This window comes from Rattus rattus, chromosome 11, assembly GCF_011064425.1.
Source record: "Rattus rattus isolate New Zealand chromosome 11, Rrattus_CSIRO_v1, whole genome shotgun sequence".
In the NCBI taxonomy this organism is placed as follows: Eukaryota; Metazoa; Chordata; class Mammalia; order Rodentia; family Muridae; genus Rattus; species Rattus rattus.
In genome coordinates, this window is record NC_046164.1 from 32686915 (window position 1) to 32759003 (window position 72089).

Genomic DNA, 72089 nt, shown 5'->3' on the forward strand with positions numbered 1-72089 from the left:
TTGGGTCTTGAGAAATGACAGGTAGGCTTGGCACATTCCTTCCCATTGATGTTTTCATTGAGTTCTTATGTATGAAGCACCGTAGTAAACACTTTAAATGCATCCCTCCTTTGATCCTTACAGCATCCTTAGGAGGTGTGTTCTATTACCTCCACTTTATGAATGAGGAAACCAAAGCTAAGAGAATTTGCACGTGATTACGCAGCTAGTAAACCGTAGAGCCAGGATGCAAACACAGTCTGTCTCCCTCAAGGCAGATTCTTGGTCTCTGAGATGCTGTGCTCAAAGGCAGCTTGGAGGAATCCTAATCCAACTCTTATTCTTAATGCCTCTCCAACGGCTTTACTGAACACTCACCTCTTCTCCAAGGAGTGGAGCATCCAAAAGGCACAAAGGAAGGGGCATGGGATGGTGAAGCAGATGGCCCAGGTACTGCCTATGTCATGGTTTCTGTTGAACTGGCTTTGCCCTTTGAGAAGACAAAAGGAAGCTGGAAGAGTTAACCTCTGCGTATATTGAAAGGGGGCCCTGGCACATCCCTCCAGTCTTCCCTAGTCTATGTCAAGTTTCCTAGTCGTTCATTATATTGCAAGGCCCTGCTATCCTGCTGCCTCTGGGCCTACTGCACTTCCTAATAATCCTTCAATGTGGTCACAGTTATTAATTGTCACAGTCCAAGTGGGTGGGGCTAATCGGCTTGGAGACAGTAGGACAACTCCTGCCTCGCTCCACATGGCCATCTGTTTGCAGTGTTGTGGTTTGAGAATGACTCCCCAGGCTCCTGTGTTTGAACATGCGGTCCCAGCTGGTGGCTGGAAGACTGTGGATCCTTTAGAAGGTGGAGCTTAGTTGGGGGAAATGAGACCGTGGCATTTGGCCTATCAACATATAGCCTGACTTTGCTTCTGTCCTTCCCTCTCCTTCCTGGTCTGTCAAGATGGGAACAAACAACTCCATACCCCTTCTGCAATCGACATAGATTGGTGCCATCATCACTCCTTGCCTGCCATCATGGGCCGTACCCTTCAACCATGCAGGGGAGTAAGTCCTTCGTCCCCAAAGTATTTCCTCAAGTATTTTGTTACCATCATGGAAAAGTGATGGGAAACACAACTAATATATAAAGCTTAGAATTTCCCTCACTCCCTTGGAAAAGCCCTAACTACAGCCATACCTTAAAGACAACGAGTAAAAGTCTTTCTAAAGATTTCTTGTAGGGTTGGGGATTTAGCTCAGCGGTAGAGCCTAGCGAGCGCAAGGCCCTGGGTTCGGTCCCCAGCTCCGAAAAAAAAAGAAAAGGAGAAAAAAAAAGATTTCTTGTACTTGCTAGTGCCAAGGAGAGCAGATCAAAATGACAAAAATTAACTCAATGAGGGCCAGGTGGCTCCAATTCTATTCACCAAAGTCTGACTCTATCACTGATTCCTGTAGATGTTGGTTGAGTGGCTATGCGTATGCAAGATGGCAATAAAGAAACCCCCAAACGAATTAGGCAAAAGCATCCTGATCCTGCTGTGGAGGAAATGCTGCAGCCAGTTCTGAGTATTTTGCAGTCCTTCTAGCTACTAGTTTAAATGCTTCAATATTTAGACACAGGAGCATTCTTTCAAGATGGGTCTGGTGCCACTTAGTCAGAATTTGGCATTTCTAGCAACTAGGGAAGGAAATCAACCTTTTATATTGATGTGATTGATTTATAGAATTTTTAAATGAGTGAAAAATGCATGTAATATTATGCAAAGGTTATATTTGAGTGGTTCATTAAAATGATTAAAGATATTTGTGGGAGATTTAAGTCCCTTCCTTTATCTTTTGAGAAACTGTCATAAAATTATTCTATGAAAAAGGACGGAAATTCAGTCCTCCTTTATACTCCACAAAACCTCCCTGAAGACTAGCTTTTCTTACACCAGAAGGTGCCATGTAATTTTTTAAGGGAGGAAAGCTACCAATGGTCATACCCAATTATGATGCCCAAGAAGTAAAAACAATGACCAGCATGGCATGAGATCCCAAAGGGTGCAACAGTGACATACATGCCTCAGCAACAGCTCTCTCATTGGACTTAAGGCCCACACAAGAGAAAAATAATGCCTAGTACTGGAAACCTAGCCAACCAGCTGGAGTCATGGGGTCTTGAAGGAGAACATACAAGCACTCTACTGGCCTATCAGTATTCCTAACTGCATTCCAAACATTTATCCTCATAGCCACAGGTAAATATAGGTCTCAAACAAACAAACAAATAAACAAAAAATAAAACAAAAAATTCTTATCAAAAAACCTTGTTTTAACAAATGAAGACCAACTGATACATTATAGTGCAACCCCTGCACCTAAGGCTTGGGGACCACAACAGAAGAGAGAGCAGCAAAACTGAAAGAACCCAAAGTTTGCTGAGATTGCATCTCCAAGAAATGTCAGAGAAGTCCACCATGAAGTCTCATCACCATGCTGACTGAACAAGGGAGACACCAGTAGGCACATTATGGAAGGGGGAAATCTCATGGTGCATCAACCCTAGGCAAAGAACTACAGGAATCTAAGGGCATGCTGAGATGTGGAGAAATAGACTTCCCCAGGGAAGAACTCACTGATTACCCAATATCATGGTCAGCCCTGAGATCATTACAGACTGAGTGCGTGTTTGCGTGTGCATCTGTGTGTTTGTGTGTGTGTGTCTGTGTGTGTGTGTGTGTGTGTGTGTGTGTGTGTGTGTGTGTGTGTGTGTGTGTGTAGAGAGAGAGAGAAAAGGTAACAATTGCAGAATTAGTAGAAGCCATGAATTTAAGAGAAAGATACAGGGATAAAGGGAAGAGAAGGTTGAAGGGAGAAGAAAGAAGGAAATGATGCAACTATATTTTAATTTCAAAAATAAACAATGAAAATGCAAAAAAGTCACAGAAATCTTCAATAGAATTTATCATAACACTTATAAATAACTCTTAAAAATTTGGGCGTATTGATACATTTAATTTGGTGAGTTACTCATGGGGTACACTTGCTGTTTGACAAAGTGATTTTTTTTAAATTGATATCTGACTAATCTCTAGAAAATTGAAATTTGTTAACGAGTTTAAAACTGTTCCTAAACCATTTTCATCCAAATTTTATGAAGAAAAATTAGGTTACCTTTTTTCCCCAGCCTTCAAATCCTGAAGAATGAGCTTCAGAATTCTGATCTATCACAGAGAGCCTTCCAGGGACGTCACCTTTGTTCTTTGTGCTACAGAGACTCTGTACAAGTCTTCAAAACAAATTCTCCAGAGAGGAGGGAAGGAAAGAGAGGGAGAGAGGGAGAAAGAAAAAGGAGGAGGAGGAACAGAAGAAGAAGAAGAGGAAAGGGAGAGGAAGAGGAAAAGAAGAGGAAGAGAAGGAGGAGGGGGAGGGGGAGGGAGAAGGAGGGAGGAGGAGGGGAAGGGAAGGGAGGGGGGGGAGGAGGGGGGAGGAGGGGGAGAAGGAGGAGGAGGAGGAGGAGGAGGAGGAAGAGGAGGAGGAGGAGGAGGAGAAGGGGGAGGAGGAGGAGCAGCAGGAAAAGCAAGAGGAGAGAGAGGAGGAGGAGGAAGAGGGGGAGAAGGAAGAGGACGAGGCGGAGGAGGAGGAAGAGGAGGAAGAGCTGGAGGCAGAGGAGGAAGAGGAGGAGGAGGAGGAGGACAAGGAGGAGGAGGAAGAGGAGGAGGAAGAGGAGGAGGAGGAGGAGGAGAAGTAGGAAGGAGGAGGAGGAAGAGGAGGAGGAGGAAGAGGAGGAGGAAGAGGAGGAGGAGGAGGAGGGGGAGGAAAGAAAAGAAGAAGATTCTACTGAGGTACTCCATCCAGGTAGCCAATGGAAAGTGAACTAGCGATCTTTGAGAACTATCATTCGATAAGATACAAATGCACCCAACTGCATTATCAGCAACATCACCAAAAGAATAAAAGGATAGGAGCTGGTGAGATGGCTCAGTGGTTGAGAGCACTTGCTGCTCTTGCGGAGGACCTGGGTTCAGTTCTCAGCACACGCATGGTAGCCCATGGCCCCTCTACAACTCCAGTTACAGCAGATCTGATGCCCTCTTCTAGCCCCCGAGAGCACCAGGGACACATTACTGCAGCACATGGTAAACAGACAGACATACAAAACACTCCTGCATGTAAAGTCAAAACATGAAATAAAACATAGAAAAGGGAATGTGAGAATATCTAACCTCTACCTAACTGGCAAACAAAATAATGGGTTTGTTATCACATGTGTGCCCATGATGCTGTGTTCTTTGCTCAAATCCCATCTTATGACTTTCCCTCTCAAATGGCGCGTGCCTCCTACTCTCACGCCTTAGGTTGTGTTTTTAAACCTAGATCCTGCAGATGAGAATACAGCATGCGACTTACCTCTCTGAGTCTAGATTATGCTTCTTACCATGATGATCTCCAGTTCCGCCCATTTTTCCTACAAATGACCTCATCATTCTTGTCATATACCTTCCACCCATCGGTGGTGCACTGGAGGCTTTACAGGAATCTCACCTAACCCCACCCAGAAGAAGTTTAGGCTCGAAGAAGTAACTTCTTCAAGAGCACACATCTACTGAGCAGCACACAGTCTTCCTCAGATGTTAGACGTTTGTTACAACACGGAGCTGAGCATCCACACTTAGTCACACCCCAGGGGACTCGGTTTACAGGTAAAACTGACTTAAAGACGGCCATGCTGAAGCCAACACATACTAACAAGATGCCCGGTCATCTTAACATCCTTCACATACCTTTCACGTGGTTAGTTGATTCATCACCGTAGGATAAGTCTGCTCACTGTTTTACATCGAGAGCAAAGAACCATCCTGGTTCTTTGTGCATCCCTAAGGTCATCTAGGATTGGATTCCTGGCATGGCTCTGCTCACTGAGGTTTGAACCTTAACAGCCAATCTTCACTTGTAGCCTGATGATACGCATACCCAATGGAAGAGTTCATTGTCAAAATTTAATGAGCTCAGTCCTGAGGCTCAATTCCTGGCTTATGGTCAGTGGTCAACATGGCTCTGCCTTTGGATCTGCTCACATCTGAGCGACGGCCTACTAATTACGTGTCTGTGAAATAAGCACAAAGGAGTGTAAATCCATAATCTACAGTTACTCCAAAATTCTGTTACAACATGACATTTTCCCTACTTTAAGTACTTTGAGTAGAATACCAGTCATTGATTTTGGGTGCCTACGTGTGGGCATATGTATACCACAGCATATGGGTGGAGGTCAGTTTGTGGGAGTCAGTTCTCTCCTTCCAACATGTGGCCCCAGGGACGGAATTCAAGGTCATCAGGACTGACAGCAGGTGTCTTCACCTGTTGGGCAATCTTATTGGATTCTTTGTTGTAACTTTTCATGTGAGCATTATTAACAAATTATCTAAAATCTCACTTAGAAATGGATCGGAGTACCTTTGTTTTTATCCTCCAAGCTCTTTGCTGGTACAAAAGGCTACAGGCACAGAGTGTTAATGAATTGCTAATGAATTTGCTAATGAATTGGGTGGTAAAAGAAAAAAAATCCTTTATTTTTTTTCCTCTCTCTTCAGAACAGATCCTCAAGGCATTTTGCCCAGCCACATGAGACAAGACAGATGTGGTCTGATCTATAACACTTGAACTGAAGGAAAATTCAAGTTCACTATTGACTTCACGTGCCTACTGCTTAAAGGACTTCCAAAGTGATTTATACGAGAGTGTATTTCATTTTGAGAACAGATGAATATAGGGAATGTTGCGTGCTCCCTGACAATACTTTGAAACAACAAGGAGAAATTCTTATATTAAATCATTTCTGTTGAGTTTTCTAGCAAAGCTGATGACAGACACAGAACCTATTTTCTCCGTATTCTGAATTATGGATATAAAACTGTATATTAAACACAGTGTTGTCTTATTGTAACATCAATTCCTACTGTGTTGCTCCTCTGCCAACATAAGATTCTTCTCTGCTGCATACAGTACAGTGTCTCCTTGCCTTACAGGTATAATGCAAATTTGCAACAGAAGGTGAACCAGGCAAAGGGAAAGCATGTTTTCTCCGCCTCTGATGAGAAGGGTCTTACCTCGTGTTTCCTGACTCTAAAATCAGTTGCAGTGCCAACAGTGACTGAATTATTGCAATGTCATAGAAAACCCTGAACTCGGTCTGAAATAAGTGAATGGAGAGTGACTGATCCAGTGAGCAGACTATGTTTAGTCCATTAGGAGAAGACAGAAAGACACACGTGGAGCTCTAGAATAAAGCTGCGGTCCTCTCTCAGCATCCGTTCCTAACCTTAAGGATTGTAAGGAAACAATCTTGAGCCTTACCTGTAGAACATCTGTTTGCAAAGTTGGTCCTTGGCAAACACTGTGGAAATTTTTCACGTGGGTCCTTCTGTGTATCCTGCCCAGGCCTTTCCTCCTGATCAATACTGTGATGTTTATGACTTGCTTTAGGATACTGTGATGATTAATCTTAGCCTGATGGGCTTTAGAATTACCTAGGAGACCAACCTCTTGGCAAAGTCTAACTAAAGAGAGACCCACCTTGAATGTGAGTAGCACCGTCCATGAGGTCCTAGACTGAATAAAAAACAGAAAGCATGCTGAATACCTCTCTCTCTCTCTCTTTCTCTCTTTCTCTCTCTCTCTGTCTCTCTGTCTCTCTCTCTCTCTCTCTCTCTCTCTCTCTCTCTCTCTCTTTCTCTCTCTCTCTCCCTCTCTCCCTTCCCCCTGCTCTATGCCTTCTCCTTCATGCTGGATATATCACTGAACCTTGAACCAAAACACACTTTTTGCCTCAATTTACTTCTTCCCAGTTATTTTGCCACAGCAGTATGTAAAAATAATTGGTCTGAGGAGCTGTTATTTTAAAGAGTTAGTAAGATTTTTGCAATGACTAACGACTGGTACACTGTAAGGTAGAGTGGAACGTAAGCAAACCAACCAAAATTTACTCATTTAAAGTTTAATGTTAAGGGCTGAGCTTGGAGCCCTTCTTGGATATTTCACCAGAAGCCTTGTCTCCATCAATATATAACAGGGCTGTTGCTATTGCTGCCACGTCAATATTTACTACAATATGTTACCGTCGACCAGTGTCCCGTTACCTGGGAAATGACAATGAGTACTACTTCTCTTCCATCCAGCCTTGCGTTTGGGGGTTCCTTCTCAGTTGTATTTTATCTGTGGAATGTGGAATGTCTCCCTCCAATCCCCTTTATCAGGATAAGATATTTTAGCTTAGAGACTTCCCACCCCCTAACTCACAGCACCAGGATCCGGTTACACTTATGCTGGCTCCTGAGCTGTGAGTCTGTGTTTCATGTTCTATGAGCTGCACACAACTCCAGACTCAACGTTGTATATGAATCTTCAAACGACGAACCCAGCCCATCTTCCTGGATTCGATCCCCTACTGAGGTGAGTATGTGCTCTTAAAGTGCATGTGTTACAAGCAGTGAGTAACACTCTACTCCCCAAAGTCACAGGGTGATGATAATTAGAGGTGAGACTTTTGGGGGCAATTGGATTAGATGAAATCATGAGATGTGGGCTCCCAGATGGCATCGATGTGTTAAGAGGAGATAGAAAAGGAGATGTCGACTAGCAGACTTGCTCTGCCTTGCCGGTGACGCCCCTCCATGTCCGCATCATGCATCGAAAAGGCCTTCAGCAGAAGCCAGCATTTTGATAGTAGACTTCCAAGCCCCAGCATCATAAATTAAGCTAACGTCTCTTTGTAAACTATGATGTCTGTGGTATTCAGTTGTATTAACAAAAACTGGATAAGAAGTCCCCTAAAATATCATCTACTACAAAAAGGGGGAAGGACAGAATAAAACTGGAGAAAAAAGAAAAGGGGAGAGGCCAGCTTTCTTATTCTCTTCCCCTTTCCTTGGCAAGGTGTCTAAAATTTGAAAACCACACAAATGCTGTGTAAGAAGACACTGTCGTCATCAAGTTCATCCATCCTATGTTGTGAAGTTCTTCTCATAAAAATAAGTTGGCATAAAACATTAAGATACATATTGTCTCTTCATTTCATTATATATTAAAAACAAACAAACAGTGAAACCACTGAGGTTGATGTTTTCGAGGTACCAAGAAGCTAAAAGTTCCACATTGCAGCGGAGAATCTTAGGCATAACTCAGTGTCTTCTAAGGACGTTTACTTGATGCTGCTGACAGTTTATTGCAACCTTGGTGTTATCAGTAGTTCTAGCTCAAACACTTTCTCCTCATTCCCTGCCCTTATCTCTGAGTCAGACTTCTGGGCTGGAAATGGTGTCTATCACATCAGCTGCAGGACTGCGGGCCAAGCTGGCAGGGACCGAGCTCTTGCCTCCCCTCCCAGATTCCAGCACATTCTCCATCCCAGTCAAAAACACAGTAAACAATTTTATTTTGCCTTGTTAATTTCTTTAACATGTAGGAAGATTCTGCAGTGTTCCCCAGGACTGGGGTTCAAGTTACTCTCATGTGGAAAAGCTTCATTTAAAAGTGCAATTTTAATTTTAGCATCAGTATTACTGGGGTGTGTGTTTGGTGTCTGTGTCCGGTGTCTGTGAATATGTGTTTGTCTGTGTAGGTCTAGGTGTGTGCCATGCATGTTCCGGTTTCCTCAGGGGCCAGAAGCCATCAGGTTTCTTGGAGCTGATGTCATCAGACATGGGTGCTGGGTTATCAGACATGGGTCCTGGGTCATCAGACATGGGTCCTGGGTCATCAGACATGGGTGCTGGGTCATCAGACATGGGTGCTGGGTCATCAGACATGGGTCCTGGGTCATCAGACATGGGTCCTGGGTCATCAGACATGGGTGCTGGGTCATCAGACATGGGTGCTGGGTCATCAGACATGGGTCCTGGGTCATCAGACATGGGTGCTGGTTCATCAGACATGGGTGCTGGGTCATCAGACATGGGTCCTGGGTCATCAGACATGGGTGCTGGGACATCAGACATGGGTGCTGGGTTATCAGACATAGGTCCTGGGTCATCAGACATGGGTCCTGGGTCATCAGACATGGGTGCTGGGTCATCAGACATGGGTGCTGGGTTATCAGACATAGGTGCTGGGACATCAGACATGGGTCCTTTGAAAGAGCAACAAGCACTCTTGGCTACCGAGCTAGCTTATCCCTCTAGCATGATTTTATAAACATGGAGTCTAAGCCCTTTTGAGCCCGGTGAAGAATACAGACATGCCCACTACTTCTAAATATGGACAGTTGTGTCAGAAAAGTGTCTCGTTTTCTACGTTGGTCAACATTTTATCACCCAAGGATGCATCTCCGACTCAGAGGTAGAGAGGAAGGTGCTAAGGGAGACGGGAGAGCTGGGTTAAGTTACCTACTTCGAAACAGTATGCTATGGCTGTTATTTTCTTCTCTCTTTTCATTGCAGAGGACCGAAGGGTGTTCGCTGGTGAGGAGGCCTGACGAGGGACCAGAAGCTCAGAGCTCCCAGCAGCTCTCTGCTCTCCTGTGATGTTGTGGTGTAGAAATGAGCTGCCAGGGGGGTACAGGTAATAAGGAGGCAGAGGAACGAAAGGTGGCAGACAGAGGGCACAGGGAGGAGGATGGAGTGAGGGGCATGGAGGAGGGAGAGCAGAAGCCTCTGGGGTACAGGCAACGCCTCGCGTCAGCCTACCAAAGCCTCCAATTAAAACAGCTGAACTAAGGCCAAGCAAGAAGCAGTGTAAAAGGGCACTGCTGTGTCTTCAACGCAGGGGCAGGACAGCCAAGAAACGTGTGCAAGACAGAGAGGGCTCAGAGGCCGAACCCTACCTGTAATCATTCTGCATAAGGTGAGAAAAGCCTTCCTGAGAGTGTGGAGTTTTACTGGAATCCAAATCCCTAACATCAGAAATGATGCCAGGAGCCACTTGCCAGAAACCGAACCTTTTTTTTTTCCCTGCTACAGTGAAGAAAACTCTGTTTTCCTCTGTGGTCTTCCCACCCTGATTAAAGGAGGCTCTCTTTCCACTCATTTACTGGAAGGAGCTGGATAAAAGGAAGGGAGAGGAGCTCCCTGCAGGCTCTAGTTCATTGATCCCAGCAATGTCCCTTGGCTGTTAGGAACAACTGCACACATAGCTACTCCCTTCATCATAACGTTGGGGACAATGTCTCAGCAAGATGATAGGGGTTGAAAAGGAATGAAACCTGGACATTTCTCTAGCTACAGGGAGAAGAGTCACACGTCATAAGTAGAACTACCAGATTCGACAACCTGCTTGCAAAAAAACCCCAAAATATAGACCTTGTTTTACTCTGTGTATGAAAAGAAATCTGTGGTGGATGAAAAATCTAATAAGAAAATTAAATAAATTTCGATGTTACTCTAGATTTGAGGAGAAATACTTAAGTTAAAAAGCCAATAAAACCCCAAAGCCGCTTTAAAGAAGACAGTCGTATTTGATTAGATACACATTTTGAACTCTTATATTTTAGAAAACATGTCAGTGAAATGGGGACATGGTGGAGCATGCCTGGAGGCAGCACTATGGAGATGGAGGAAATCGAACCAGAGCTCTGTGCTATCCTTGGCTACACAGGCAGATGGGGGCCAGCCTGGGCTAAAGACCCTGTCTTCTCCCCCAAATGCAAGCAAACAATGTTCAGCATTGCTGGAGGTGGAGATCCATACCAGCACCGGGGATTTGCTTTGCTCTCTGAATTCAGGCAGGAGCAGTCCCTCAAAATGTCGATAATGGATCTTACACTCCAACCTTAGCTACACTCCTGTCTCTGCTCATGGCCTCCAGCTTTGGCCACTTGCCCCGGGATCTCGCACTTGAGTTCTGAGGGTCTCTTGGAGGCCACTGTACACACGCATGGGCTCGGGGCGTGACAAGGATATGTTTCTGTATGAATTAGGGTTGTAATGAAGGCGAGGCGGGATGAGGCCGTGATAATATGACAGCACCGCGTCTCTTTACTCGGAATACATTTATTGGTTTATAAAGCGTATGAACAGTTGGTAGGAACATTCCTCCTAAGAACAGAGAACAAGGACACACTCACATTATCTCTGATTCCCCTTTCTCCTCCGTTTGAGGTGAGAGAGATGGGTAGGGATAGCTGCGCATCCTCACGAAAGGATTCCTTCGAGTTTCTCAACGTCCTGAAGCACCAGCTGCTCAGACCTCACAGTCTCTGTCGTGCTACATAATACTGATACGAAATGCAGATAGTACAAAGTTCCTTATATATAATATAAAGTTTCAATATATTACATTTGTTCCACATAACAGACTATAAATATATGTGCCACAGCATGTTTTACAGTCATTGGCCCCTGCTCGTCACGCTATGGTACCAAATGAAAAGTAGTTTCTCTTTTGAAAAACATATGCCCAAGGGCAAAAAAAAAAAAAAAAAAACAAACAAAACAGTAGACACAGCTTTATATGTTAAAATTCTAAACGATACAGTAGATGTTATCAGACCTTGGCTATAAAGTAATTTCGAAATCTGGCTAGTGATTTTATCTGGAGAGCAAAACCAACCAATTAAGACCTTCTGCCATCACGTGGCCACAAAGCTAAAATACTGAGCACTTGGGGGGGGGTGACAGAAGTGGAGTCAGAGGAAGAACAAAGGGATACATCCTGTCTGAGCCTTTACGGTCGCCACTTGACAAAACCCTCAGACACTGCCACCAGGGCAGACAAGTGGGTATCCACCCAGCAGAAACCCTGAGTTTCTGTTGTGTTCTCACAGTTCTTCGGCATGACAAGGAGCGGAGCCTCGGCCAAAGTCCCTCTCTTTTAGGATTCTGAGTTAAGGCACAGCCTGGGGGATGAGGATCAAGCGGCATCATTTCCTTCCTGGGGCTAGGCCAGGAGACACGTAAGAGTCCGGAAGGAACTCTCATTAGGAGTAGGAAACAGCACAGGGAACTCGCCTGTAGCCCAACTGTGAAGAGCACGCAACCTTCCAAAACCAAACCCCGACGGCCGCCTTGGCGTTTCCTGACAGGCCACATGCTCACCTCCACCACAGCCAGCACAATGCATCTGCAGGCTCCAACCGCTCTCCGAGCGAGCCTGCTCCTTCCTTCCTACCAGTCCACATCCCACACTTAACACTTGGCTCACAGCCCACATCCTCCACAAAGCCTTTTAGGTAGGACTCAGCCCTGGGACATCTCCCCCATCCCAACACACAAAGCACTAACATCGCCCATTTTATCCAGTTTCACAGGGGGCTCCATTGCCTGGGTATGGCTACTTCTTGGAGGATAGAGCCGCTGTTTGGACGTCTTTTGTTTCAACTGGTAGTGAGACCCGCAGCAGGGCACAATATATAGGATTTTTTAAACCAATGGAAAAGAGAGTATAGTCAACACATTCTTGGGTCACGGGCATTGTTCTGGAAATGCCCTGAGGACAAGCGTCTTGCCGTCTGAGGTCCCTCTTCTGAAATGAAAATCAAATGCAGCTACTTCCGAGCGGTGGAAAGAACAACACTTGAAGATCTAAGCAGCACCTCTCGAGTTATTTCCAGGAGTTGGGGGCGGGGACGGGACAGGGCCACTTCCTTTTAAACCGGAGATGAGCGCAGTGTGGTCCCAGAGTCAACGTGCCCTGCAACATCCACCAGCTTTAAAAGTCCTGCCTCGTCACTGGAGTACACGGTGGTGTCTGTGTCGTCTGAGTGATACCCAGACTGGTAGCCGCTGGTCTGGTTGGAGCCTTCCGAGGCCACAGACTCCCTGCTTTTACTGGGCATCATCCCACTGTGGAAGAAATGGTAAGCAAGTGAGTGGAAGAAGGAAGCCAGTGCGTTGGCTTTTCACACCCACCAAGTCCTCAGCTCAAGGAGGTGGAATCCCGTCCAGAGACACTAGCCCCTATCTCTCATTCCCTAACCAGCCTAGCAGGTTTCTTCAGACAAGGTCTACTCTCAGGTACTAGCATGAGCTTGTAGCTGCAGATAAGTCCTCTAATTTGGGTCCAAGTCTTTCAAGCCTGAGGTGAGATAAAAGCCATTCTCCTGAAGTTCGCAGAACCCCAACCAATGGAATAGGTTTACAGCCTGGATGATTGGCGCGTTTGTATACAGTGATAGGGGCCACAGGGTCTCTTTCATGATATCACAGGATATCGGGATGGTCCAAAAGATCAATTGAGTTTTTCTTGTCCGGTCATTTAGGGGGCTACATGGTTATGAGAAATGTTAATAAATTCGTCAAGGGAAAAATAAAAGCTAGCAGAGTGTGCAGTCTGGCCAGACATGTCAAAAACTGCTTTTTCATCATCAAAACCACATTCTCTGGACAAATTGGGGGTCCAGTCACTCAGCAGCAACTGGGGAATGTTTCCAATGACAGAGTCATCAAGTCAAAACTAACAAACAACATGGGCTGTGTGGACCGAAAGGTCCGTCTGGCTTTGCCTTTGATGGGGTCTAATTCTCATTATTCATAGTAAAAGCCACAGAGAGAGTTTAATCTACTCTGTGTTCAGATATGGTTTAAAGTAAGAACCAGAAATACGTTTCCCCCTCTCAGTTCCACTCTTCAATTCCCACACCAAAACCAGTTTGTGTCTCAAACAATGGCATGATGCTGGCCACCTAGTACCTCTGACTAGGTGTTGTTGGAGTCAATGAAGGAAGCACGTGGTTGGTGCCCGTGGTTAGTTCTCTTAAAGAGAACAGCAGACTTTACTGTTGCCATTGTTATTGTTGTACATGCATCACTCAAAAGTCCCAGGGATTCCCATGTCATACAGTAGCTTGGTAATGTGTACATCAAATCTTTTGTTTTCCTACCTATGGTGAACCTGCTGGCAAATAAATAATTCCTGTTATCCCATTATTCTTATAAATATAGATTTTTATAATGATTTTTTTTATATGTAAGTCAGGTACATGTATTCAAAGCCACTACATATATCCTATTGAGCCATAAGGCAGAAGGACTCAGGAGCAAATTTAATAGTTTTCCCACAACTGAAAGGGCAGTGACTCAAAGAATCATATATCTATTTACATATGGTCTTTGTTAACTACAGATAAAGCCATTTAAGTGCAGGCTTGACAGTCCTTCAGAGTCTGCAAAGTCTTCACTTTCAGGATCCTGGTACCTGGTGAGATCTCCGCTGTTTGGCCAGGACCGTAGAAACCACCAGTCACTCTGCTGGCCCGGATCAGTCTGCTCAGAAGTCCCAAAGCCTTCGCCAATTTAGTTATTAGAAATTGGCCAAATACTCTTAAACTCGCTTCAGTATTTTTTTTTTTCAGACTCAACAATTTCATCGTTTGGTTTACTTCACTTCTTTATCAAATTGCTCTCTTGAGATATTAATGTCATCAGCCTTCAAAGGCACCGAAAGGAAAAACTGCACCTACACTGAATGACTTTATTAGGTCCTCCCAAAAATACCCATTGAAATAGTCTTTCTTCATTGGCTGACTCTTACCCAAAAGATGGAGATAATTTGTTCCTGTCTTCCAGAGTTTTCAGCTCTTCGGATGCAAGGACCATCCCACTGTCTGTCTGGCTGTCCTTTTTAGGAGACAATGAGATGACACGGTGAGTGTGCACGTGACCAGCTACTTTAAACCCTTTTCCCAATACATCTAGCTGACAATAGGATTCAATGTCCTACCGAGGAGGGAGAGGGTGTGGCAGCCAGAAACAGTGCAAGCCACAAAGGAAGCAAATGCTTTCAGGAAATAGACTTGGGCTAAGGAGAAAGGAAAGGTTGGGGTGCTGGGGTCCCCTTCTCTCTGCACAGAGGCATTTACATTTATTGAAGTTGGGCTATCTTGAACCTTGGTCCAGGTGCCTTTCATATGGCAAAACTAAAGATCCATCACCCGCCATGGCACACAGGCTCAAGGACTGCCTTAATGAGGTTCCAAGACTCAGATGCTTAGGTTAATATTTATCTAGCTAGTATTTCACCCCAAGTTATTATTCCTACGACTATTTATAAAAGATGTACTTACATCTGGAATCACTTTTACTTCTGGTTCCTCCAAAGGGATATCTTCGAATGTTTTTACACTCACTGGCCGGCTTTTTCGCTTACTGTTCTGCAGATAATGACTGCAAGAGAACAAATATTTATTTGTATTTGGGTGGTGGTACATTTGGCTGCGGATGCCTCGAGTGATATCTAAGTTCATTATCTTTCAACCGCAAGTCTAATAGCAACCTTCAAAACATCTCTGGTGAAAGAAAAATAGAATTCAAAACGAATATTTTTTTTTTTGCTAGCATGCACGGAAGGCTTAATTTCCTGTGAAAGTCCATTTAAAAGTATAATAAAACTGAGAAGGGTAAAGGGGACCCTGTGCCTTGGAATCCTGCTTCTGAGGCTCAGTGCTGAACCAAGGACAAGGGCAGCTGACTCAACAGCCTTCTGATGGGCCCTGACTGGATGGGATTCCTCCAGTGATCTCTTGATGTACTGCATCGTGTTTTGCCTTTTTATAGCCATCTCCAAAGAGAGGTGTTCTTTCTACACAGTACTCACATGGCAGCCTGGGCAAGGGAAACACCTTCGGTATCCCTAAGGGACACTGTGCTGGGCAGTGATCTCAAGGCAGCGTCTTCCTTCTACATGAACTCCAGATCTAGGACACAGATGGAGGTGGGCTAGGTCTTACCCAGCCTTGCTTTTAGCCCACACAGTGGCTTATTTCAGGAAAGAACGGTGGCTTCAGAGTCTTAAGACACTTTGTATAGATTTGAGTCTAACACTGACTACACAAATGAGAGTCATGCCTCTGCCACTCCATTTCAAACGCATATTGGCAATAGTAATGCTTCTGCAGCATGCAAGGACGTTGGCAAGGTGAACAGCATGGTAAGCGTCAAGTTTGCGGTTCTTAGGAAGTGCAAAACTTGATCAACCAGCATTTGCTTCCCTGCTTTTGAATTCCAGAAGACCTTCAAAGAATGAGACTTGTCAGATAGCACATCTCCGCCTCCTTTGGGTGGTTCTTCCCTGCTACTTGACATTGGGAGAGTCCAGAGATCCTATCAAAGCCTCCTGCAGCCCAAAGGGAGATAAGAGAAGCCCCCTTTACAGGAAACATCCATGAAGACAATAAACATATTCTTCACTCTTGTCCTGTGACAAGCAGTCTGCTGGCACAGTGCATAAATGCTGGGTCAGAGTTGAAAAATGGAAACTGAACCTCTCTTCCCTTCCCTAAGAGGTCGTTTCCTCCCCCACACAGAGGAGAAAATGAGGTTCTCGGTGATACCCTGACTTGGGAGACCCCACAGGAAAGAAGACAGGCCAGGCAATACAGGGAACAAGCAAAGCCTGTTTCCTGATAAGTCTGGTTCTTAAAAGCAGTGGCTGTCTAAGCTGGTTGGTACCATGCCTATTCGGAAAGAACTTCAGGAACCTATCACAGCCCAGACACTGAGCTGAATGCTCTTCAGACATTGCCACACATCCTCTCACAGTAACCTCCCCACAACCTACTTGTCCAAGATCATACAACGAGAGTCTTAGGCTGTATTTGTGAGGGCCACTGAGAAGTTTGAGGCATGGGACTTGGCATGATCAGATACGCTTTCTAGAAAGTTGGCTGTGAAGAGAAGGAGAAGACCAGAGGCAGTGAAGCCTGATGGGAGACTTCACACTTATCTAGCAGGAAAGCAGAGAATCTATCTGATTAAAGAACGAGGATTCGCATAAGGTTTGGAGCAGAGCCTGGATTCCATAGATATCTGAAGGGACAGCCAGGCGGAGTCGGGAGGCCTGGGTCTCCCACAGCTACCATAGAAGATTCAGATCCTTAAATTCTGTGCCCAGTGATTTAAAACTGGAATTGGTCCTTCATGAATGACCAAGTATTTTCTTGCCCCTCTGCTTGCCTGTGCTCCCCACAGTCTCCCAGATAGATCTCTCATTTCTCACGGAGAGATGAAGAAGCCCATGCTCACTGAGAGAGTTCTGGGGAGAACCAGAATTCACACTTAAGGCTCTAAAGCCCCGACGGGGTTGTTTTTCCTCATCCCATTCCACATCGACTCTCTTGGATTTGCAGGATGGAAAAGAAAGAACAGAGTCAAGGACATGCCGCTCAAATCTTCATTAAGCACCTACTAAGTTCCCACTGCTAGTGCACTGACCCTGGGGTGAGTGGGTGGGTGGGGTCAGTACGGAGTATGAAGTAGATGAAAGGGGAAGACAGATTACTCCCCTTTCAAGTAGTCTCGAAAGATGGCCAAATCCTAGAGAGCCAGATAGCCAGCAGGCTCTCCCAGGCATCAGTCCACCACGGTCATTTAATTACCACTCGCAATTAATCAAAATGAGGGAAATACTGTGTCCCAAAGCCTGGCTCTGGGAGGGAACTGCGAAGAAATCTCTTATAAACTACTTGGAATGGGGGGTGAAGCTCCCAGAGGAAATGACAGAGCAAGCACAGACGGTCCACACACTGCGCTGTAAGAGAGAGGAGCCCAATAAAACACAGGTTTTTTTTTTTTGAGGGAAGCACACTTGGGGCCAGAGATGATCCACCATGGGGGAAGACGAAGACAGAGCTAAGTCTAGACGTGAGTGGCCCTCCCTGCCTCCGCTCCTCAGCCTCTCCTCTCCAGAACTGTCGAGCAAATATTTTAAAATAGTCTAAAGGGGCAACAAATCAAGAGGCTGTCTCCCACCGGGATGTCCCTGTCCAACTCTATTTATAATTCCGCAGAGTTGAAAAAGTATGGGGGGTGGGGGGATTGAAGCGAGAAAGACCCAGCTTTTCTCCTTGGCTGGAAGCGTGAAAACAGACAGAGCGGGCCCTGAGAGGTGTCACAGCCTCCGTGGATTTCCACCCAGAGAAGCTGAACCACGGGAGAGCCCCACCCTGCCCTGTATGCAGGGTACTCACACCTCCACCCCGCACCACCCTGAATTCAGACCACCATAAGGTGATGGAGGGCTTCGTTTCTGTAAGAAGAATAGGGGACTCGAGGGAAGATGCAAACAAAAGCCCGCCATGTCTGTTCTATTTTTCAGTTCGTGGATAGCTAAGAGAGAACCTAGTCTGGGAAGGCTCCTTCCAAACTCACAGGCAGAAAATCTGAGCCAAGCTTGGCTGGGCTTAAAGAACGGTGTCATGTCTGTCCACATGTCTGGGGATAAATGTTAGCGGTCTCTTTTTAGACCCAGCCGCACATTGGCATTTCTAGTACCCAAACTTGACTTCATCACCTGCTGAGTGCCATAGGCAAAGCCAGCAAGCCAAATGCTCTGAACTCTGCTGGGTCACAGGACATGAGAAGGACAGTGTGTCACCACACAGCTCTCTGATTAAGGAAAGGCAATGCAGCGCGTGGGAGCAACGATCGAGCCCCAAGGCAGGTGAACCTTAACTAGGAAATTGGGAGTTTTACTTCACGACTTCAGACTCTTCCTCTCGCCTTGGAAGAAGGGAAAACCAGCTGAATCAGAGATCAAAGGACATGGACTCGTCTCAGGGCAGGATGGGAAGCAGCTCTCTTGAGGGCTGTCCTTCATGATGTGCCTTCAAGTGCCAGGCACTTAGAAATACGTTATGGTATGTACATCGTCCAAGCAGCCATTCTCAAACAACACCAGTGGGGTTGCCTTGCTTTACAAAGAAATTGTGTGTGTGTGTGTGTGTGTGTGTGTGTGTGTGTGTGTGTGTGTGTGTGTGTGTGTGTGTGTGTGTGTCGGTGTGTCGGTGTAGCAAGAGTGGGGTGGGGTTGGGGGTAATTGACGATTTGGGACTTGTTAAACTGCCAAAAGGAAGACCCAGGCAGCATATCTGGTTTTACCAAATTCTCATGTCTACACTTTTAGTCACCCTCCTTTGCTTGAGCTAAGACTTATGTTTAGTATCCAACCTAGAAAACAGTTTCTATCTTGCCTAAGTCCTCATATAGACAAAACAACAGCAAAAATCCCTGATAATATACAGAAAAATTCTTCAAAGAACATTGACTGCTCTTGTTATAAAGGGATGGCAGCTTGCTGGTCTCTCTCTCTCTCTCTCTCTCTCTCTCTCTCTCTCTCTCTCTCTGCAGTACATGAATCCTGTCATGCAGGATTCCCCAGGGCAAAACATCCCTAGGCCTCTCTAACTGGCAGTGCAGTACCTGGGCCAACGCCTCCCCCAGGGGACAGTTGCCCATTCCTCCCGCAGCTTGGGGACACTCAGGGAGACAAGTAGCTCCCATGCTGTCAGGGGGTCCAGTTGCAGAAGGACAAGGCCCAAAGCTAAGTGAAGTTGTCTTGGGCTTAGGAAAGGATTGCATTGTGGGAAACCCCACGGGCGTGCTCCTCATATGCAGGTATTAACTGAGAACATAGAGAGCTGCCTGGCCCACAGACCAGGGCTAGACTGCACAGCATTTGCCTTAAATAAACTCAAGCATCCCATTAGGTAAATACAATGCCGAAACGCAGACTCGGGAGAGGTTTCTGAGCTGAAGTTGCCAGCCCCTTTGAGGACACAGCCCGTGGCATGCTGTATCGACACCAGAGAGCCCTCAGCATGTTTCATATTTGCACAGAATTCTTTCTTCCTGAGTCTTTCCTAAGCCATTTAATTCACCTTAATAAAAGTGTACATGGGGACCATTTTAATACAGATGTCTCAGTAACATAGCTTTCTCTCCCTCTCTTTCTTCTCTGAGATTAACGAACTGTGGCATTTTAGTTATTTGCTCCCACAAGGCTTAGAATTCTTAAAGGCAGAGCCGTGCCAGCAACATGGGCCACAGATGCGAGGTGGCTCAACTCTCCAGACCTTTGGGGAGCACTGCCCTGTGACTGCCCTCAGAACTCCAGTATGGAGCAGCCTAACCAAACGTCTTCCTCCCCGACCTCCTGAGCTGACCTGGAAGCCCCCCACCCCCTGCCCTGGAGGGGATGCTGTCCATATCCAGTACCTGATTCCCGCTGTGTTGTCATAATGGAATTTGGGGTCGCACACTTCCTCTTCCTCCATACAGGAAACAGGTGAGGTAGGTAGGGAGAGTCCAGAATCCTCTTCCATGCTCAGTGTCTCTGACATTGGAAGAACAATATAGTCTTTGCCATCCTGAAACAATAAACACAGCACAGCATTGTTGTGGCTGCTGTCCTGCAAGGGCCTTTTCATGCAAAACAAAGGGCAGGGGGGTGTCCTGGGCTCTGTGTGCTGCTTTCCTATCTGAGCGCAAGACTTCAAGACCGTCTTGGAAAAGGGTTGACAAGAACAAAGGAGTACTTGAAAGGGATGTGTGGAAGAAGGTTAATAAAGGGACTGAGGGAAAAAACAGGATTAGTAAAGGGACAAGAGGCCATGGTTGCCATGAAAACAAAGCAGGCAATGGCTGTGGATGTCATGTGAGAACACAAAGCCCAGAAATCGGTTCCCCACAAAGACCTCCACGGGAGCCAGGCCTTCAAAGCACGGTGCCTCCGGTGGCGCCTCTACATTCCGAGGCAATGGAAGATCAGGAGGCAGTGAAGAGCAAAGACACAGCAGGATTGTAGGAATTCTGGGAAACGGTAATACAGGCCCAGGCTATTTCTCAAGAGAAGGAAGGAAAACGAGCACAGAAAAATCTGACACAGGCAAACGTTTGGAAGGTTTGTTAATGAGAGTGGATGTGATCCTCAAGTGTTCAGAAGGACAGAGGAATCCATTGGCTCTCACTACATCAAGGCACACCTAGCAGAGTGTGACTAACTTTTTAGAGGGCAGAGCTCTGCTATGGCGCTGTCGGGAGAGTGCGGCATTTCACTAAGAGGGGCCAATGTCATGGTTTTGCATAATCTTCGTGTTTGGTTTGTTTTGACTTTTCCTGCAGAATTTACTGAAACTTACTTGAAATTCCTTCCATTTCTGAAAATCTGTAAGTTAACCCAGTTTGGTATTTTGTTTTGTTTTCTTTGTTTTTATTTGAGGTATTCTTGTTCTGCTGCCCAAGTTGGCCTCAAACTCGTGGTTATTTGGGATTATGTATGTATGTTTGAGATTATTATAAAATCCCAGAATGCTGGGATTACAGACATGCACCATCACGCTCAGAAGATTTTTTTTAACTTTAGAAGAACATGTGAAGAGATACCATAAAAAAAAAATAAGGGGGTGGGGACAGCAAGATGATGACCCAGTGGGTAAAAGCATCTTCAGTCAAGCCTGATGACTTGCGTGCTTTCCTCTGGACCAGCATGGTAGGAGGAGAGAACAGACTCCTGCAACTTATGAATGGAATAGAGTCATCTGTCCTTAAGCTATGAATTAGGATCTCATCAGTCCAAAGACCAACTAAGACTTTTAGGAAGACTTGTTGCTCAGAATGGGAAGAGAGAGGCTCTGTTTTCAGTGGCCAAGAGAATAACATGGTGCAGTCAAGTGTTAGAGCAGAGACCCCAGACCCGAGTCCTCTTCGTAGAAGCTTCTCGAGTAGAGGGTTACAAACCTGCTGAGCATTTGCTTGCAGGAGATTTCCCAAGTGCTCCACCAACTCTGAAAACGCGGGTCTCTGGTTGGGGTCCTCATGCCAGCAATCCAGCATGGTTTGGTACCTGGACAAGTAAGACACTGGCTTCAGTAACTCTGCCATCCTTCCAAGAGCTAATGGTCAAGATAAACACTTGAGTGAGAAGCATTTGCTAAGAGTGAAGATGCTAAGAAGGGATATAAAACTACAGGAGACACAGGTACCTGCAGCAACCTTTAATAAAAACCTCCCTAGGGTAGCTTCCATGTAATGGTGCTTAAGCTACCTAAGGAAGGTTTTGAAGACAAACTGAACAAAGTAGGCCATGGCGTAGATGCACACAAAGGAAGGCCTCTTTGCTCCTTAATGGGAAGAGTTTGTGAGAAAAGAAAGATGTTTTCCGGAGTCTTACATTTCTGGGGTGGTATAGTCAGGAGCCCGCATTCTCGTTCCTTCTTTCAATCTCCTACAAAATTCTTCATCAATCTTGACCCCAGGATATGGGGAAGCACCTAGCATAAGACAGGAAAAGAGCATTGGGTGATTTGAATCCCCCGCAAAAGGCCTTAAAGTCCGATCCCTGTACATCTGTATCACCTACATAGCTTTCTTGATTTTACCACCTAAATCTTCTAAGAAATTCTACTTGACAGGAGGTAAAAGGCAGAGAGGAAATGATACCCAAGGCTCGTCAGTTACTATCATCGTACTTGCTCCTGAACCCCAACCCAGGAGAGGGTCAAAGAGAAGTGACTTACCTAAGGAAAATATTTCCCAGAGCAAAACACCAAAAGACCACACGTCACTCTGAATTGTGTATACTCTGTCAAAAATTGTTTCCGGGGCCATCCACTTCAAAGGGAGTCGGGCCTGAATGGGAGACAGCAGAGCATCACAAATTAGCAGGTTTCTAAAGAAAAAACACTCCCCTCGCTTCTGAACACAAATTCACAAAGTTTTAATTGCACACCTGAATAGACACAAAGTTTGCCTTTAGATACCTACATCTCCTTTTCTGACGTAATCTGGATCTTTATAAATGTCCCGGGCCAAGCCGAAGTCACAGATCTTAACCACGTTCTTCTCCGATAGGAGAATGTTTCGGGCTGCCAGGTCCCTGTGGATACACTGTGAAAAGAACGGTACGTGTGGTAAATCTCTACACAGCTAATCTCTTTCACATCTGCTCTGACCTCACGCTTAACAAAAAAAAAAAAAAATCCCACATCGGAGAACCAAATGATTAGCAACGACTAGGGTTGTGTTTTATACCAACGCGTCAGGAAAAGGGCCTGTGTGTTTCATTGATACACACATCTGCTTATTCCATAAACAGTCCCGGGCTCTGGAGCTAAAAGTCTGACAATGGACACAATTAAAAAAATGTGTCTCTGATCACATCCACACGTCCTTTGGCTTGTACCCTCTGTGACTAAAACTGGGTTATACTTAGGAGACCCTAGAATAGACGGGTCTTCAGTGGGTGTGTAGAAATCAGAAGCAAGGGTTCTCATTGGTGTAGCGTGCTTTGTTAGCCTTCTCTTCCATTTGGTATGGAAGCTGGACTGGATCTGGAGGCAGTACCCAGTGGTACTCATCCTGCTTCCAAAGTGTTTGATATTACAGTGAAGACGAACCCAGGCAAAGGTAACCAACACGAGTGGAATAGATTCGTGCTAGAGCTCGGTTCTAAACCTCTGGATTCTCAGTTCCTCTGGTGGTCTCTCCTTTCTGTCCTCTAACTTGATCTGATGTTCAACCACTAAGCATCTATGTCTCTATGATCATAGCCCTCAGCCAAGTGCCCAAGAGCTACCTGAGAGGGAATGTGATCCCCAACTGTGCTTTAGACACAAATAAAAGGCTACACGAAGAGTTCCTGGTCAGCACGGGAGTGACCACAGAAGCTGGTAATCATTGCCTCTGCCCCATCTGGCACCTCAGGTCCGGGCAGCATTCTCCCTCACACCAGAATATTCAGGATGGCATTGTCTTGTGTGAGTCAGTAAAACTGGAAAGGTCACAAACCAGGTGACACCTGCTTTCCACCAAGGATCATTCTTTTCCAGACAGACAACCAGGTAGTATTCAAAAAGATCACCTGGTGGGTATGAGAGAAAGAAAGGACTCTGACTCCGTCCTCTCCAATCACAATATTAATTCCCCCTTTCTGTCGCCAAAAGGAACTACTTGGCTCGGGAATGCGCTTTGGCATTTACAAAAATAACAATCTTTGAAAGAGATTCAAGGCCCTTCTCTTTGGGAAGATCCTGTAGGTCTTGGGAAATAAACCTACAAGAAATAGTCAGCAGAACCCAAGAGCCTAAGAGCCCAAGGTTCTGGAAGCTTGTGAGAAACTCTAAATTTCAGAGAGGAGAGGGACAAGGGACTTTACAATGATAAAGAAAACAAAAGGACTATTAAAGCCTTCTGTTCCCTCAGGAACCGGCAGCAAAGACATTTCATCAACAGAGAGCTTCTCCTAAATAGATGTGAACCTTTCCTACTGCATAGCCCCCACCTTCCCAAGGTCACCAAGGACTTCCACCCACCTACTCCCACCGCGGTGGTGTTTACAACAATGTTTGTCACTTGTCACGTCCCACCTCAGCCTTTGTTTGGCCTACTTTCTAATTTTAGCTGTTTTAATCGTCCTCATCTGAAGCAGGGTCTTCCTGCCTTCTAATTACACAAATAACAAGTAACTTTTTGATGGATGGAGAGGAATGTAAAACAAATTAAAAATAGATCCACCACACCAAGATCCACCACACCAAGATCCCTCACACCAAGACATCTACGAGACCCCTCCCCTCCCTCTCCTCGGTTCTTGCTCAAATGTCACATCTTTAGTAAAGTCTTCTCATCTACCTTGTTTAACATTGAAGTACACACATGTTAGCAAAGGCACACACAAACATGCCATTTTCATATATGCTGCAAGCCATTCCTGCTTTCCTTTATCCCACAACATCTACCCATTTAACGTTCCACAGCTGTTACTTGGGTATCGGATGTTTCATTGGCCACCAGAGCTGTAAACACCATGAAGAGGCAGAGCTGTCTCGCTTGGTTCACCATGAGGCTCTTAGAAGTCTACCGAGTGCTTAGTGGTTGGTCAATGAGTATTTATTATATGAATTAATTTCATGAAACCCCTAGCCATCTTTTATTAGCAGAAACAGAACCCCCCCCAGTGGAACCCTTTAAAGACTCCTAAAAGTGGTACATGACTTTCCAAACCAAACAAAGGGATCCCTGACTTCTAAGCTTGTGATCTGAAGACAAGGCTTCCTTCCCCCTGACCTATCATACCTTCCTTGATGCCAAGAACTCCATGCCCTTAGCCACTTGGAAGCTGTAACAGATGAGATGCTCCAAGGTCAGGAAGTCCTTGTAGAGTTCTTCAGAAGCTGTGAGAGGAGGCGGGAGGTCAGAGATGAGTGATCCCACCCTTCAAGCTCTGCTTCTACGTCAGCTACAATGATCTATTTGAGACCTGAGGGTCAATTTGAGGAAGCAAAGGCCTGCCCATTCACTAAACCCAAAATTATTAGCCTCCATCAGACTCCTTGAGGAAAATAATGCCATCTCCATTTTAGTCAAATGGAGCCAACTAAACCCAGAAGGTAGAGTGGCGGTGAAGTCAGTGCAGACAGCAGGGAGAGGAAAAGGACATTTTAAGGTCTGCCATCTCAAGCTGCTCTTGCTACTTTCCCATGAACCCAGAAGGGAAACAATAGCTCATATTAAGAGCTCTAAAAATAAAACAACACTATTCAGGGTCATCAAATCTTTTCTCTCCAGGCTTTGTCCTGGAACAAAGACCAAAGTTCAAAGTACAGTCTACAACAGAAAACTAAGAAGACCAGAAAGAAACTTCTTTCTCTTGCTTTCAAACTTAGACCTGTGGTAAGCCCGAGAAATCTGGCCTGTCCAAGAGGCTTTCCTCCAAGGAGAGGAGCAAGTGACAGCAGACGTGAAAGATGAATTTACATAAGTTGGTAGGTAGTATTTATTACAGTCAACTGATACAAATAAACACCGAGGCACTCCTGGATATTTTGAAATTATCTCTTAGCTTAGGCCAAATGAGATAAGGCTTACTGTCTCCTTCCTGGACAAAAGACCAGAGTAAACACAAATTTAATTGTCATAACAGCCTTATTAGTATTAATAAGGCTGAGACTTCTTCCTTCCCTGAAGGTTAGAGGGCTCCTGAGGAACAGTGAAAGCCTTTTTATTTTCCAGATAAAGAAATAGAGGCAAGGCCCAGGCCTGCAATTCCAAGCCATTTATACCTCAGCCCCTTTCATTTCCTTAGGTTTCCAGCTCACTTGGGTTACCATTTGTGAGTGAGAGGGTATACGACCCACTCGGTTGTAGACTCCATGACATAAGGGCTAAACAATTTCCCCATGCCCCTCTAGCCCCAGCCCTAGCCACCAGCTGCCTACATAGCTTCTAAAAAATGTTAGATTAAGTTCTATCAGTAGGCTTGTGACAGAGGAAACAGAAATGGGGGTGATTCGTCACACTCCCAAGAGCACCAGGCACCAGGCATCTCTTTGCCAATACAGTTGGGCCTGCTCCTTCTGAGTGAAGCAGACATACAGTGAGTGTGTCCCTGACTGAAGTATAGGAGGTGATGCGGAAGTCCAGCTCCACCCATCAGTAGCACTAAAACATCACTGGGAACACAACAACCAAGGGAGACAAGTCTGAAGCCTGGTTGGAAGGGACACTGTGAGAGGCCAGCTAGAGTCAACCAAGGCTAACCACGAACTGGAAAACCCTCTTCCCCTTCCAGAACATTGAACCTCTCTCTGCTGCCATTACATTCTGATCCAGCGTTGGACCAGAGTATTGGTTTGTTTACTAGAAACAGGTTAGACCCTCAAGTTACCTAGGCTCTTCAGGATAACCCAGCTTTGCCTCCCAATGGAGTTCACTGTCTATTTAGGGATTTCATTCTTTAGTTAAGCTTGCCTGGACACTACATAGGAATGTGGATTTCTTTCACACAGGACGCTTTCCCCCATTTCTGAATAGCTCAGCATCACCGCTTCCTACAAGAACGTGTGTCAGGCATGGGCAGCAGGGAAGCAGGTACCTTCTTCTTCCTCTACGTCACTGAGGGATTTCTCCTCCACAAAGCCTGAGCTGGCAGAGCTCTGGCTGCTGGTGATGCTGTCCAAGCGCCGCTTCAGGTCCATGGAGAGCTCCCCAACATAGTCTTTCCCAGAGCGGAAGCGTGCCCCTTTGCTCTGGAAAAGACGGAAATATGCAAATTCCTCGAATACAAAATGGGTCTCTAGTGCTTTGGAAGGTTACAAACAATTAAAGTTATTGAAAACCAACAAGGCAACTCCAGGAGTCTACAGTCTCTGAGTTGAATTGGGTGGGGGCAGGGGAAGGAAGTTTTAACACCATTCCCTCTATAATGCCAAGCACCTTCTTCAGCATCCAGTGTGGCTACTTCTTGTCCAGGAATATTCAGACACACAGCCATTTGTGTCCTCTTTACAGAGGGATGTACCCTCCAGAGACCCAATTATGGCTGCGGGGCTGAAGAGACACTGTAATCCAAAGCCAGTGCTCCATCTGCCCCATCCCTTCCTTAATTCAATCTAGCACATTCATACAGGTCAAGAGATTAAAGTCCTAAAAATAAAATAGTAGAAGTCCCAATAAATAAACTATTAGAAGCATACAGCCCCTAGAAGATAACAGAGGAAGTTAAGACAACCTATGAAATATGCAAAGAATTTTAACGAAAGACACACTCATAACCACTCTGAGTTTTTCTCTAATTTACAACAGGACCAAAGCACAGGCAGAAGACAGCCTACCTTATAGGGCACGAATTCATTTCTCTTGCCCCGTAAGTAAGTTGATAGGTTTCCAAACTTGCAGAATTCTACAATCACCATGAGAGGCCCTGCGAATGATGGAGCATGTTGAGAAAGGAAAATCACAAAGTCCTCACTACGTGCTCAGCCTACTGACAAGCCCAAAATGGCACTAGAAGAAGGCTACTATAACCTTTCATTAGAACAGAGCTGTAGAAATCAGACAACACCAACCCCCTCCTATTGAACCTTTTCAAAAAGGACAATTCTGTACGTGTAATCAAAACAGCAGCAATCAGACGAGATGGCTTGAGAGTCTCTCCTTTTAAGGTTTGGGGATGTTCATTTTTCTAATCTAACGCTTACTATACAAGTAGCAAACCACGTCCCCATGATGAGACCATTCTTTAACTCAAAGGGTGCTGTAGACTCATTTGATTACAGTGCTCACCAGATTTCCATGAGATACAGTAGCTTCCGGAGTCTACAAATCATTGCTTCCTTCAGACGCTAACAGAGCCTGAGGCAAGCAGAGCCTGAGCAGTTACTCACCTCCGGGCTTCGTGCAGGCACCCAGCAGGTTCACCACATTGAGATGGTGGCCAATGTGGATGAGGATCTTGAGTTCGGACATGAGGGCTCGGTGCTCGCTGTGTGTTGCTCCCTCTACAAATCCAGAATACAGATGAAAACTCTCAGTGTGCCCATTGCCAAGGGATAATGGCTGCATTTAAGTGTGCGACCCAGTCTCCCTATATCAGCAATAGTAGGAGGGCAACCATGTGTCTTGAAAAGTCAAAGGGAAAATTGATTCCTAATTGGAGATCAAACTTTACTGGAAGCAAACCCTGAATGACTGGTGTTTAAAGGACTCCAAGGAGAAGCTATTGTAAAGTTGTGAGAATCTGCAAGGGTTCACACCCAGAGTCTTTCTCTACAAGACTCTGTTTCCAGTTTAGTAGGCTGTATAAGGCCTGATTATTTCAATGCTTCCTCATAGGAAAGCAATCCCAGACATTAAATATTCTCAGATCTAGGGACCACTGAGTTGGCCAGGTGGGTAAAGGTGCCACCAAGCCTAACAGCTGGGTTCAAACCCTGGGACCCACACGGTGGAAGGAGAGAACCGACTCCTGCAGGCTATCCTCTAAATTCTGCATATACACTGTGGCATGAATATATATTCTCTCTCTCTCTCTCTCTCTCTTCTGCAGAGCTTTTGAAAGGCACAAGACTTACTGGCCAAGAGTGAGAGCAGCAGATTCTCCCTCTACAGAAGCAGTCATAGTGGAGGAGAAGATTTACATTGCCTTTCCTTGTCAGAATGTCAAGACTATGGCTTCATTACTATGAAAAAATGCTAATTTCTAAAAGAACACCCACATCCCTTTCTCCTTGCATAGCCACTCTGACCTTGCCAAGGATCTTCATAAATGAAGTCTGTTGGCATATTCTAATTCTAGAGAACATGATGGTTTTGCATTCTGCTACTTTTATTGATAGCAAACTCCTCCTGATTTCTGAAGTGTTTATTATCAGCTCACATAATAATACACCGAGGAATAAGTTATTAGAACCAGATAGTGTCCGCCCCCCTCTGTAACTGGGATCACTAAATAGAGTTGTGCAAGTTAGCCCTCATTTTGAGGTCATGAGGCTCCAAAGGAGAAAACTGTTTTCGATTTGTGCAAAGGCTATATTAGCCAGGGGCTCAAAGCCTACCTATGCAGACAGCCACTGATGCTGTTTAACGAAGGACAAAACAGAGAGAGACACATAACGATGTCATTTTCCTTTTTTACCTTTCAACATCTTGACAGCCACTGTTTTGCAAGTCGCTGTCTTGTCAATTCCAAAGGCATCTGCCTCAATCACTTGGCCAAAGGCACCACGGCCAAGAGGTTTTCCTAGAACCAATGACAGTGGAATTACAAAATACATTTTGATTGTCACAGTGTCAGAAGGCATATGAAGATTCCAATTGGTGAAGACGATGGTGTAGCCCATTTAGACCCACGGGCCACTTTACTCCTTTGTTCTGGCCTCTTCCTTTTGCTTTCCAAAAATGCCCTGCTTTGGATGGTTGCACAGGCTCCTTACTACTAGAAAGCTAAATGGATGATTACCCAAAGTCAAGAGAAAAAAATTAATATTTCTGAATCTGAATACATCGTCTAAATAGACTAGACCTGTCATTGTCTTAACACAGAGTTAGATGGGCTGGTAAAACCAATTATCAAGTTAATACCAGTTGACAACTCACCTAGTTTCAGCCGGTCCCTGGGGAACTCCCACTTGCTGGCATCATAAGGCAAGCGTTCACAGCGCTCATCCAAGGGCAGTTCATCTGGATCCATGACAATGGACAAGTAGCCTGTCTTCAGTTCCCCTTCATTGGCCTGGAAAGCATAAATTCTTCCAGTCACACACACACAGCCTTGTTTGGTTGTTGTTTTGTATACATATTGTTGTTAATAAGGGCCTCATTCATGATCATCTCATTTTCCAATGAAACTCACAGAGTTTGAGAGCGTTCCTATTATAATCCTGCTTTTAGTGCCACATCAGTTGCCAAAATGAGTTCAGAATAAGGTTTCTAACTCTTAATTACAGTGGACAGTCGGAACCTTTTACCCCTCTGGTGGCTCCCATCAATTAATGCCCACAGTCCGCCCAAAGAAAATGGACAAGAATGTTATTGTATTGAGGTAAAAATGTGCCCATTGAGCCAACAACAATGGGAAGAAGCCACTGAAAGAAGCCCAGTCAGGTTCCATTAATCACAAAAACCAACACACAAGGGACAGGAGGGGAAATTATGTTGTTACCCGCTTAACGGTCCGTAGAACAATGACGAGAAGTAGCCAGAAGAACATGGCGATCACTGCAGTGCCAACGAGAATAATGACTTCCAAGTTGGTCTTTTCCTGGGCACCTGGAAGACACATTTGAGTGATCAACAGCTAGAAACCCATAGCCTGTGGTAGAAGGTGACGAAGGATGACACGAAGGGAGGAGAGACAGGCCTCAGGTCACCCACTTTCAAGATTCCTAGGGACCCATAGCTACAAGCGCCTTAAGCTGGATAGAGTTCACCGCACTTTTAAAGTACAGCAGAAGCATACTGCTCATGAAAACATCCAGCGATAAAAGTCTCAATGAACTACAGATGCGTAACAGATACATATAGGATGTATTTGGTAAGAGAACTCTTTAAGAAAAAAACTGTACTTCTATGTGTGGGTACTACAGTCTGGTTTTGTGCTATTGGTCAATGTCTTCGCTTGTGTGGCATGGGAAAATTGATTGTTTAGAAAGCTACACAGGAGATAAGTACAGTTCTCTGTCCAGACAGCTACTTGGGACCACACACCTGCTTTGCACTGTCACTTTAAATACATTGCCCTTCTTTACTTTTTCAGTAACCTTCAGTTTTCAGATGAAAAAAATAAGATTTGAAAGATTAAGCTACTTGTCTGTGACACACAGGAAGTTGGTGGGCTATTCAAGGGTTATACTGGATTTGTCCAAATTGAGCTGCCCAAAACTCCATCCTATCCCTGTGTGGCAGAAGCCTCAAAGAGGAGAAAGAGAGGGAGAAAGGAAGATGGGAAAAGGAAGAATACGGAGAGAGAGAGAGAGAGAGAGAGAGAGAGAGAGAGAGAGAGAAACACACACACACAAACAACACACACACACAGATACAGAGAGAGAGAGAGAGAGAGAGAGAGAGAGAGAGAGAGAGAGAACCAAGAGAGAGGCACTATGTATGGAAGGAGCAAGGGAAAGGCTAGGCAATTAAGACTGTGGGCTCCTCTCCAGAACACATTCCAAGTGGAGAGATTCAGGCAGAAAGCGCTCAGCACTAAATGATTAGCACCAGGTGACTAAGATACAATAATTATCACTTGGGGTCTCGGTCTCTCCACTCACACTGTGCAGTGTGATTCAAAATGAGCTTCAAGCTTGGGGGTGGGGATGGCCCAGAAGCCAGAAGATGAGCAATTAATTAGTTGACCAAGTAAGAGTTACCAGTTGGGAGATGAGCTCTGAGCACATCTGATTTGGTTTGCTGATGTTCCCGAGAAGTTATGGTTCTATCTGTACATGAAGGTTTAAAAGCCTACTCATGCAAGAGACAGAAGAAAGGTCAAAGATTCAACTGTCTACATCAGTTCAGGTGTAAATATTCTCATATTAACATCTAAGAGCTGGACTTCGGGAGAAGCAGTCCATGTCTACCCCCTTCTCCCTGCCTCCTGTCTCCAGGTAAGTCTCCATAATATCTATATTACTGTGCCCTCCTAGACATGGTAACCCAATGCAGATGGCTAGTGGGTGGCGGCAGAGTACCAGAGAGAACTGGCGGGTGCATCCTCCCCGGGGTTGGCGCTAAGCCATGAACACTTTGGTAGTGACAGAACTACTGTGCCCTTTGGCGACCTCATTTGCAGTTGCTGTTTATGGAGTCCTAACCATCCTACAGATTTGAGCCATGCTAGTGGCTCTTGATGCAGTGTCCAACAACGTGAGTTTGACAGATTATAGGGAGCAACATCTAGACTTTGAGCTGTTAGAATTCTGCCAAACCTACCTCTCCAACTACCCTCAGTCATCCCCTGGCACACCACTCCTTCACTCACACAACAGAGTTACATTGTTCCCTTCCTGGGTTACAAAACAAGACCCAAGAACACTCTTCTTAAGATGAAATGTTCTGTCACAGAATACTGACTGAAAAGCAAATGCTGGACTTCACGTCAATCCTAAACACACACACACACACACAGTAGAGGGAAAGAAGTTTCCTTTCACATTTCAATTATAACCCCCAGTTTCCCACATCATAAAAGCAATCACCTATTAATCAACTATTGTTTATGAGTGAATCTTGTCATTGCTCTGGGGAAAATCCTGAACACTTGACCCTTGCCACTAATAAATTAGCAATGTCCAACACCAAATCTATTTTTCCCCCAAGTAGATATTGAAGTGTCAGTTCAGTAAGTTAACTATTCAAACAAAGTGAGGACTGGGAACAGGAGGGGTATTCATCACTCATGGATAACAGCTTTCTCACAGCGAGAACTACGTGGACAGGAAATATGGTACAGCCTGAAGCGCACGGTGATTTTGCTTTCCGGTTAAAAGGACGCATGCCCATTGAAGACAGGTTATGAAGAACAAGTGGAGAAAACCCTCGCTCAGAAATCACAGACAAATAAGATCTGAAACTTTCTGAGCACCTACCCCTTATTTCATGTGACAGATTCCAGTCAAATAAGGTAGATGCCCTGAAAATATTATGTAAAATTACCTTCAGTCTTTGTATTCTTGCATGACGCTTAAGTTAAAATTTTAGGTATGAGACACTTATAACCACCATGAGCGTCCCCATGACTCACCCACATGGCATCCTAGTAGCTGAGGCTATGTACAATACGACCTAATTGCCAAAACCACCTGAGGAGCCTATGACATCACACCGACCTTCTATTATGAAGAGTGTCTCTGCTCTTGCACAGCCAAGGACATTGCAGGCCTGGCAGGTGTAGAGGCCCCCGTCTTCCTTCCTCACCCTTCGGATAGTTAGGTTCCGGTTCCCGTCTTTTAGTACAATGCCTAAAGGAAGAAGGAAACACTGTTTTACTTCTGATGGGGTGATTTGTGCTTTGTCCAGGGCATTTAAAAAAATTAGTTGGGGCTCTTCATCTCAGACCATTCTCTAACTCTACAGAGGTGCCCAGGGTTGACTACTGACTGCTCTCCCATGGGATCTCCATGCAAACTCAACAGGACTCAAATTAGCTGCTGCGAGGTATCTTCGTTATCGCTTTCCTCATTATTCTTTTGAGAAAGGGTCTCTCTCTGAATCTGGAGCTTGAGGATCTGGCTAGACTGACAAATGAGCTCCAAGGACGCATTTGTCTTCCCACTCCCCTACCCTGCCCCTTAGTACTGAGATTACAGCAGGAAGCTGAGTCTAGCTTTCTTCACGGGTTCCAGAGATGAGAATGCTGTCCTCGGGCTTGTGTAGCAAGCATTTCACCGAGCTGTTTTCCCAGTCCCCTAAATACAGCTGTCTGTCTACTTTGAAACAAACCAAGAAGCCATAGCAGTCCTACATAGCATCCTTGAAAAAAAATAATCCTACAGCCAAAGAAATAGACAAGTTCTCACTCACCTGAATCTTCTACAAGGGTCTCGTTGTCTTTGAACCATGTAATGAGGGGGGTAGGGTTTCCAGATGCTGGGCAAACAACTTCGATGGTCTCGCCAATGGTTGTTGTCTGATTCTCCAGATTTCCAGTGATCATGGGTGCCATGCGCTCTGTGCACACACACACACAAAAAAAAAAAATGGAGAGAGAAAACTGTAGAGCCCATGGTCTCAACTGTTAGAACAGCTTTCATGTCCTGGGACTATTAAACACAGTAAACTTCATAAGTAGTAGCCCATTAGTAAAGAGAGCCAAAGCTACACAGAACATGACAACAGCAATCCTGTTGGTCAAACAAAATAAGAAAGGACATTTCAGACAGACACTGAAGCCTTTAAATATTCACATTAGCCACCCCACTTGCAAATCACACAATACTTGGGACTCTTTGGGGATTGTTTTTTCAAGTTAGAGGGTTTCCTCCCCCTCCAATCCCACAAGGCTTTCCCTAAGCCTTCTCTTAAAGTTGTAGCCACTAAGAGGAAAATTCATGTTTTCCCTTAGGAAAGGCAAAACTTCAGTGCAATTTTGTAAGGAGTGACTTACATAATGTTGGATACCTTTATATCATTTCTAATATTTACTCCCAGTCACATATAATGAGAGCCAAGCCATTAGCCTTATTATTATGGGATGTGATTGCAGTGCAGGGGTTTAAGCATCTTACCCACATCCCTATAACTAAGTAAATGGTTGACATAATAGAATCTGATGGGCCTAAACATACAGTGTAGTTTCCACTAAAACACAAACAATCCAAACAATAACAGCCTAGGAAAAATCAAGGGCATGTGTTTGCATGTACAGCAAACCTGAGCTTTACTGTCCTGAAAATCGACTTCAGTGGAAACATTGATGGGTGTCCAAAAGAATCACATTGAAAGAACCCCCTTTAATGCTTAGCAGTGCATGGTCATTTCTACTGTGCACTTTGTCAGAGTTTAAACAAACGTACTTGGCTCTGGTCATTTTCCAAGAACAGATTTTCAAAAACAACATAGGCTTCCTTATAGAAGCATATCCACTAATGGTGATGGTAAACTTCCTGGTCAGGGCTAAGCCAGGAGCCTCCTTCAATCTTCTCTCTAAACTCTCCCCTCATCTGGACCAGCTACTAATGCTCACCGAATACAACTGGTCCTACATGTGGTGTGACTTCTAGGGTCTTGGGAATGACTTGACTCAGAAACGTCTTTCCTTCTGTGCCCAAGTTTTTAATACAATCTTGTATTAGTGTCTATTTTGAAACACTCCTTCAGACAAGCTGAACCTCTCAAAAAATGATATTCATATATAAAATGTTGGTTTAGATAAGTTTCCCTTCCTTACACTATAAAACAGAGAAGATGCATATCACAAGATCCTCAGAGAGCACAACAAAGGAGGAAACAAAAGGAAAAAGCACAAAGAGACATTCCCTAATCTCACCAGATCACCTCAGAGACAGAGGAGAAGAATGCCTACATTTGGTGCAAAGTACAAGGTAGACAAGATATGGAGAGCATCCCCATGAGAATGCAAGAGTTTTTTATTTTTTTAATCACAAGCTTACCTCACTGAACTTCACCTACCAAGGACCCCATCGGATACCATAGAAGTACAGGCAATGAGTATGGCACCCCTTCATGGAATCTTCTAGATCTTAAACTCAGACCCTCATCACACTGTTTAACCCAGTGTGTGCCAGAGTGTTCTATGACTAAAATTACAGCAGAGACAGAATTTTCTATCCTCTAGAATTGGAGGCCCCACAATGGTATAACCACCCAGTATTTTCCTATGGTCTCATCCTCTCCTTCTAGGTCATCACTTTGAGCTTCTGGCCCTCTCTTTGCTAATAGTGTTAGACAAATGTGTTACCTTTAATCATTGGATGCTCAAAGATGCCACAGGCTAATCCCTTGCAGATACTGGTAGTGACATCATCACCTCACCAGGGTTAGCTTTTTTCTGCCTCCAGGAGTGCACCTGCCTACTACAAAAGCTCCCAGAGGCCTGTACTATTCACACAGCACTCAAACACACTGCATTTAAGGCATTGCAGCCCCACCGTCCAGGGATCCCTCCATACCTAGGATGACGAGCTGCTTGACTAAGCAATGTCTTTTCTTGGTCTTCTTGTCTTGAGCAGAGCAGACATAGTTGCCTTGGTCCTGCAGCGAGGCATTCTGGAATGCCACAATCAAGATGTCGTTTGTGCTGTTAGAAAACACGGTGCCATTCAGTTTCCAAAGAGGGTCCAAGTTCTTGCAAACTGGTGTGAGTGATTCGCCCATGTGGACCGATGTTGCCTGTGAGCCAAGCTTGTACCACGTGAGGTTCTCAAATGTGTTTCTGTCTGCAGTGCACAATAGAGACACACTCTCCTGCTCGGTTGGCTGGGTAGCAGGCTGGATGGTAATTTCAGGACCCCCTGGAATTTAAAGCCATAGTTAGAAGATTGTGATTTAGGTTGGAACATGACACCATTGTCTTCCTGCTGTGACGAACTGAGACTGCTCTTACAGTCCCCAGCCATTACTGCAAAGACAGAGCCAGACTAGACAATTCATTCCACAAACCATATTATTTGAAAATGTGAAATTAATTTTCGCCAAGTATTTACTGCATTCTACTTTGAGTTCTGGATATGGTTTCCAAGTTGAAACAAAGCAAAGCAAAAAGTCCAAAGTAGGGCATTTAATCATCACACGGAATCTTTAACAATGTCTTCTTATTAATACATGACATGAAAACCACATTTATTACAAGTAATTAGCTCAGGCCAAAATGTCTGAGCCAGTACAATCATCTCAAGTTTACCCGTAAAACTAGGCTGCAGGGACAAACTCCAGAGTGTTGGAAGGCAGAGGGCCAGTGATTTCACATCATTCCCATACTCCCAGAAGCCCCAGCCCCAGACCCGGTGCTGTTCTGCCTCAGACCCACAGATAACTTCATAAACCCTAGTAAATCAAGAATCCCACTAACTGGTGATCAAGACAAGCCACACACAACATGGATCTTGAGGCTTAAAGCACAAGTGGAAACCATCTCTGGCCAGGGATGGCACATTAACTCTCTCACAAGCCCAGGGGCTATGTGAGCAGCTCTAGCTTGTTACCTTAAGTCCTATCTACACAGCCCACCTCTCACACAAATCCCAAAGACAACAGACAACCTCACAGCTTATTAGCACCCACTTCCTGAGGGTTCCCCCCACCCCACTCTCCAAAGAGGTCTACTCACTGATCACATGGAAGGAGATGACCCTCTCTCCTCGTCCTGCTTTGTTGATGGCTTCACATTTGTATAATGCTGACACGTTGGCAGCCTGGATGACCAGAGTACTTACAGTCTGTGAACACACAAGGCCAAAGTCATGAACAATACAGGCTGAACATATACACACAATACATACTGAGACAGTCTATCCATCAGCCCTCTACAGCTGCTAAGAACTGCCCACACTGCCCACCCTCAAAGGTAAACAGCTCTAACCAGGCAGTAATACACAGGATACAAAAGTGCCTCAGAAATCCTCAAGGATGCACTCTCATGGACATAATTCACACTTTCCATTTTTTACGTGCATAGAATCAGAATTACTTTTCAACAGGTGCATACACTGAGTGGCATTATGTGCTTTGTTTCTCTTCCATAAACTGCTGGTAAGCTATGGGTACTACGGGTTTTTCCCTTCTCCTTTTAAATTAGTAGATATTAATTGTACAAAATAGCAAGCTTTATTATGACATTTTCTACATGTATATAATATACTTAGATTATATTCACTCCCAATCATTCTGTCTTCTCTACCTTCATGTCTTTTTTTATCTTGACTCATATAAAAGAAAATCATATTTGTATTTCTAAGTCTAACTTATTTTGCTTAATATGATGATCTCAGCTTTCTGCAAATGGCATAAATTTGTTGCTATTTAAGATTGAAGGAGTGTGTGTGTGTGTGCATGTGTATGTATGTGTGTAAAACTCACACTTTCTTTATCTACCTAGGTTGACTCTATACCTCGGCTGTTATGGATGACATCATATAGACTGTTTGATTATTAACCTCCAATATACCTTTGCATGTTATTGTACCACCTTCTACTCAGATTCAAGAATTAGAAAAAGAGAGATTCGAAATCAAAGTTCAAGCTCACTTTGTTTTTTCCTTCAATTAGGGCATATTGGTTTTTGGTGACTTCGATCTTATTTCCCCCCTGGAAATCCTTCACGTGTCTCCATTCTTTACAAGTATATGGGTTTGTTTGGCTGTAAGAGGAAGAAAGCAGAGCATGTCATGATTTGACTTCTCTCTTGTTCAGTAGCACCAGAAAAGGTCAGCCTATGGTTATCACGTTCTTAGTGATAACTCTCAACACAGGCTAACACTTCGCAGAACTTGGAGCCAATTAAAAATAGATGCCAACAACAGTGCAAAGGTCCAAGGTAGCTGCCCGAGAATACAGAAGGGAAGCAGCTATTCTGGGAACAAGTCTCCATTCATAAATTGCATCGACAAGACAATTCAAGCTCACTTAGTTCAAAGGAAGGTAAGGAAACTTGGAAGCCATTGGGGCTTCTTAAAGTCAGCTCTCTGGGAATGACTGTGACTTTTGTTTAGGAAATGGTCAGCAGCTGAGGAAGAAACTAGGGTTTGCTATTTCAAAAACAACAACAGGAAGTGGAATGCTTGGGGTGGTAGGTTGAAGGTGGTGGCTGTTGTTTTCCCTAAGGATGTCTGCACTTGTGGTAGACCTTGATAAGCTGGGCCCGAGACTCTTGAGGCCTGGGCTACGTTTATCATTGCCTCCCATCCACCAGCACTTCCTCTGAGAGTTGAACCTTCCCAGAGATAAGGAGGAGCAGGGTGGTCCTCTCCAGTCCACAGACAGAAGAAGATCCAAAGATTGGCAACTAGCAAACGCAGCAAATGGTATCCGTTTGGAGAGGTATTCATCGGGGATAACTAAGGAGAAAGAGCTGACTCACACAGTAGGATGTGGGAGGTGAGTCCAAGTACCATTGAAAGTAACTTCCTTGGACATAGCCTTGCAGATTTAGGTGGAACCGTGGCATAGCTTGGCAAGAAGGGATGCATGATAGCAAGTGAACAGAGCACATGGTCCCACTCACCTGGGCCTGTAGGAGCATGCTTCTTCTAGCTGCCAGTACCATTGGATGTGGTGCAGGGGAGGGTTGGCATAGACTGTGCATGTCAGCGTCTGCATGGTGCCATACTGGTAGAAATCCATAGGAGAGATCAAGGCTTTCTCACCGATCTGGGGTGGAACTGGAGATAGAAAAGGCAACCTGTGAACTTCCCAATTGCTTTGAGAACAAAGAGAGGATTTCAGCAACCAGATCTGCCTTATGTACTCATATGATTTGACCTCTGCTTGCTTTTCCAAAGGACATCTAGACTTGGAGACAGAAGACCTGAATTCTTATTCTCTCATAACACTAAAGCCTGATAAGCTGAGTGACTTCAGCTATGCACTCCCATGCCACACACTCTTACTCTTACATGAAAGATATTGTTCTCCACATCCTCTAGTCTAGCAAGAATGGGGTGAGAGACTACAGAGAGAAAGCAGTTGGAATAACTCAGCAAAGACATTTATTGTGCACCAAGCCTTGTTGAGGTGCTTCACATTGACTTTCAGCTCTCATAATCATGGATATGGCTTTCACTTTACATATGAAAAGAAATGGGGCAAATATTAAAAGATTTGCCCAAAGGCATCAGTTAATACGTAGCAAGATCCTGGACCAAGGTTTTAGAATAGAAGCTCAACTTGACTTTTGTATGTATTGCGCACAGTATGTGCTAGGGTACTCTGAATGTGGTGACCTGGAGAAGTGAGCAATGGGGTTGCTCCCTGTCTGCCTCTCTGTCTTTGCTGCCTGGTTTTTTTCTTTTCATCATACTTAATCAGCTTCTGCCTTCCTCCCCCCTCTTGAATCCCCTTTGTCCATGCGGCTTCGAAGCAACCTTCCAAGAACCTGTTATCTTTAAAGAATACTCCCTAAGGAAAAAAAGAAATGAAGCCATGCTCAGGAGACGCACAGAGGATGGAGATGTGTGGGCAGCACGCTCCTGCTCTGAGACAATCTCTTGACATTTTAATGTGTGGTGCTAGTAAGAAGCACGAAGAATTACACCAGCAGCATTCCTCCAACTGTGTTTGGAGCAAAACATTAATCTATTTACTGGGAAAGGAAAAGTGCTCTAGTCAAATCATCTAGTTAAATCCTTGATACTCTTGTCACTCCCACCAGAGAAGGCAATAGTCATTATCCTATAAGGATTCTAAGGAAGTCCTGTAAGAAAGACACTTTAAGTCAACCTGATACCTGCTCCACTCACCTGACCATGGCACCTTTCTATCCCAAACTCAAATACTTAGTACATTCGGTTTGGGAAGTAATTTAAATCACTCTTAAATCAAAAGCTTACGCTCTTTCCTGGACAGATTCTAAATGTGTCCTCTGACTGTAGATAGCAAGTTATCCAATGGTGCCGGGCTCCACAAATCTCCTTTGTGGAGTTCTGCCATGCATCTGCAGCAAAGCAGCTAAATCTTCAGACTAAAATGCCACACAAAACACAAGGAGGGTCTCCCAAATCTTCATTTGATGTGTAGCTTTGAGGACAAAAGCAACAGGAGCTTGCAAAGCTTTGAGTGACCCCAGAGGCATTTGGCTAAGGGGTATTATTTCCTCTCGCCTTGTAGGTGACCACCAACAGAACCTTCACACGAGTAATCAAAGAAGAAGCACATCCAGAGGATGCCAGACCACATCTCATTTCAAATCCACCTCCCTGGGTCATCTCTCTCTCTCTCTCTCTCTCTCTCTCTCTCTCTCTCTCTCTCTTATGCATTGGCCCAGTTAATGATGCAGATGGTTTAACAGAAGACAACGAAATGATGGGAGATATGTGAAGATGCACTATCTCTCTCTCTCTTCCTTAGTAAACTTTGGGCAGAAGAGACAGTGAATGGACTCACCATTCACAACCAGAGAGACCATGTGGCTCTGTTTCTCCATTGAAATGGGGTTGGTGAGGATGACCGTGTAGTTTCCCGCATCTCTTTCGCTCACTTCCATGATGGTGAGTTCATCGCCAACGGTCATTGTGTAATTGGACTCAATGGGCCGTCCATTTCTGTACCTAAGGGAGACAATCCCGGGAGGTAGTGTGATAGAAGGATTTTATCTCATGAAAATCAATGCTTTGCTTTTATTTCCAGTAGTTACCATTTGATATCAGGAGCTGGGTAACTGAGATACTTCACAGGGATTCGGACTTGGCTGCCTACGGTGGCTTCCACCAAAGATTTCATCCCGCTACCAAAAGCAATAAAAGGTTTTGCTAGAAGAAAACAAAAGCAATGGTTCTCATAAATGCCAAGTTACAGTAAATGCCCTTTTGGTTTGGACTTTTAATCAAGTGAAAAGGTAGAATTTGGGATACATGTATGTACTGCTGTTCTGAGAATCCCCATGCCATCTACAGCAGCCAAATTCCAGCTCACTTCTAGCTGTTGTCAGCATTGTCTCCTCACTAGAGCTCTCTCATGAGTCTTGAGCATTCTATCTTCCACACAGCCTTCTCTACCACCCTCCCCCATGCCCAGGGACCAGAGGCTATACCTTATTCTCTGCTCCCGTGACATGCTCTACCCAACTCTGTGTGTTGATTGCCCTGACACTCACTCCTTAGACATTCTCTCCCTCCAAATCTCCTCTTCCATCTAGTCTCAGATCTGAAGCATCAGTTCTGAACACAAACTTTCAACCCCTGCCTGACTTCTCTGGGTTCCAGGTTTACATATATCAAACATCTCCACCTGGATGTTTAATGGGCATCACCAAAGAAACACACTCTACATTGTTCTCCGTACCCATCCAGTCCCCTTCATTTAGGGATGCCACTGTTCAATTGCTTGTATTAAAAGCTCAAATCATCTCTACTTTTTTTCACTGTCAATGAGTCAGCCAGTAAGTCTTGCTGATTATACCTCAGAATATAGCCAAGACCTTGTCTCTTCTGACAACCACCCCCAACCCTAGTCCAAGTCTTCCACCATTTCTCACCCGGATTCGAACTATCAACCTAATCGTTCTCCCCTCCTCGCCCTTTACTTCCTTACAATATCTTGGTGATAAATCACTTGCCTAGCTGCAAGGTAATCCTATAAAAGCATAAACTAGAACTCTAGTGTACATAAATTATTTAAACTGAGACATATACATGGATGGTAGGGTATACCTGAAAAACTGGGTGATTTATTGAAAGCAGAAAGCACTGAATTGGGATTTCCCCAATTTGAGAAGTCCATGCTTATTTAAGTAAGCTTCTTAATCTTCCTTATGGTAAACTGAAATCTTTAAAAACATGCCCTTGCACTTGCTAGCACTCCACTTACAGTAATAACTATAATCTCAGAAATGGCTACAACAAATAGTACCTAGTGAGCACTTACAATGGACCATTTTAAAGTTGAGATTTTGAACCCAAGTTCTTGACTCTAAAGGTATGCTGTTGGTCTCTAGGTCTTGTATCCTCATTAACAGAAACTCAAAAATACCTTGTACAAGGTAACCTAAATTGATGAAATGCATCTCCCTCTCCCAGACCCAGTGTATTATCAAGAAGATGGTTGCTTACTATGAACTCGGACAAATGTTCTATTTCTCTTGGTCATCAGTCCACTGTACGCTGTGCAGGTGTATTCTCCTTGGTCACTCTTGGTCACACTGTCTATGGTCAAGGTGCTCAAAAACATCTTTGCCACAGTCCCAGGAAGGGATTTCACATCCCGGTTTACAATCTTCCTATGCTGATGCTGAGAAGCAAGAACGGAGTTTAGTAAATGTGCACAGCCCGGCAGCACATGCTCCAATAGCGAGGAAATATCCGATAGCTTAATTGGACTGGCGAGTCAAGCCCTGCCGCCCGGTGAACACAACTATTATTAAATAGAGACGACAAACAGCACATCGACCACATGCATATTGGGATTTGGGAGAAAGGAGTAGAAGCTGAACAATGTGGAGCTGAGGGAGGATGTTGAAGTCTTCTTTACCTAATGAGAATGAGGTGTGTGTGTGTGTGTGTGTGTGTGTGTGTGTGTGTGTGTGTGTGTGTGTGTGTGTGTGTGTGGAGTGTGGAGCCAAATACACCTAGTTAAAGAGAAATGTTAACTAACCCAGGTCACGGAGGGAAAAATAGATCAAGGGCTTTAGAGAACAGAGAAGGAATGCCAAAGGGTTAAGACTCTGGTGGGGACCAACATGCACAGGCCAACTGAAGCAGAGTGGGTTGGGTCTCCCAGCATAACATCTTTTCATGGATGCTATGCAGTCTGTCACAATCCTATATAAAAGTGTGGGTGGACTAGTGTGTGTGTGTGTGTTTGTATGTATGAGTGTGTGTGTGTTTGTATGAGTGAGTGTGTGTGTTTGTAGGTATGAGTGTGTGTTTTTATATGTGTGTGTGTGACTGTGTATTTTTGTATATATGAGTATATGTGTATGTTTGTATGTATGAGTGTGAGTATGTATGTTTGTGTTTGTATATGTGAGTGTGTGTGAGTTGTGTGTGTATGTGTGTATGTGTGTTTTAAAGTCTTTATAATTTATCTGTCCAGAAAGGACCCTATATCTCTTAAGAAAACTTCATTAGGGCTTATTATCCAAGTATTCAGAGGTCTGGCTTTGTGTTGTCAGGGTTACCTTTGAGGACGGGAATTGCCAGTTGAAATCAAGCCCCACGTTGAGCTCTGTTCTTGCTGTACAATTTAAGACAAGCTTTTCTCCGGCAGATAGCTCAATTTCATGAGGGGGGCTCAGGACCACATCATAAATCCTATATCCTGAAGCACATAAATGATAAAAACAGAAAGTAAGATGGAAAAGAAATCTAGGACTTGGCACGCATCTTTTAAGTGGCGCAGAGCGTGTGACATCATTTTCCTCGGGGACCTCACTGCTTCTTGATGGCTTTAGGAAAGCGGTTTATAGTGATTTACAAATCACTGTCTTCAGCATTTCAAAGATGTTGTAATAACCCAATGAATAATAAAATCTAGATACAATTAAAAGAACTGGTGCCAAGCAGTACTCTGACTATTGCAGTTTTTATAAAATGAACTCCTTTTTTCATTCTTGGTCTTGGCAAGAAAGGAAAAACCCCAGTTGCAATAGTTTGTCTGGTAAAGAAGAGTATTTGGAAAGAGTTAACCATCCTCTGAGCTAATACCTTTCCCCGTATCCCTTGCACCTTGCTCTCCAGGATGCTCATGTAGAAAGCTACTCTTTAGTGTAGGTGGAAAGGAAATATCCACTTACCTACAACCAGAACTATGTACATGATAGACTGATACGTTTCATCATTAATCTTTGCCTCACAGAAGACCATGCCGGCATAGCTGATCATGTAACTGGGGATAGTAAAGCCTTTCTCGCTGTCCCAGGAAATTCTGTTTCCATCCGGAACAAATCTCTTTTCTGGATACCTCTGATTAGCAAAAAGAGAGACAACAAATATTTAACCCAGCACTATCCAAATTTGATGACCAATGAAGGACCCATCTTACTTCTAAGAATGTAAGAATGTGCTGTTTGCCCTCCCTAAGGGATTTTGTAACTCACTGTTGGAATGGTTTTGAAAGTGGGAAGCTCGTCTCCAAAAAAGGGTTATAGCAATGGACACATGCGGTGACTGAAAAAGAGGCAACTCACAGCACAAAGTGACACGTTGAGGTTTGAAATCGACCCTCGGCACGGGATCACCACAGTTTTGTTCTTGTTCTCAGTGATGTACACGATGCCATGCTCGTCACTGACAGAGGCAATGAATGGTGACCTGTGATCTAGAAGAAAAGGGAATTCTCCCAGTGAATTATTAGCAGGAGAATTAGTAGCCTTGGGTCCATGAACTCTAACTGAATAATGGAATGACTGTCGTTGACAACTTGCATGGACGAAGACAGCCACAGGCTAGTCTGCACATAGATATCCAGCTCTAAAGATGTGGCCAAGGAAGGGCAGAGAAACACAGAGAGGGGGGGAGAGACAGAGACAGAGAGAAAGAGAGACACAGACAGAGACAGAAAAGAGTAAATGAAAACTCCAACAAGGTAAATTAATGTTTAACTTCTTCCACATGGAGTATTAACAAGTAGAATCTATTTTAATAGCCCATGCTTTACAAGACTTTTTTTTATATAAAATAAAAAAACTTCATTTAAATCCATATACTTAAACTCTGAGTTTTATGATGCTAAAAGTTCGTGGTTTTCATTAGGGAAATAATGTAAATGACTAACAAGAAATTAGGATTTTTAAACCAAGAGAAAATAACAATCAGATGATTCAGCAATTCAAAAGAATGATGTTTATATTATCGTAAGTCTGTGGGGTCTGTAGATAAGAGTCTTTATAAAGTCATGTTTCATAGCCACTACATTTAGTTCAAGATTTAGCCCTTATGAATATCCACGACAATGAGTATTAGGAAAAATGCAATTCCAACAATTGAGATGAAAGCCAGAGAGATTTTGCTATCTTTCAGACGCCATTCACACAGTATTAATACGTGGCTGGGGATTTACTTCATCCCCTAGAGACAGAACACATGGTCTGGAGCCACGACTTGAAATGGCAGAGATAACATCTCACCTCCTACCCCCCACACATCTGGTCAAGCCTTTGCAGAGGTGAAGAAAGAGTTAATGAAACCAAAGGGAAGAAGAGTAACTAATTCCTTTCAACAGCAAAAACCTGATTTCCTCCCCAGCTGGAAAGCATAGAAATCCAGCTAGCTTCGTTCCCCACATGCCATCATCATTATCTTGCATGGCCAAGGCCAGCTTCCTGGCTCCATCCACTGCTAGATGGGTCAGAGGACTGAGGAAGTTAGAGGGGACATTAGAGACCTATCCATAGGGAATACTACATTCAATGCCTTCTTTCCCGTTGTTAAATTTCATGACACAAACTCAGAAAGCTAAGCTGAGGCAGGAGCAGAATTTTATCATTTATCCAACACCACCAAGTATACCAGCAAACGTGCTAGTGACCAGTGCTTGCTGCCCCTGCCCACCCTCCACGGACATGTTAATGGAATATGACATGACTTGCTTCATTCAAAGCAAGCGTTGGGAAGCTAAATTAACCACTTGACTTAAGACGAAAGCTATGCTGTAAGCTATTTCAGTAGCACTGAAGGGGAAGTAAACAAAAGAATACCAAACAACCACGCATCCTCCCAAAAATAAAACATTTATTGTAACCCACGGAATGACTTTTCTCATGTCTCCAGGTTTCCTGACTCGGGGAGAAGGAAGTAACAAGATATTGTAGGAGAAGCTCATCTTGAAGCATTTCCAGACAGGCTGGGAGCAGGAAATCCTTGCAATCTTCTGAGAGAGCCACGTCTCCCAAGACTGCCGGATCAAAAGGAGCCAGGCATTCTCCAAGGTCTGAGCCTCATCTCCCTCAGCTCTGCAGGGTAAGGAGGGGAGGCACAGAACTCTCTCTCTCATACTCTGCTTACCCTGAGCAAAAAGAATACCCAATCACGGAGAAGCTCAAGAGCATCATGGGATATTTGAATATGGCCTCTGTTCTCCTATACACTGACCCTACTGAAATGGAAGTGTAGATATGCAAGTATGGTGCCCTGGTGAAGCACCTTCCTGTCTGGTAAGAATGGCTTTCGGGAAAAAACTCAAAGTCATTTTCACCTGCCTCAGATCCCCTGAGATGTAAGGCTACATACAGATGAATAAATACATTTATAGATCCATCCTTCTCTGAAAGAAATATAACATGGTATGCCCGTGTCAAATATAATGCAACTCAGGGCTGGAGAGATGGCCCAGCAGACAGGAGCACTGGCTTCTCCTGCAGAGGACCTGGGTTCAGTGCCCAGCACCCACATGGTGACTCATGGTCATCTGTAACTCCAGGTCCAGGGGATGCAGTGCCCGCCTCTGACCTTCATGGATGGCATGCATGCACACATTACCCATCTATACATGCAAACTCTCACTCACAAAAAAGAGTAACAAAGAAATCTCTATGTATAATGCACCCTTTGTATTCCTGAGAAGCACATGCTATTACAAGCATCTCGGCAGTGAAGAGAGGTGTTTCCCAAGAAAAGGTGGTGTGCAATTTTTAGAACATAAAGGAGATGATGAGTCCCGTAAATCCAGAATATATGTTGCATTTTAATTTTACTATAGGATGCTAAGTTACAAAATCTCGATTATATCACAAAACTAACCTCTTGATGTAAGACAAAAGTTAAATTCCTTCGACGTGAAACTAAGGGTGTCCTGTGAGCTTTAACCTTTAAAGGGGAAGTATACAAAGGAAGCTCAAATAGCAAATTATCACCTCAAAATAAAATACTTCTCTGTCCACGAAGACTGTTCTTGTCTGTAAGTTTCATCTCCATGGAGTTGATCCCAAGCCCTCTCAGCTCACACAAGCAAAGACAAGACATGCAGTCCAGAGGGGTTCTTTTGAGTGCAGTGTTGTGCTTTGCACATGGGTATGTGAATTTTTTAAAAATAAAGTGGTAATTTGGAAAGGAAAGATCTTATGGGGGAGGGAGAAAAAAAAAAAGACAGACTCTAGAGTCCTTGGCTATTTCCCTATGCATTCCTACAAAAACCTCCTCCCTGCTACAGATAACCTATCTTACCACATAAACCTCTCTATAATTCGCCTCCAATCTTTGAAAACCTCATCTTCAAAGATCCCAGAGTGTCAAAGAGCAGGAGACATTTTATGAGTCTCCATAGCTCTTGGCGGGTCACAGGAGGGAATCACAGAGCTCCGTAGCAAAGGAACTAGGGCTGACCTAGGCAGAGAAGAGAAGTGCAGCTCCAACCCAGACTGCTGGTGAGTCCTTCTCCAAGGAAGCCTGGGAGAGAGGATTTTCTATTCCTTTCAGGAAAACAGCTTTCCTATCAAGCCTCTTGTTGGACTCAACTCTTCTTGACTCAATTACATTTACGATATCAGAAGCAGAGGTAGGAAGCACATTCTGGCCCACCACTTACCTTGAACATAGACATAAACGTTGGAGGAGACATCGGTGTCCCGATAGAAGCACTTGTAGGCTCCAGTATCGTTTCCAACCACTCTGGGAATTGTGAGTGTCTTGCAGAAGATACTGTCGCCACACTCAGTCACCAACACCCTTTCCTCAGAGTCACGCAGAGTGTTGGGCCAAAGCCAATCCAGGTCCCTGTGTCCCCTGAAAAAGTATTCCAGGAAGATATTAATGCAACACTCCCTTGCCACGAGGCTATGACAGAACCTTCGAGTTGATAGACACTGATGACAGACGGTCTGCAAGGACGTGCCACCAAAGAACGCACACTCTGTACAGAAATCACCCACATGGTCGTGTGTTTTCTATTAGTTCACTCATTCATTCTTTCAATGAATATTTTAGGCAATATATGATTGCTAAGCATTATTAAGGACAAAAAAATGGATCCTTTTTAAGGGATCCAGGATATCAAGCTCAGCGGCAGAGTAGTTGCCCAGTGTACCCGAAAAAGAAAAAATTCAGTGCCCTTCTGGAACTTAACTCTAGACGAGGGAGATAATACAATTAAAAAGGTACAGATTGCTGCGTAAATGGTGGTGATTTCACACTGTGAAGGAAAATATAAAAGAGGCAAAGACAAGGGCAGAATGCGACCAAGCTGGCCCTATGCATTCCAACAGTAAATATGAAAGACAGACAGAGACCGGGGCACATCTGGAGCATTGGGAGAACGGCAAGGAAGCCAGAGTCCTCGTGTGGGTATAAGCAAGGGGGAGTAAGAAGTTAGCACACAGAGAGAAGAGGCTCACAGGGCCTCGTGAGGGCCACATCAAATAGACATTACTTTTATAGTTTCCATTCTCCACAAAGCAAAAGTTAGGTAGTCAATGAGTGAAGCAACACGACCAACTGAGCCATAGAGCTTAGAACTTGCACGATGTCACAGTCCTTTGTTCAGTGCTTGAGGAATGTCTCTGCAGTTTCCAGAGGGAGGGTGAAGCCTTTGCAGGCCTTAAGTCACCTTTGTGTCTGAGAACAGGTAGATGGAAGTCTCTGAAAATGCCACGACTTAATGAAGATAAACGATTCCTGCTATGGCTTTCTGTTTTTGTCCCCCGCCCCCTGCCCCATGACTAGGCATTGGTGACTTTTGTAGACCTTAGACGAGAGGCCAGGTTCTCTCCACATGCAACGATCTGCACTAGACCTGAGTTGTTCTGTGGACTGCTTGGTATTCTTCAAATATGAGGCAACTGCCACAAGCTGCCAGGGCTCCTCTTGCTACCAAGCACTCTTCTTAGATGGCACCATTGCCTGGACCCATCACCATCCCCAACAAAACACACTACTCTGCACATAGGGCCTCATAAACAGTCACACACCCAGCTACACCTCCCCTAGGTTTCCTTTCTTGCCTCTTGGTGGAAAAGTAAGATTCAAAGGGACGTCTCGATGGCAAGTGGGAAAGAGGCCCTGGGACATCAAGCCAGATAATGACGGTCCTGGTCTGAACAGGACAAATGGTCAGGAATATTACTGGCTCGAGATTAGGTTGCTTATAAAGACAAAATTTCATTTGTAGAAAACAGCTTTAAAAAGGGTCCAGAAGCCATTCTGGGTGACTTGAACATGGCTAGAATTTTAACTCTATTCATAAGGATATCTCCTTTGCTTTACTAACTGATCAATAGTCGTGAATGCCTATTGCGTGTCAGTTTCTGACCTGTCTGCACGTGCATGCATGTGTGTGCCAGGGCATGTTGTATCTGTGTAAAATGGTTGTACGTGTTGAAAGTGGCAAAACAGTACAAAAGTCTGAAGAGACTTTTCTCATTGTTTCATTATTAAATGAGTTCTTAGAAGTCTCATGACTTATAAACAATTGTAACAATACTATTCCACTCCTGCAATAATGGAAATTGTTGTGGCCGCAGTAAACATTGAGTCCTTTCACACAGGAAATCTGGATCAAAGAAGAATCCTTACCTGCAAGTAATCTGAAGGGTTGTATTTGCCAAAATTGTAAGTATGTCTTTTTGTGTGCTGAGCTTGGGTGGATGGAAGGAATCGCCAGGCAAACCTAGAAACAAATTAGATAAGAGTTGGATCCAATAGGAAACCCTTCCACAAACAATGCACACTCCGGGTTTTAAAAGGCCTCTTCAGCAATTCATTGTATAAAAGTGGGATTGACTTTGCCCATTCCCAGTAGAAGTTCACAGGCTCTGTCATAACAGGAAGAATGGGCAGATGGTCACAGACCAACACAACAGTTCTGCAATCCACGGCACCAGGGTGGAGTTCCTGTTTTCCTGCGTTGCCAACTTCAAGGTCTTACAAAAGGATATGGGATCCTGAAACCCAGTGAACCTCCATCTGATGATCTCAGGCCCTTGGGAAAGGACCCACTGACATTTCTTGTAAAGCATAGGATGTGCAGATCTGACTAAAATGCTGATTAATGAAAACCCCGGAGAGATCTCTCTACAGCTCATCTCCATACCCCCGAAAGGGACAGGAGCCACTGTGACCCTGTCCCATTGTCTTTTATCATGCTGTGCACCAGACTTCCTTTGGGAACTGAGCTATAAAGGCAAAGGTAGTGGCTCCCAAAGACAGCACATTTAAATGGAAGAAGAGAAACATCTCCCAAGTTCACGCTTACATGCATATTGATAAAGTCAGAGCAAAACTGAAGTTAGTGTGAGTCTAACAAGCCATAGCTGGGGTCCCAACTCATTAACCAAAGCTCTGTGCTCATACCAATACAAAGCTGGAGACATTAGACACTTGTTACCTGGCTGACTGAAATGCATAAGGGCGTCGTGAGAGATATGCACCACTGCAGGCCACTAAATAGCGAGACAACTAGTTTTCAGTCAACTAACCTGCCAAGTGCTACCGGCTGCCTAAAAAGCATGAGAAAAACAGAAGTTGCCCACCACGTTAAAGGACATCAAGATCTTCCACTCTCCGCTCAAGACGTGAGCTGCCAGGCGTGCTAACACGCACCTGGAAGCCGAGCATTCTGATGAATGAGACAAGAGGACGGCAAGTTCGAGGCTAGCCTGGGCCACACAGTGAGACTCTGTCTCAAAAGAAAAAGAATAACTAATTAATACCAGGCAGGGCTCCAGGCTTTCTAATCCACCCTGACTAAGAACAGAGGACTCCTCAGGCCTCAGCTGGCATTGACAGTGTTGGGCAAATGAGTGAGCGTGAACAAATATGAGGCCATGAATGCAGTATGAGCAAACAGCCAAGGCAAACACCCGGTGCCGTGACACTGTGGCCCTCTGAGAACAAGCAGAGCAGGCCGTTCACTGACTGTCGCGGTTCTCGCACACCTGCACAGATGTGCATAACGGTCTACAGCAATTCCACCCTGAATACACCCAACCTAACCGGAGGTACATGTGCTGCTGATATAACCATGGATTTATTCATTAATAACATTTTTAAAACGCTGGAAATTAAATGGCATTTAATGAATCTCAGACGCTAGTTGGCATTGTTAATGACTTGTGTCTGGACTGTGAGTTTAAACCTCATGATGTGTTTATTCCTAGACCAACAAATAGGGGTTTTTAAATGGCATCGAAAGTGATTGTATCACAGGTGCTCTTGGCCCCTCCCTGAGATGGCTACAGAACTGAGCAATTATATTCAATTAACCGGCATAATATTTGTCCATATCAAAGAAGTTACTGTCCCTAACATAGGCATACAATTAAAATATTCATAGACAAGCCTTCGAATAATGGAATCTTACTTTGTTTGAGAAGCAGGAGATAAAACAATTTGTTTGATAAGTAGATTTTAAACATGACTGAGAAGCATTAACCTGAAGGCAATCACTGGCTACGCTCATAGGGTGAACCCATTAGTCAGGCAGATGGGTGAGGAAAATGTGGTAGTAAGCTGAGCCCACTCTGATACCACAGTAAGTGACCTTTATTCTTCAGTGGGGAAGCGAACGCAGAGCCTGAGCGCTCTACCGCTGATCAACACGCTACAGCCACTCAGCCGCGCTACTGTCTCAACGCACAGCCATAGATGCTCTTAGAGGGCAGGCGCATTAGCTCTGCTCATCTGTAAAAGATGCCCCATTCCTGAGACACCAAATACAGCACCATAGTATCCAAGGGATGTGTCTGCAATCAAATCTAGTCAACGAGGTTATCGATAACTGGAGATTTACATCAATGGCTAATGATCCCTCTCCCCCTTATTAAACCTCATTCATTTTCAATGGCAAGTTTGGGTTCTGTTTTTTAGAAAGCTCGTTCTTACTGTAAGAGGTACATATGCTGCTACTCAATAAAAGCCCTTTTATGTTCAAATCCGATAACCAGCATTAATTAATTTGTGCACTGTTATCCTTCCCGCTCAAAGACCAGAAGGAAAAACAACAGCGGCTCTGTCTCTAGACTCCGATGGCACCAATTATGGTCCAATCCAATTAAGAAAGTCACACACTCCAAAAGGGCAACCTCCGTTTAATTCAGGGAACCAACCAACGGGCTACTGTTAAACTGCTACGCTAGGAACACTCCAGGCTTCACAGCAACTCACTTCGCTATGGGACCCAGGGCAAGCACGTGTTCTAGGCTGCCTTTCTCGTCCCAGAAAGCGGGAGAGTGAGGCCTTGTCAGGAACAAATGGGCACCCATGATGGAGTTAGCCTGGTGAACCAAGTCATTAGGAGGAAGATTCAATAACTGTAGACAGATGATCCTGGCGCTGTACGTCAGCGCCAGTGCTTTTAAGGCATGCGATTTTCTTCGGATACAAGGAATGTTTCTGCAGAATTGACTTTTTTTTTTTTCTGACTCTCCATTCTCCAATGGATGGAGTCTGGGAAATCTGCAAACTGTGGCTACAAAAAGAAAATGAGAGAGAAATAGAGGAGGAAGAGGATGAGGAGGAGAAGAGGGAGGGAGGGAAGGGAAGGGAAAGGAAAGGAAGGGTTGCACAAAAGCCCAAGAGCGAGTGAGAGCCTAACCTTGAAAACGAGAAAAATGGCCTATATCTAGGTGCCAAACTAAAGAGTTTCTGAAACTTTCAGAAACTCTTTCAGAGTTTACCCCCAGGACCAAACACTTTGGAGTAGTAAGTGGAGAGCTACTTTAAGATACCTGGAAAAGCTACCATAGAAGAGGAAGCCACTTCCTCCTGCCAGCAAAGTGGCATTCTGCACCAAAGAAAGTTGGGTAGGAAAGTGTTGCTCTGTGAAGAGCGCACATAGTGCGCCTACGCGCCGGAGCTAAGCAGAGCGGAGCGGGAGACGGGTTCCCTGCTCCACTCAGGGCAGCAGGCAACAGTCTGGGTGCTTGATGCCAGTCAGGCCGCCCGGCTTGCGCTGGCTTCCCGGCTTTTGACTGCCTGTTCCTGCCAGTGGGAGCATCTCCTGCCCCGGCGCAGGGCGCCTTCCCACTGCCGCCTACCCAGCGCCAGGGGTTGTGGGCTCCGCAGGACACGCTCCAGCCAGAGCCCGGGGGAGATTAGAATCCTGGCTGAGTCGTTTCGGAAGAGTCTTTGAACCTCAGTTTCCCGGTTGGTAAGTGAAAGAACACCAAAGGACGGGTCTCTAGAGCTCTCCGAGTTAGGTCCTCTTCTCTGTTATCCCCACTCTCCGCCCGCACCCTGCTTCTCCACCTTACTTCTAAAGAGTGGGCTCCTTACCCACAGAGGCGGCTCGGGTCTCCACGCAGAACCACAGAGCGACAGCTAGCAGCGCCCTGCTCTCCATCCTGCACCTCGCGTTGGGCACAGATACTTTCTCGGTCCCTGGCCGGCAAAGAAGTCACAGAAGCGGTCCGCGCTCCTGCAGTGCAAAACCTGGGAAAGCGCAGGGCACCCGCGCCCTGGCTCCAGCCGCGGCTGCAGCAGTGTCGGCGGACACGGGTCAGCCAGGTTATCCCGGCTGCAGGACACAATCTGGGCTTTCAGTTGTGCGGGGTAGCGTTCCACGCGATCTAAGGAGACACAGCCTACTCTCTTGGGGTCCTGAGGACTCAGTGCAGAGAGCCGGCGCTGGCTAAACACTAGAGAATGGGGGCGGGGTCATTACCGGGAGGGGTGGGGACTCCCTGCGTCCGGCCACGCCCCTCGCTGGATACCAGGTTTGGGTTTCCCGGTTTCCCACGCCCACTCCCCCACTACCCCGGAACTGTGCCGGGCTGCAAGTCCCATCCGAGAGCAAATTTGGACGCAGCTCGGATTCTGGTGGAAGTAAAATGTAGCCAATAAGGGGCTCTGAGACACTTGCTGCCCCCCAGCAACCCGGGGAGCATCACCAGAAACGCAAGACCGGCTGCGCCCTCATTAGGTGCCTCCAAGTGCAGAACTCTCTTCCTTGCTGCAGCTGAGAGCCCCAAGGGACCAAGCCTCCGCTCGCAGGTTGGAGCATGAAGATAGGAACCCTGATCCTAGATGTATCTGGGGCACCAACTTTCAGTGAGTTGGTCAGTACTTGGAAGTTTTGTTTAATGGTGCTCTGGCCGGTGCAGCCATAGTTTTAACTCCCCCGCCCCCCCCCGCCCCTCCGTCCCCTTTGAACGCTTTAATTAAAAGATAGGCTCTTATCCAGGTTGCCAATGCCCCTACTGTTTTCTCGTCCATCTGGCAACTTTAAATCTTCTGAAGTTACCTGCCTAGCCCTAGAAGACATTTCGGTTGTGAACTCCTGCCTGGCTTTGTCCAGATAACTGCAGCAGGAGATCCAGGTTGCTGAGGGTGATCAGGGCTCCAGGGCAGCTGCACAGAGAAGAGCGCCTGTCCTCCTCCAGTGGCTGCTAGAGTACTTTCGTCTACCCAGCTCCATGGCCATGGTTCCCTACAGAAACTTTGGCCAGGTTCCTTTTCAAAGCTGACCTTTCAGCCAAGATAGGCTTGGGGGGAGAGAAGGGAGCATTTTCAGGGGTGTCAACTGTGGGAGCAGAAGCGAAAGCGGTCCCTGTGTGAACATTTTTTTTCAACTGTGTGGTTTTCTTTCCATTCCTTCCACGCCTAGGAAATGACAATAAATACCTTGTAACATCTTTTACTCCTGGCATTTATAATGATAGTTTAAAGGACAGTCTTTCAGCCGGACAAAGGGATAAGATTATTGTCTTTACATCCAACCTAAACTACACCGATGTGCACGATTAATGAAACACGATGCTTTCCTTTTTTAAAGAAGGGAGATAAACAGTGATTCTCCTTCATCACGAACCTGCCTGAGCCTGAAGTGTGGTGCCAGACGCAGCTGTCGAGCCCAGGAGGCTTTTCAAAATCCAGGTTCACTATAAAAATGTTTCAACGCATATACACATATACACCTATAAGGTGAAATTAAGCTTGAAAAAATATGGGAATGTTTTGTGTGGGCATCTTCCTTTTAGTGGGGACATGCACAGTCTATGCACGTTTCGGTGTGTATACTGGGCTCCTCTTCTCACGAATGAAAACTCTGTTTAAAAGTTGTTTGGCGTCTTCTTTCCCTTTACGGTGTACATGGACAACATTCTAAGGTTCTGCCTGGTTCTTCTTATCCGGTTCCACTGTGTAGGTGCACTCTTATCTAAGAGGTATTTATTTGTGAACAGGGTAGACCACTTAAGGAAACTTCTCTTCTTCTCTTCGGTAGAGTAAAACAAACTAAAACAAACCTCAGAAAAAGAACCAGGGAGGGCTGTCAGATTTGGGTAAAGGGACGGAAGATGGATTCTGTCTTGGAGAAGGTAGATATTTCTCCATCCCAGTGGCCAAACAAGGCTTCTCTTGAAGCCTTATTTACAATGCTGAACACTTCCCCCTTCCATGTTTGACTTAAGAAGACAGTGTCTCCTCTAATACAAACCAGAACCTGCAGGCCCATGGTAATAGCCCCACTTAGAACTCCTAGAGGAAATGGTGCATCTTTGATGGCTATAGTACCCAAATTTAACAGGATCTCGGTGAAATCTGTCTCCTATACTCCCTCCCACACACACTAAGAAATACTCTGCATTTTGTTGGGTTTGTTTTTAAAGACGAGATTTGCTTTGAAAAGGAAGAAGGAAAGGAAAGGGGGGGGTAGCAGAGGGAAGGAGACAGGGATGGTTCAGCTTGTGAAGTTGTCGTGCAAGCATAGAGAGCTGAGTTCGAGCTTCCAAACTCGCATTTAAAAAGCCACATGTGGTGCCAGCCATGTTATCCTGATGCTGGGGAAGGAGAGGTATGAGGATCCCTGAGGTCCACCAGCCCAAGACGAGATCAATCAGCTGATGACCCTCAGGCCAGTGAGAGGCACTGTCTCCCAGCTGAAGCTCTTGAGAAATGATACTCAAATATACCTCTGGCAGATGATCTACCTCCATCGAAACTGGACCTCCACCGAGCATGAGTGGGCCCACACACACACACACACACACACACACACACACACACTCACACACACACACACACACACACACACACACACACACACACACACACACACACACACACACACACACACTCACACACACACCACACTCACACACACACACACACACACACACACACACACACACACACACACACACACACATACACACACACACACACATACACACACACACACACACACACACACACACACACACACACACACACACACCTCGTTCAGTAGCATTCTCTGTTTGGCACAGTCATAGATGAGCAGTAGGAAGTGTCATGAACAGTTCCCAGAAAGATCACACTTTTATAAATTCCAGGAAGTGCTGGCTGCAAAGGTAGATGGGAAAGAAGAAATCTTTGCATCTTACGTGTTTTTTTTAAAACAACAACAACAACAACTTCACTCTCACAACTAAAATGTGGCATGCTACCCTTTTCTAGTGGCTGCTGTGGTTTTGGTCACTGTCATCATTAATCACAAGTTTGCACAGCACTTCCTCATGCTTGCTTCGTTTAAGTGTTTCCCCAAGTTTCTGTTTAGCAGGGCACGTGACTACCTCCCTGGCAAGGTGGGCTGTTTATAAACCGAGCACACTCATAACTATCGTACTTTGCAAGCGCTCGAGGGCCGTTTCCTTTTCACTATCGGATTTCTTTCTGTTCCCAAGATTATTTTACTCTGTGTACGGTTTACCGCTTTAACTTACAACTTTCTTTTTTTAATGTTTGAGAGAAAGAAGGCTCAGTTACCTGGAAGTGAGACTGGCTTGGCATGTTCCATTAGAGTTCGAGTCTACTCATAATACTTTACAGTGTGATGAACGTTTGAATGACTTCCCATCCTTCACGTGAAACAGATGAAGTGGTTCTCATCCCTCGCTACCTGTAAAGGAAGAATCTTGGTACTAGGACAGTGTACTCATCGCCAGGCCCTCTCCTATAGTTAATGTGGAACTTAAAAAAAAAGATAAATCGAAATTTTAACATAGAGTTCGAGAGATGCTTCCGCAGTAAGGGTTCTTGCTGCGTTTCTACAGGACCCCAGTTTGGTTCCCAGCATCCACACTGGGTAACTCACGACCTGTTCCTACAACTCCAGAGAATCTGTTGCCTTGGTTTCTATGGAAACACACACACATGCTCACTGGCACTCACATACACACAAATACGTAAAATAAAATATTTTTTACTTTAATCGAATATATAAAAAATACAGGGAACTTAATCGAAAGTCCGTATTTCACCAGAGAAGGAGGCCAGAAAGCGTGAGGACCCAACCTTTGAGCAGACACGCTCTGAAAGCTCAACCTCATCTTTCATCCCTTGAGACAAACCTGAAGGTGGCAAGCGCTATTAGCAGTCTTGTGGGCAAAGGAAAAAGTTATTCTTGATGTTAAGAGAGTCTTCCCCCTCCCTTCTTACATCTGTGCAAAAGGAAAAAAAAATAGTTACATCAGTTTTCTAAATCAAGTGCATTTTTCTTTTTTTCCCTGAATCATTTTTTAAAGATTTATTTATTCAATGTGTGTGAGTATTTTGTCTTCATGTTTGTATGTAGACCACATGTGTGCCTGGTGTTTTCAGACCTCAGAACGGGGAGTCAGATCTCCTCAATGGGGTTACAGATGGTTATTAGCCACCATATAGGTGCTGGGAACTGGCTCCAGGGCCTGTGCAGGAAGACGTATTCTTCACAGCTGAGCCATCCCTCCAGCTCCATTCAGCGTATTTTGTTTTTTTCACTAGACGTGTCAATGAAAGTCAAGAGGCTGCATTTTAAATTAATAACAAAACAAGTTTATTTAGGAGCACTCTTTATGTGCTGGGTATTTTCCTTGCTTTATCTGTTTACTGCTCAAAATAACTGAATAGAAAATGCATTATTCTCATAGAATGGGGGAAGGGGTTTAGAAGGTGTAGTGGCTTTGCAATATTTCACAGTTCTAAGTTGCTGAATAATAGTTTTTTAAGAACAGATGTTAAGTATCCAAGACCTTTAGGCTCATAGTTTCTAACAGGTGACCCATCTCATGATCTCATCCAAGGATAAGGCCAGGGGCATTGAGTCAATGCCTCAGGCTGCCTCTTACCTCCCTGCAAGCTTTTCTTTGCTGTAAAACACCACAAGCAAGGAAACCTACAGAAAAGAGTTCATTTGAGCTTACCTCTCCAGAGGGTTAAGAGTCTATCATGGTGGACAGGCATGGCAGCCGCAGGAATCTGAGCGCTCACAGTGTCAGACACAGCACAATGCAGAGAGAGAACGGGGTAGTAGATGAGGGTTTATAATGTCAAAGCCTCTAACTTGCTTCCTCCAGCAAGGCTGTACTTCAACCCCCGCACAGAAGCTCCACCAGCTGAGGACGAAGTATTCAAATATCTGAGCCTACGGGGAACATTCTTGTCCACATCACTAATCCCCAGTAAATGATCCATTTTCCTAGAAAGATTGTGGGCCAAAAGGAAGTTAATGGGGGGAGGGGCATCTCTGAGATGCTAACCAAGAAAGAAAGATCTTCCTTTTCTATGTAATCTTCAAATTACCAGTCTTCCTAACAAACGGGGGTCTGATCTCTAGAAAACTGTGTGCTCGTGTCTTTTTAAAAAAAAATGTTCTGGGGCTGGAGAGATGGCTCAGCGGTTAAGAGCACTGACTGCTCTTTCAGAGGCCCTGAGTTCAATTCCTAGCAACCACATGGTGGCTCACAACCATCTGTAATGGGGATCTGATGCCCCTTCTGGTGTGTCTGAAGACAGCTACAGGGCACTCGTATATAATAAATAAATCTAAAAATACTGTCCTTAGTCATTTTGGATATCTTTCAGTATGGAACTGAAATGTGAGGCCCAGTGAGCTCACTCTTTCTTTCTTTCTTTCTTTCTTTCTTTCTTTCTTTCTTTCTTTCTTTCTTTTTCCTTTTTCTTCCTTTTCTTCTGCCTTCCTTCCTTCCTTTTTCCCCTCCTCCTTCATTTTATTTTAGATTTATTATTTTATTTTATGTATGGATCAATCATTTGCTTGCACACTTGTCTGTGAACCAAGTGTGTGCCTGGTACCCACAGAGGCCAGGAGAGGCTCTCAGATCCCCTGGAACTGAAGTTACAGATGCTGTGAGCCACTCCTGGGTGCCAGGACTTGAACCTAGGTCCTCTGGAAGAACAGCCATTGCTCTTAACTGTTGAGCCATCTCTCCAGCTAGCTTCCTGGAACTCTCCTTTAAAACTCAGCCAAGGAAATAATTAAATTTAAAGGGGTGGCAATTAGTATAGAGTAAAAATGGTAAAGGGAATAATGAAGAATGTTAGTAAAATCCATTAGGAATGACTAATTAAATAGAGATGTTATAAAGATAGTATGGGGGTGGGGCTAGCAAGATGGCTCAACCAATAAAAGCACTTGCTATTAAGCCTGACCACCTGACTCAGACAAGTTGTCCCTGGCTCCCACCTGTGAACTGGGCCATGAGTGTCTGCACACAGATAAAGTAAGTACATGGGAAAGGTAGCTGGTGAGGTGGCTGAGCAGTTAGGGAAGTGTGTTGCTCTCCACGGGACCCAGGCTCAGTTCTCTGCACCCCAAGGTGGTTCATGCCTCCAGTCCTAGGGGACCTAATGCTCCCTTCTGATCTCTGTGGGCAGCAGGGATGTATGCAATGCACTGTGAACATGTAGGCATAACACTCATACACGTAAAATTTAAACAAAAACCTTAAAATTCTTTCTGAAGAATGAATAAAATAAGTAAATGTGTAAAAGAAAAAATCAAGATATTAAAATTATATGTACTAGGTATATCCTCTCCCACTGAGGCACAGATAAGATAAGGAGTACCTACCCCTTCTCAGAGGCGAAGGGGAGAGGTAAAAGGCACTGTGGGGGGCACTGGGAGGAGAGGAAGGTCTGCAATCAGGATATAAAGTAAATAAATAAAAATAAATAAATAGAAAAATAAAATTATGTCCAACATTATATGTGTTGTCCATATATGTAAAATATATGTCATATACTCACTTTTAAATTCACATTAAATAATACTCATACATAATAGGTATAACCAATCATATACTAAATTTATACATTATCTTTGGCAATTTGATATAGACTATTTGGTTAGTCACATAACCAGAGAATTGCTTTCCTGTCTCTACACGCTCAGCACTTGTGTGACAGGTGCTAATATAAGGTTAGGCAAATTTTTCTTTCAACAGAAGAGATTAGGTCAGATTCATTCCATATTCGTAGTGTGCAAAACCTCTCTATGCGTTAGTAATGTTGAAGCTGTACTTTTTCTCACTTCCGTTCCTGGGTCTCCTCCCACTGAAAATCACATGTCTCGGGTGCCCACCCACCACAATTGTCTGTAATGACGCCAACCTGTTGACGTATGGAAAACTAAGTATCAACGTCAACAGAGATACAGAGTCATTGTAATTAGTAATAAGACCGACAGGTCTTTTAATTTTGAGTGAGCAGAACACAGCATTGTAAGATTTGTATGGAGTATATAATAGATACGATTTGAATCTTATGCCCCGCCATGTGCAGATTGCAATCACTTTCCAATGTGCTACCCATCTTCCTTATTAAAGCTTATCGGATCTTCAAAGGACTAAATCACACACAAACATATCTTTATATTCTAGAGCAGTAACCAGTTATTAATCTCTGCCCAGTATGTCTGCAGCAACCGTCGCAGCTTCTAGCTGCTTTTGGAGTCCCACCTTGGTTCAGGCCTTACCCAGCCAGTGCCCTTTGCTAGCTTTGACTCTGACAGGATTTGCCAGATACATCTTGCTTACCCCACCCCACCCTACTTATAAGAAGTTTACACGCGCCTGTAGATTACTCATGTGCTGTGATCTGAACGTGAAATGTTCCCTCTTAGGCTCCTGCCTGAACACTTGGTCCTCGGTCCTGACGTTATTTAGGAACACTGCAGAGTCTTTAGGAGGTGGAGCATCGCTGAGGAAAATGGACCAATAGATTTGAACCTCTCCACAGCCCCGCCCCCTTTCCCATTCTTAGCTTCCAGATGCAATGTGTGCGGCCTAGTGTCCCCAGATCCTCCTAGCCATGACACCATATCTCTTTGGAACTGTAAGCCAGAACAAACCTGTTCTCTCCTAAGTTCAAGCATGGATGTATAAAGTAGTGTCATGTAAAGGCCATTCAGGGATGTGCGCGGTGAGTAAGACAGTCTAGCAGTTTTCGATAGCGTTCACACTTTTTCAGAATAAAGGCGATGTTTTCTAGTAATGTGGCTTGCCTAGCACTGAGAGCTCTTCAATGACAGCACAAAGTTTTATGTCTCTTGTATATAAATTTAGGCTCCAGAGTTCCCAGAATGTTGACTCACAGTCCCTTGAGGCACAAATAAAAAATTCTCTGTGAGCATGGTTTCTGAACGTTCATTTCTGACATATCACTGCCTCCGTGCACGTGATAAGCCAAACGACTCATCCTGGGATGCCTCACAGAAAGAAATGCTCAAATAAAGGCAAAAATACAACTTTGGATGTATTTGATTATCAGCCAAGGTCAGGCTGGGTCCAGGCAGATGAGCGGCTCCTGGGAGTTCATTCCATGTATCTGACTACACAAATACTACATAAATAGAAGCTCCAGGTGCAGAACACACAGGCCTAACGGGAAGACGCTGCATCAGAGTACTGCCCAGGAAAAATGGTCCTTGGAATTTGCACTTCCTTCACCACGATATTCCCTATCCTAAGAAACTTGACCTTGCTTCTCCTCAAAGCTTTCCCACTGCCTTAGGAAAGTTCTCAAAGGAGACGGCTCTCTCCTCAAATACAGTCACTTCTCGGTCCTCATGCTGCCCGGCCTATCCTCAGCATGGGTCTCATTGTCTGTCAGCTCTGGAGTTGCATCTTTGTTGAGGCCCTATACGAGCTGCCTATCCAGACAGTGCTCCTCGCAGGCTTTGGTTCTTTAATTCGATCGTGAGGACAGGATTCGCCAGATACATCATGCTCATGGACCTCAGGCTCCAACGAGACTTTCCCAAGGAACACATTCGCCTGTCTTTATCCTCCTTATATGGATAACCCACAAGCGAGGCTGGCCATCTCTGAGTCCTCTCATACGCCAGGCTTTAGTCTCTGATCCTCGCTGGACATCCTCGTGGGTACGTTTCTCCAGAGGCTTAAACCCAGAATGTCCAAAGTAGAGCCGCATGATCGATCTTCAGGCTTTTGTTTTCCCTTCCGCCTTCCCAAGCTCAGCATCCCTTTCTTGATACTGCCTCGGGGACTGAACTCAGATCACCAGGCTGGCAGAGCAAGTGACTTTGCCTATAGATCTATCCTGCCACCTCCTAACACCTCCTAACTTACTTTGGTTGTGTTTTGAGACAGAGTCTCAGTACGTACTTCTGGCTGCCCTGAAACTCCCTCTGCAAACCAAGCTGGCCTTGAACTCGCAGAGATCCCCCTGCCTCTGCCTCTGGAGAGCCGGGATTAAAGGCACGTGCCACCGTGTCCAGTTTACTTTTTAACAGAAAAATAACAATGATTTATCAACACAAACAGCAGAAATTTGCACGTTAAAAGTTCTACTCAGGCGCTGTTACTGGTGTTATATTAATTTGTTAGATAGTTATTGTTTTGTTTCATGTTAAATGTATTCCATTACTCATGATTTATCAGATGATGTATTTACTAACATTAATCCAAGGCTCCCCTATCCTGGCTACATGGTCAAGATTTCTTAGGCTGAAGAGCTTTGTAAAACGCCAATTCCTGATACCTTTCTCCATTTAAATTAAAATCTCCAGGAGGGAAGCCTGGTGAAGAGCTTTCGTTCTTTGCTGTCTAATGTGATTCTATGACATCACACAAAATTCTCGTTTCTAAGAGGGGAAAAAATGATCCTTGCAAAACTTGGGTGCAGGTACATAGTCCTTACAAGACTATTTTATTTATTGGTTCTAGAAGAACAGAGAACTTTCTATTAAGTGCCAAAAACACGTGAGAAGTTCTTAAAATGTAACTCTTTTTTTTCCCCATCTTTATTAACTTGAATATTTCTTATTTACATTTCCATTGTTATTCCCCTTCCCGGGTTTCCGGGCCAACATCCCTCTAACCCCTTCCCCTCCCCTTCTATAGGGGTAAAATGTAACTCTTAAGAACAAAATCACTTATTCTTTGAAAAAGTCAAAACTATTGTTTCTTTTAAATAGATTTCGAACAATCTATTTAGTCAGAGTTCTGAGTGAATTTGAATTCACTATGATTCAGGGTAAATCTTCAAAGAAACCCGCTTGGGTCTGAAAGCATCTTCAAATACTTCACATTCCTACTCAGTGTTTGACAGCACAGAATGTTCCCAGTTACAACTAAAACAAAAAATGTTAAGGAAGCACGAAATCAACAGCCTGGAACACCAATACATTCATGATAGAAAATTACAGCTGTCCGTGTCTTCCTTCAGACAGAGGATGAGACTACAGTGGTTATCATAGTAACTCCAGATTTCTTTCTGCCGTGTTTCTTATTAAATTCTGTTCTGACAGAAAGAACTGCTTGGGAGACCGTGTGGGAGGAAGACACTAAAACTGAATCTCAAGAAAGATACATCATCGCCGTTGGCTGCTCTGATCCATGAACATTGCCAAGTACACTATAATGGGCGTATTCTCCCTCTGTAGCCCTTAACTCCAAGAGTCAAATGCCAATAAAGAGGGGGCAGCATGGGGATGTATATCACATGTAGTTAAGATCCTTTGGGATCTAAAATAAGGACTCTAAACTATAACCGTCCATAAAATTCTTTGTGAGCCTGCATTTGAAAAGATTAAAAGTGTGTGTGTGTGTGTGTGTGTGTGTGTGTGTGTGTTTGCATGTAGAACACACACTAAACATTTGTCCATCTGCATCTTGCAGTGGTTACTCTTCAGAGAGAAAATATAGATGGCTTAAAGTTTCTTCAGGCGTCATTTCATATGTTTGGTACATATAAGGCTAGAAAGAAAATGTTAACAATCAAACAGGAAGTTATGTTTACGCCTAAAAACTAGAGAAGAAAGTGAGAACATAGAAAGGATTTTGTTTAATTATCTATACTAGTTTATATTTTAAGTACGTCCATTGATATTTTAAAATACAATGTATTCAATTTATGCTGATAAATTTTGAATTTCTGAAAAGGCAGGCGAGGCCATCGGGTTCCCTCTGGAGCTGCTTTTCTGACACTTTCATTGCACAGAGGGGTGAGAGAGTGAACCTGAATTTGCCTGTCCTCTGCAGGTGTCTGACCAACCTGCCACTCCCAGATCACATGTGGCTACCTGTAACCAATTTACAAAACCATAAACTTACAACAGTAGGAGGAATCTTCCTGTCTGCAACTTTCACTGTAATTAGACTTCATTGTTCACCAAACAACAACAACCACTTTGTAGATGCCCAATGAATGTCATGTTGCCATGTTAAAAGGCTTGACACAATGTCACAGGACCTAGAAGTGGTTCTATTCTAATGGTCTTGGCTTTATCCTAGATTTAAGAGTGGTGGCAAAGCAGAATTATGACAAAATAATCTAAAATTGCCAAAACCAATCCTCCATCCCCTTAAAAAAAAAAAAGGATGATGTCTTCCAATGTTACCTTAACTGGCCTAGAATACTCTATAAAGACAGGCTGGCCTGAACTAGCAAACATCAACCCATTACTGCTTCCCAAGTGCTGGGATTAAAGCCATGTGTCAGCACACCTGACCCTAATAAATGCATTTCTAAGGCTAGAATACAGCACTCCTGCTTTCCAAAATCATTTCTCATCTACTTCTCATTTTCTCCTCACAAGAGCTATGAGGCTCAGAGACCTCAAACTTCTGGGACAGAAAGCAATGTCCATCGACTGGAGCCAGGGCTTCAGTCCATGTTTTCTTGCATTCACAAGCCCGAGCCTTCAGTGGAAATAAAATGTGTGGAACAGTTGGGGAAATCCAGATACTAACTAGTTCTCAGTCAGAGCTGGTGATGCTCCCGCCTACATACTTCTTTGTAAAACCCGCTTTCTACAAATTTCCCTTGAGACTGCACACTGTGAGTCAAACCCCATGTCTGCCAATCTCCTCCTGATAAATACTTCTCCATTTCGGGCTTCTTCTGAATCTGATGCTGCACGATGGCCTCAAGTTTCTCAGGAGTTCTGCCTGTTAACTGAATGATCCTCTGAGGAAATTTCAGGCGTTTCTGTCACTCTCTCTGCCTCTGTTGTCCAATATATCCCAGAACGTTTCCGTAACCCCTCAGTGCCAGCCTGTCCAATGCTGAAATTCTTTTGCTAACAATTTCTTCAATATTCTTTATGATTTCTTTAACTCACTTCTCACAGTCTTAGCCTCTTCCGAATGCCTCATTAGAATTGGGGTATTCTGGATACCCCCAACCAACAGAAATACTTGCTTTGATAATTCTTTGTTTGTAGGTTCCAAAGCCCATGGTAGCTTTCCATTACTGCAAAACAAATTACTCCCACAGCCAGTGGCTTCAACGACAAGAATGTATTCTCTCGGCGTTTCTTTGGAACCGCAGTGTACGAGCAGTTTCCTTGGATGGCGCGGGTTGGGAGTCATGAGTTAGAGTGTTGTCAGCACGGAATGCAGTCGTGTGACAGCACAGCCAAGATTGAAGCCATTTCTGCCGTGACTCACTCACGTGGCTACCAGCAGGACTCAATCCTCACCGAATGCTGGGAGTGTCCATCGAGTTACTCATGACCTCGGGACATGAGAGTTGCTCTTCCTAGAGCAAGTGACCCAACATACCAAGACAGAAGCTCCAGTGAGGCTTGTGGCCTAGAATCTCAAGGCACACAACGTCTGCATGCATTAGGAAAACATAAGCACTTAAATTTTTTATTTTCGCCCTGTCATATTATATTACATTTGTTAATATTTAACATTGAGCTAACCTTACATTCTTGCTCTAGGACACACGTGGGTGTGATGTGTTCTTTTTCTCTACATAGGGATCTGTTTGATTTGCTAATAATTTGCTAATTTTTTTAAAATCTGCGTTCCTGTGTTTGTAGGATGTCATATTTTGCTTCCTTTCTATAACTGTGATAAAACACACATAGTTTGGGGAAGGGAGGGTTTATTTGGCGCATGGGTTACAGCCCATCATGAGGGGAAGCCAAAGCAGGAACTCTGAGAATCTGCAGGCAGGAACTGAAGCAGAGACCACGGAGGAATGCTGCTTTCTGGCTTGCTCTCCATGGCTTCTTCAGCCTGCTTCTTCTATGCCACCCAGGACCACCTGCCCAAAGGGGTGAGCACTCCCACATCAATCATTCACCAAAAAAGCGCCCTGCAGGCCATCGAATGGAGGAATGTCCATTCCAGTTGAGGCTCCTATTTCCAGGTGACCTTGCTGTCTCAAGTTGACAAAAATTAACCAAGACAAACAGCACAGGTGTCTGGATATTGACGCGTGTGCATCAAAGTACTCATGCGTCCCAAAACACGTGAAGGCTAGAAAAGAGCTCCCTCGGTTGTCCGTCCTCATCTCTCACCCAATCTGAGACAGGGTTGCCAGGCTATGGCCCACAGTCCTCTGGGCCTTGTTTGTCTCAGTCTCCACCTCACTGTGGATTACTCAAGGATTACAGATGCATGCATGCAAGGCTCAGCTTCACCTGGGTCCTGAGGATCCGAGCTCAGGTCTTCCTGCCGTCCCAGAAAGTGCATTACCCACTGAGCAGCATTACCCATGGAGCAGCATTACCCACTGAGTAGCATCCTAGTACTTATTAAGTGTTTAAAATCCCTTTTCTCCAGGACTGTTTCTTTCTATAGTTTTCTGTCTCTGTCTGTTGCCATGGCAACGGTAGCTTCATACATCCGGTTGGAGAGCACCCCACTTCTCTGCTTTCTGACTCACATATGTTTACACTGAAATTATACGATTATCTTTCATTTGCTTCTAAATAATTTGGGATGGAGAAAAGAATACACGGAAAGGTATGTGACATAAGATAGATATACACTGATAATTACCCAGGATAAGTCAGAGATATGTAGGGATTCTCAATGTTTTCTTTGTTTTTAATATTTGAAATTTTCATTTTTAAACTATTTATTTAAAAACAAACCAGTGTCCTTTCCATAGCACCTCTTGTCCTTTCTACTCAGTATGCTGGAAGAGGAAATAATCACCAAGGACATTTTCATCAAGGAAAAAAGCAAAAGCTTGGACATTTGGATTTCATGTCTGTTTATGATCGTGAGTCCAGTGTTTAAAGAAAAAAATATATAAATTAGTACAAGAAATGACCCTAAAGTGATTCCCTAAAACTTCAGTTACAAATGTTGACCCTGGTGGTCAATCTGTAAATAACTCTGTAACTCATGAATGGGAGGTCTTCCATGAATGGGATTTGGAGGAGTTTTCTCTTCAGGTAAACATAAATTGTATTCCAGATATTTGACTGAGAGTCATATATTTTGCTGAATCTTGATAAATCTTCATGCTAAAGACTTTATGAATTAGTATGAGTCCCCCCCCATGCAATAATATTTCCATCGATCTGAACAAGAACGGATTTTAAAGTCTTTTTGAAGACCACACTGCTCATTAGCATCCAAACGTATATTAAAGAGGGGCCTCAGGACCCCTAAGCCCAGCACTCAGTAGGCAGACCAGAGAATTGGAAGTTCAAGGTGAACCTAGCCAATCTGATAAGCTCAAGCCAGCCTGAGTACCTTGCCTTAAGAACTGAGGACCAGAGACAGAACTCACTGGTAGCCTGCTTGCCTAGGGTGAATCAAACTCAGAAAGGTAGCAAAAGGAGGCATGAAGGCAAGTTGATGACAGCTTCAATTCAGACCCAGGGTTTGAGATGATCTTAACTCCTTGGCTTTTTCTTCAGTGTATGTTTGAGTTTGTCCACCATGTGATGCGATGGATGTCAGCCTTCAATGTGCATAAAAATCACTGGAGGGCTCTGGAGAATAAGACTTGCACAGTTGAGTAAAATTAGTTATGTCTGACTCTACCAGGAAGGAGCCACGTCATTACACATCTGTCAAAGCCGTTAGAGAGTACACTACTAGAGAGGATCCACGTGGACTCTCAGAAGCAATGATGGTTTCCTGTAGCATCATTTGACCATGATGAATGTACTAACATGATGGGAGATGATGGGGTGGGAGGAGGCTATGCACGGGAGGTCAAGAAAATAGAAAAGTCTTTTATTTCATGCTAGCTTTTGCTATGGACCTAAAATTCATCTGCAGACTCAGGCAAATAAAGGTAGTCAGACCTCACCTTCGACAGGTTTCTGCTGGAGCAGAATCTGTACTTCAGTGGGTAGAACGTTGGTGGTATTGGTGGGGTGTTATGGTATCAGTCCTGCAGCCTTAAGAGAACTTTCCTTGTCACATAATGCTCCCAATTTCAGAGATGTCCAGTTTTCTCAAAATTCGAACTCTGAATTCAATCCAAAAAGAATGGTATTTACCCCATAAGCTACACCGACTCTAAATTCCGGGAGATTCATTACAGTAAACTTCGATTTGGGCACTGACTGCATGCCAGGACCTCTGCCAGCCTCTAAGGATGTGAGCTATACCGGAGCATTGTCCTCACCATTGGGGAGTTTGTGGTCTAATGTCCTATTTTAAGCCTGTTTTGGAAATGTTTTTAAACTTACTTTTAATTCCAATCTAAGCTCTTCTTCTCTTGCAAAAGAACTCGTTTTAACTCCTTGGAAACAAACGGGCAGCTGAGTTCACCCGGAAGTAATACAACTCTCCAGGGTGACTTTTGTTGTCACTGTTTAGTTGTTTGTCTGTCTACACATGACGCTCTGTAACATGACTCAAAGCATCTCTACTTTCCAGCAGAAGGGACCTGAGAACCATCTTACTTATCCACATTCCCCTATAGAACAGTTGAAGAAAGAAAAACTCTCTCAAAAACTGAGGTGACTTTTCCAGACTCATAAGCACCAAGCCTAAACCCAAACCCTAATTGTAGGAGTCTTCGTATAGGGTTTTTCTCATGGCATCAGGCATTAAGACTTAAATCCCAAGATTAAGGGACATTACGAGCCCTCATATTACAGGATTTTATAACATTCAATGGAGTTGCATTAGTACATTAATTTATTTTTTTTCAAACTTTGTGGAAATCTGTAGGGAAAAATTGAAGGGCTAGGGGATGGTGGATGGCGGGGCATGGTAAAGTCATAACTCCCCATAGGCACACACCATCACTGTCTTAGAACATTGGCTCTCCTCAGCAAGTCTGTGTGCGATACGCGAACACCATAGACACTTTAAGCACAAGAAGCCTAAGGCACAAGAAGTGTGTTCAGGGAGACATGGTTTCCACTTCCAGTTCCATCTAGTGGACTTGGTATAATTGATCCCCCAGATGTAGCCAAGTTATGATGTGAGGAAGATTTATGAGTAGTGTTTTATAGTTATTGGTTATGTAAGAGTGCGAGCTCTTCTGAGACCCAGTCATTTTTAACTAGCTTAGTGAAGCTCATTGGGATAGTTGGAGATAAAAGGATATTTGACATTCTTCTATACCTGTTAAAACTTTATTTAACAACTGTGAACCTTGCACTGAGTCAATAATTAAATAAAAGTTGTTCTTGCAGCAACTGGATTCATGAGCGGGTCACAAAGATTCACATTTGTGGAACATAAGCAGGGTACATGCATACACAGCCAGGCACGCATTCTCTCTCTCTCTCTCTCTCTCTCTCTCTCTCTCTCTCTCTCACACACACACACACACACACACACACACACACACACACACACACACACACTTATTCAAAGTCACGGATAAACAAATATCACCGTATACCCCGGCAATTGTGTTTAACTATCTTTAGTCAAACTGGTTTCGCTTGGCAAACAGTAACCCCTCCAGGTGGCACCTATTCTCTGTGAAGTGTTTCCTTTTCCCAGAGCCGAGACACTGGCACAGCCAACCTTATTGCCTTCTCCACATCTGTTTGTACTTCTGCCCCAGTAAAGCCACCTGACCTAGGAGAGGAAACAAAACAACAGTTCATGGTCACTGCCTACCAAAATGTCATGCTCTGGTCCACCCAGACCCTGGAAACATGACTTGGGAAGTTCATCTGGGACCCCAGGTGTTGGTCTGCCATAAAAAAGACTGAAAAGAAACCACCCTTATTTGTCCGTCAGTGCCACTGAGAAAGCAGGGTACGGCACTAGAATCCAGAGTTCTGAAAATAACGAGTTACTCATTTCTTACCCAAAGCTTGCCGGGTATAAAACCTGCCCTGAAGACACACATAAGCTTAGGAAATCAGAGTAGGTAGGAAAAGCTGCATATCCTACCTACAGGAAACTCAGTACATGCTGCAAACTCACTCTAAAAAGAGCAAGAACCAAGATTTGGGGTGATAGGAACCCTTCAAGACTGGCAAGATTAAAGAAGAACTGGTCTTGGGGCACATGTGCTTTCCTTTCAACAACTAGGGTAAAGGTCACGACTCTCCTAAGTTGAAGAGAAAGCAACCCTGTCCTGCAGTTCCTGAATGCGGTTTTGTCTCTGCTTCTTTCTGTCCCACAACCAGCTTTCCCTCACCAGCTGCAGTGAAGGACAGAGACTAAAGAGGTCTTTTCTCCTTTCGCTTTCAGGCTCCGTTCCTGGACCTTGGCTGGAGTTGCATACTAGGCGCTAGAATGTAACGATGTGAAAACAGGCATGGGGAAGTCGGCAAAGAAGCCTCCACGGGGAGACTCATTACGAAGCCAGGTTGTTGAATGTTTTAAAACCGAAGACAGTCCCAATACCTGCTTAGTGGGGATTTAAATACAGGACAGGGTAAACTGGCAAGAGACAATGTCTTGGATGAGTACACTTAATTAAGCCAAAAAAAACCATGAGTACCAAGGTATGTAGCTCGGGCACAAAGCATTTTGGAGAAGCAACATGAGATGTTGCTGTTGCCAGGATCTGTGAGATGATTGGCAGTTGACATCCATTTCTCATTGTGTTATTTTCCATGCTGGTGGAAAAATTTAATTAGATTACATTACATTAACAACTTTAAAACATAGTTGGATATATATATATATAATTTTTATTTTTGTTTTGGGGATTCTATATTTTATCAGCAGTCTCAGAGACTCAAAATGAACCTGGCCATTATTGAAAGGCCCATGAAATAAATGTAGATTGGTCACTGTGCACAGATTTGTCCCTATTTACTGTTATTTGGCCATTGCATCACAGGAGGTCAAATTTTCCTCAAGCAACAGATGAGGTGATATTTTTACTTTTGATGATAGTTCCCAGCCTCAAAATCTTCAATTTATAAACTGAGTCAGCCACAAAACTCAGGACAGTGTTCAAAAAGCAGCTGCTGGGCATGGTGGCACATATAGTTCATCCCAGCACTTGGGACGCAGAGGAAGACGGGTCTCTGTGAGTTCAAGGCCAGCCTGGTCTACATACCAAGTTCCAGGCTAGCCAGGTATCCACAGTGAGACCCTGTAAAACAAAACTAAAATTATGAGAAGATATGCCTAGGGTCAAGAGGTTGCTAGGAGGCAATGCTGCCTTCTGATGACTTTTAACAACTGCCATTGTGACGGAGGGGTTGTAGACACAGATCTGGCCTTTCTTCTTCACCTAAGGAGCTTCGAGTAGGGTGCCTGGTGGCCATGACATCAGTGTTTGAGATCTGGAGATAAGTGGGTGCGGGTCATGCTCCTGACACACCAGATGGGAGAAAGTTTGTGGCCACAGCCCTTTGACTTCCGCTTGGCTGAATAAATTCAGGAAAAGTGGTTTAAACTCTGTATTTTCTTTGCCCTCCTCCACATGTTTCCTGATCTTTGGCCCTTTTTAGTGTCCAAGAGCAGTCACCTGCAGATGAGCATGGCTGGCAGTCACATCCTGCTCATCTCCCTGGCTGTGGACCACTGCTGCGTCTCACTGGGCTGCCGAGGTCCCTGCGAACTGTTGTCTTCATGTCCCTTTCTGGAAACACCATCTGATTATGTTGGTTTTCTTACTTAGCAGGCATGGAGACTTTTGAAATAGAACTAGCTAATATTCATGTCAGCCTAAGTCTGGGGAAGTAAGGTGGATTTCCATG

At 44.5% G+C, this 72089-nt stretch overlaps 1 protein-coding gene across 1 annotated transcript; it reads right to left on the reverse strand.

The window, feature by feature from the left end:
• Positions 1-10923: 10923 nt before the first annotated feature.
• Kdr (kinase insert domain receptor) lies at positions 10924-53321 on the reverse strand. Its single transcript, XM_032916717.1, has 30 exons — positions 53249-53321; positions 49550-49643; positions 47568-47764; positions 44233-44363; positions 43840-44008; positions 43225-43364; positions 42158-42335; positions 40744-40858; positions 40494-40657; positions 38617-38773; positions 37641-37752; positions 36724-36832; positions 35567-35908; positions 33459-33605; positions 32765-32896; positions 30103-30209; positions 29538-29673; positions 29077-29181; positions 27827-27940; positions 27275-27363; positions 26536-26689; positions 24738-24835; positions 22428-22550; positions 22181-22292; positions 21835-21934; positions 21402-21507; positions 19881-20032; positions 14954-15053; positions 14422-14507; positions 10924-12734 (listed from the first exon to the last, which is right to left on the reverse strand). The coding sequence occupies exons 1-30, from the start codon at positions 53313-53315 to the stop codon at positions 12539-12541; spliced, it is 4032 nt and encodes a 1343-aa protein (XP_032772608.1). The 5' UTR covers positions 53316-53321; the 3' UTR covers positions 10924-12538.
• Between the last annotated feature and the right edge of the window lie 18768 nt (positions 53322-72089).

Coding starts and splice junctions, on each gene's coding strand:
- Kdr (XM_032916717.1), bottom strand. CDS start 53,315: ATGGAGAGCAGGGCGCTGCTAGCTGTCGCTCTGTGGTTCTGCGTGGAG. Junction 47,765..49,549: donor ACCCTTCAGATTACTTGCAG/GTAAGGATTCTT, acceptor ATACTTTTTCAG/GGGACACAGGGACCTGGATT. Junction 30,210..32,764: donor GACACTCTTCATAATAGAAG/GTCGGTGTGATG, acceptor TGTGTCTTCCAG/GTGCCCAGGAAAAGACCAAC.